We start from the raw sequence: 60,948 nt of genomic DNA, 5'->3' as shown, positions 1-60,948 counted from the left end.
AGGTCGTGGACAAGGTTTAGGTTCCCCTGTCGCCACAAAAAAAGCTTTCTATGGTAGTTGCTTGATGGTCATGAAAATGTAATCGGTGTTTTGTCGAAGTGGGTGGGTGTGTGCCTTCCTGGGAGATATATTAGCTCCCCCCTAGGTGTGGGGGTGTGCGTGTCTGTAAAACCTGAATGATGTGGTATGGTTTCATGCAATGGAGCCGGGGTGATGCCCTTTTTCATCTAAAAAACAAATTTCTGACAAATATATGCCCTATACACAACCACAAATTTGTTTTTTTTTTCATGTAGCTCAAAATACGACGCATTTTTTACCGAAAGTTCGCACGAGTATTCAGAACATGTGTATGTATTCATGAAATAAATTTTTTATTTTTTTAAAACGCAAAAATACAGTTTTTATTTATTTTAAAAACCGGAAGTACTAGTGCTTACGTGCACTAAATTTGCTTACCGTACATTCGCCTCTTGAACATATCACTTCGTTAAAGTTCTTTTCCGTTTTTCTTTTGAGAGCTTTCAAAGCTGAATATATACGAGTTCATTCTCGAAGAACAAATATGTACGGCGTGTTACAAATTTACATGTCCTTCCTTTTAAAGAACAGAACGTAAGTGGATGACATAAAATGGAAATGGAACGTGACAAAACATCTGTAGCTTGAACTTGCTAGCTAGCGAGTACTCTACTACGGAAGTACGATAGATTTCAGAAAAATTTCTTCACTGGAGAAGTCGGGTGATCAGACAGGCGCGACGGTGGCGCTGGCGCCGTGCTCGGCATCATCCTCGCCATGCTTGGTGACGTCGTACAGCTCGCCGTCCCCCCACAGCGCGTACGCCTCCTCGCCGTGCACGGCGTCGTCCCCAATCGCGAGCTTCTCCTCGGACATCCTCAGCGGCACGACGAACCTGATAGCCACACAGATGATGGACGTCACCACCACGTTCCAGCCGATCACGAAGAGCGCGCCGGCGATCTGCTTCCCGAGCTGCGCGCCGCCGGCCGTGCCGCCGTAGAAGGCGCCCTGCGAGTTGGTGACCGGCAGGAAGAGGTTGCAGAGGGTGGGCTCGGCGAAGAGGCCCGTGAGCACGCCGCCGAGGAGCCCGGCGACGGCGTGGGTGTGGATCACGCCGAGCGTGTCGTCGACCTGCTGCAGGAGCTTGGAGCGCTTGTGGAGGATCATCATGGTGTACCACGGCACGCTGCCGGCGAGGACGCCCATCACGAGCGCCGCCCACCCTTGGACAACACCTGTATAATCACCATGGATAAAAAATGTCAAAATCACTTTAGTTTACCTATTTTCTAGAGAAAAAAAAACTGCTTTACACGATCACCATGTGAACACTCGAAACTTTGTTTACTTCTGATTTGTCTACAAGGAAATTTTGTGGAAAAGTTGAACAAAGTGCCCAGGTTCAGTAGACCTTGACTTGAGATGGTGATTAGCCTTGACCTAAGCACTAAGGCAGACACGACAAACTGGCATACCAGAGATTCTTGTGAATCCTGACAAACTATGCATTAAGATTCCACGCGCTTGACGTTGCTTGTTCACTTGTTCAAATTATCTATACAGTACAGTACTAATTATTTTACTAATACGATTAATTTGCAGATAAGATATCTTTTGCAGGATGCACGGATCTCCTCCACTATTCTGGCAGCGCAGCCAATATTGAATTCAAGGTCAACTTCGTACCGTACCCTAGACTTAGACCAGGCGCCAACGCCATGCATGCATGACGATCGAGGGCACAGAGACGTGCAGATGAGGAAAAAATGTACCTGCGCCCGGCGTGATGCAGACGAGGCCGGTGATGACGGCCTGGACGGCGCCGACGACGGAGGGCTTCTTGAAGAAGACGACGTCGAGGCAGGTCCAGACGATGAGGCTGGCCGCCGTGCAGATGTTGGTGTTGAGCACGGCCATGGACGCGTCGACGTTGGCGGCGTACGGCCCGCCGCCGTTGAACCCCGCCCACCCCATCCACAGCAGCCCCGCCCCGGTGAGCGTGAACAGGATGTTGTTGGGCGGGAACCTCTCCCTGTCCTTCCTCGTCCTTGGCCCGACCCAGTACGCGGCGGTGAACCCGGCGACTCCGGCGGGGATGTGGATGACGTAGCCGCCGCAGTAGTCGATGACGCCCCACTGGAAGAGGAAGCCGCCGCCCCAGATGGAGAAGGCGCCGACGGTGTAGGAGAAGGTGAGCCATAGCGGCACGAAGAGCATCCACGCCATGAAGCTCATCCGCCCCAGAAGCGACCCGGCCACCAAGATCACCGTGATGGCAGCGAACACGCACTGGAAGTACACCACGGTGGCCATGGGGAAGAAGGGCTCGATCATGGCCGTCTCGAGCGTGCCGTCGGCGCGGTAGTGCGCGGTGGCGGGCAGCGCGGCCCGGCCGATGAGGTAGGCCTGGTTGAGGGCGGGCCCCGCGCGGCCCCAGAAGGGTAGCAGCTTCTCGCCGAAGGACATCTTGTAAGCCCAGACGACCCAGCAGATCCAGACGGCGGCGAAGGCGTAGAGCGCCATGAAGGCGGAGTTGACCGCCCACTTCTTCTTCACCACGCCGCCGTAGAGCACGACCAGCCCCGGGATGCTCATGAGGCCCACCAGCGTGGACGCCGTGAGCTGCCATGCGTTGTCGCCCTTGTTCAGCCAGTCCGCGATCGCCGCCGAGGTGTTGCCCTGGTACGCCACCGGGACCGACATCTTGGCTAGCGGAGCTTGCTCTCGCCGCGCCGGCCGGCCTTGAGAGGGAAGCTAGTAGCTAGCTTGCTAGATGGAGTTGCAGTGCTATAGCTGGTAGTCTTCTCTCCGGCAGTATATATAGGGAGTGGCCGGGAGAGTACATCCACGGCCACTGGCCATTGGTGACAAGCGGTGACGTGCCCGCGCGCCGGCCAGCCGTTGCCCAGGCAGAGCGATCGTACGTACAATGAGATACTACACTACGGAGGAGGAATCTACGAGCCCTGGATTGAATATTAATTCTACGAGTTCCGTTGGGCCTTTGTGGGCTGGCATCACATACTACAGCGAACTGAGCCGTTGACTTTGAGAGGTCGACGGTGGTGATCCAGGAATCAACGTCTCAACAGCTGATTCTTCGTCGGTGTACAGCTAGCCGTGCGGCGCGGGTCGACGAGTTCGTTCACTGTCGTGCAGACCCCTCGAGATGGACGTGCCTAGCTTGTTTGCTACCTTGCCGCGCCCCACGGGCCATACTGTGCTGCCGGGTCGTCATACCTAGTGCTACGTACGAGCCTACCAGGTGTGCCACCTGCCAAATGCCCGTGCCACCCTCTGCCGGCATGGACACGCCCAACCTCGGCGTTTCCCAAATAGACGTATAGACGTTGCGAGTGCATCGGTATCGGTAGTGTAATATTAGAGACACCAACACCTGGTGTGATGATTCTCTATTGAGGGCCCCACCACTTGGTCCTCCATTTGGGGGGGGGGGGGGGAGGGGGTTACGAAATTTAAACTAAACTAAAGCCTAGCCTACTGCCGCCGGTTGGGGCGTGCGACTGGCCCATTACTTCGTTGTTCTTCTCCTTGGCCACCGCATGCCCCCTCGCTCGCCTCCCCACACTTACTCCGTGTATCTCGCGATGTAGCATCGCCGCATGCATTACCGGAGCTTGCCGGCGCTGCTGGGCCTTCACCGTCGCCTGCTAGCAGTGCGACTCTATATTCTGGGCGAGCCTGCTTCCTCGCGGGCGGGTGCCCTGGCCTGGTGCTAAGCATCGAGCTCAAACAAGCTCTACCTCTCGGCCTCCATGATGAGGCGACCAGCCTCCTCTGTTGGCGCTCTTTGAACGAGATCTCGACTGCACACTCAAAGATGGCGGTGTCTACTGATACGTCTCCGACGTATCGATAATTTCTTCTGTTCCATGCCACATTATTGATGATATCTACATGTTTTATGCACATTTTATGTCATATTCGTGCATTTTCTGGAACTAACCTATTAACAAGATGCCGAAGTGCCGATTCTTTGTTTTTCTGCTGTTTTTGGTTTCAGAAATCCTAGTAAGGAAATATTCTCGGAATTGGACGAAATCAACGCCCAGGGTCCTATTTTGCCACGAAGCTTCCAGAAGACCGAAGAGTCAACGAAGTGGGGCCACGAGGTGGCCAGACCACAGGGCGGCGCGGCCTAGGTCTTGGCCGCGCGGCCCTGTCATCTGGGCCCCTCGTGACGCCCCTTAACCTGCCCTTCCGCCTACAAATAGCATTCGTCGCGAAACCCCCAGTACCGAGAGCCACGATACGGAAAACCTTCCAGAGACGCCGCCGCCGCCAATCCCATCTCGGGGGGATTCAGGAGATCGCCTCCGGCACCCTGCCGGAGAGGGGAATCATCTCCCGGAGGACTCTACGCCGCCATGGTCGCCTCCGGAGTGATGAGTGAGTAGTCTACCCCTGTACTATGGGTCCATAGCAGTAGCTAGATGGTTGTCTTCTCCCCATTGTGCTTAATTGTCGGGTCTTGTGAGCTGCCGAACATGATCAAGATCATCTATCTGTAATTCTATATGTTGTGTTTGTTGGGATCCGATGAATAGAGAATACTTGTTATGTTGATTATCAAAGTTATATCTATGTGTTGTTTATGATCTTGCATGCTCTCCGTTACTAGTAGATGCTCTGGCCAAGTAGATGCTTGTAACTCCAAGAGGGAGTATTTATGCTCGATAGTGGGTTCATGTCTCCGTGAATCTGGGGAAGTGACAGAAATTTCTAAGATTATAGATGTGCTGTTGCCACTAGGGATAAAACATTGGTGCTGTGTTCGAGGATGTAGTTACTGATTACATTACGCGCAATACTTAATGCAATTGTCTGTTGTTAGCAACTTAATACTGGAAGGGGTTCGGATGATAACCTGAAGGTGGACTTTTTAGGCATAGATGCATGCTGGATAGCGGTCTATGTACTTTGTCGTAATGCCCAATTAAATCTCACTATACTCATCATAATATGTATGTGCATGATCATGCCCTCTTTATTTGTCAATTGCCCAGCTGTAATTTGTTCACCCAACATGCTGTTTATCTTATGGGAGAGACACCTCTAGTGAACTGTGGACCCCGGTCCAATTCTCTATACTGAAATACAATCTACTGCAATACCGTTCTACTGTTTTCTGCAAACAATCATCATCCACACTATACATCTAATCCTTTGTTACAGCAAGCCGGTGAGATTGACAACCTCGCTGTTTCGTTGGGGCAAAGTACTTGGTTTGTGTTGTGCAGGTTCCACGTTGGCGCCGGAATCCCTGGTGTTGCGCCGCACTACATCTCGCCGCCATCAACCTTCAACGTGCTTCTTGGCTCCTACTGGTTCGATAAACCTTGGTTTCATACTGAGGGAAAACTTGCCGCTGTACGCATCACACCTTCCTCTTGGGGTTCCCAACGGACGTGTGCTGTACACGCCATCATCTACTCACAGGCTCTGAGATCATTCGGTAGTGCTCCATGTTTAAGGAGTCCACGATATCCGCCTGATGTCGGCCCCCCTCAAATTATGTCGGTCCACCAATTAGTCAAAGCTTTAGAAGTTCTTAAAAATGGTCTACCAAGGATTATATGTGTTATGGGATCTTCTAGCACGTCAACAATCACAAATTCAATGAGTGATGGGCACCCTTTAATTGGTACAAGAATATTTTTTCTTAATGCCTACATCTTGTTTATAGGTGGAATCAGCTAGATAAAGTTTTAGTTCAGTGGTCTCGAAGGGACCAAGGTTATGTCTTTCAAATAAACTTTTAGAAATAGTGGAAACACTAGCACCAAGATCACAAGTCCAGCTATCTCATTTACTCTACGGTGTAATCTGGAGAAGGAGCATTGCTATAATCCAATTCTTCAGGTTCTCCACATTTCTCCATTCTCATCATCTTAAGATCTTCATCCAGGTTTGGTTCAGATTTTCCAGCAAATCTTGCAAATATGAGAGTTTGACTCTTAGCTATCTTTCCTAGTTGTATCTACATAGCTTTGGTTCTCTCTTGAAGCATGCACATCTTGTGTTATACCTTGGTTAGGCAACTTATTAATAAGATTATCCTGGTTCTTTGTGATCTTCATTAAGATATTATTTTGCTCGAACACATAAAAGATTTAAAAGTGTTTTGTAGCATGGAGAGATTACCATTATTTACTCCCATATTATTATTATTATTATTATTATTATTATTATTATTATTATTATTATTTAGAGAGTTAGGTATTGCTTCTGAAAATTTAAGCCATAGTTTTAACTCTTCCATACTGAATTATAAGGATTTCCAGCAATTAAGTCTGCATCCTCTACAGTAGTGTTGGTGATGGCATTGAATTGGGCTTGTTCTTTGCCCTTACTTAGAGTGATAATCTCATCTAACTTTGCAGTAAGTTCTTTGTTCCTGTCATCATTGATTGAGTTTACCTTTCTTGAAGAGGATCTTTCCACATGCCACTAGGCATGGTAATTTGCATGTCATCGGGGATTCTTGTGGCAACATCAACTTCCTTGCATCAATGTAAGTTCCTTCTCATGTGCTTTGGAGACATGTCAAGACTCAAGATAAATTACCATCGAAGTTTTAAATAGTTAGTTATAGCCTTTTGGAAGCTGGGATGATACTTTATCTAGAGTCTTTACATGTTTTCAAAGCACATGCGAAGGAATTTCAGGTTAATAATCTTCGATCGTTATCTTGGATAAGGATCAACATGTTTTATCCATATTGCAGTTGGGTATTTCACCATCAATAAGGTGTGGAACCACGTCATGTATTCGACCTGCAGCACACAACAAAGATATAATATATATTGGAGGGGCTTTGGCCACAAATTGAAGAGTAAGGGGGAAAGGGGGTCCGGGACCCCGTGACGCATCATGCGCTTATTTTGGAAGAATGGGCCAATTTCCCCATTGATCGAGATTATAGTTTGCCCCCCCCCCCCCCCCCCCCCCGCGAGAGCAGCTACAAAATCTTCTAATCATAACAGGTGTCAAAATCTTTGTGACGTAAAACCTTAATTACAAAAACTCGAATGACTCTATCATATGATTTATCAAAATCGAGCAGATTCCCCAAGATTCTTAATTTTTAGCTCGTGGACAATTCCTTGACGTGCGAGAGAACCATCTAGAATAAACCTTCTCTTGATTAATGTCATTCAATTAGGATTAATGATTTTCTTGCTATGGAGTGTAGGAGGATGCAAACACTTTAGAGGTAATTTTGAAAAGAAAAAGAGATCAATATATGCATGAATTTTAATTTTACTAAAGATTTGATCATATTTTCTAGGTCATCGTCAAAATAGATAAGTGATTTACCATTTTTAGCCCATTCTCCTATCAGATCCTAGATTCCTACTGTTGTGGGTATACTTCATGGGTGTACCATCGACAGTGCCTAGATCCGGCAAGCCCGGGTGGCCCACAGATGGTGATGAGGCATGTGGCCCATCGGGCGGCCCAGTTGTTGTTGATCCTGACGGAAGATGTCCGGCCCAGGAGCAGGGAGCCGGATCCAACTGACATTGAAGAGGAACCCAGATCCACGGAGGCCCATTAAGGGACCCGGATCCGGTACGACGTAGATGGAAGGGCGGATCCTTGGCGTACACGGCAAGACATTGTACCGTAGTTAGGAAACCTGTATCCGGCTAGGACTCTCCATGTAAACCCTAGATCCGTGCGCCTTTATAAGCCGGATCCCGGGAGCCCTAAAGGCAGAACCTCAACTCATTGTAACATCGCGAAAGCGCCTAGATAATTCCAAACAAGCAGCAGTAGGCCCTGTCATCGTGCAGGTGTTCCGAAGCTGGGTAAATCGCGTACCACCGTCCCGTGTGCACTCCACCCTATGGCCCCTACTTCTTCTCCCCCTCGTGAGGATCCCTCCTCCGAGGTACCGTCGATTAGGCAACGACAGTTGGCGCCCACCGTGGGGCCTGCGGTGTCTGGAGGCCGGAACCGGGAGGGTTCCGCCATGGGAAGCTACGACGACACCATCGCTGTGGGGCGCGTCCTCTACGCCGGAAATCTGCCGATCGTCCCTCCGGATGAGTGTTGGATTCCGGCTAGGACAAACCCCGTCAAGCTCTCCATCGTCCCAGTTGGCGGCATACACATCTTCATCGGGGAAACCGTCGATTCCGACGGAAACCCACTGGTAAGTAACGCAGACGCGACCGCCGCAGAGCTGGACGCAGTCGCGAAGATCCGATCTGAGATGCAGGAGCTTCCCAAGGAAGATTCTGCCTCGGATCTAGAAATTTCAAAGCCCACCCAATCCGCCCCTGAGCAGGAAATAACGGTGGAAGACCAATGCAGATCCGCCTGGGTCTCCCAGGTGTTAGAAAAGCAGAGGTGCCACTTCGTACACTTCTTGGCCCATACCGTCGGAACCGCCCCTCAAGAAGACGGAGCTGGTCTTGAGCAGGTAGAGGCACCGGAAAACGACGCTGTTCCGGATCAGGCTGAGCCTGTCGGAGAAAGCGATGATCCGGCTGAAGAGTCGATTTTGGGCAATCTGAGCCCAATTTCCGGAGATACCCCCTCCATGGATACTGACGAGTTCAACCGCAAGCTAGGGGAGTACGGTTTCGGTGATCAGCCTGAAGTTGATTCCGCCCAGCCTAAGCAGGTACTTGCGACCGTGGCAGCGCTGGGAGAACCCGGATCAGAAGGAGCAGCCACCCAATCCGATCCTCAGCCATCCCGTCAAGGATCTCCGATGTCACGGGAGCGACCCCGCAGGGATTCTTCCTCGGAGGACCTCCTATCACCGGAAGAGATGGTTGCTCAAGCAGGCATGGATGCAGTTTATCGCTCGGATATTCTTAACAAACCCATCACTCCCGAAGACGTAGAAGCGCTGGAAGCTAAGAGACTGGAGATGCTGGCCACAGCCAAGAAGTTTAAGGACACCGCAGCCGCCATGCTGGAGGAAAGGAAGCACGCCGCAGTTTTTGTGGAAGACTTCATCCAGCGTGAGCAGGAGGTGGACGAAGGACTGGCAAAGGTCAAGGAACTCCGAAAGCATTGAGAGGACAAGATCGTTGAAGCTCATCATGAGGTCGAAAGGGTCCGGCGTGACTTGATAGCTCCTCGCAGGATCACCTTCGCAACTCCAACTGAGCAACAGCCGTTCGCAACCCCAAAGGACAATATGACGAAGGCTGCAGAGATCTTGAAGAAAAAGAACGAGGAGATCGACATCGACTACGTTCGCACGCTCGTCGCTTCAGCAGTGAGGCAGCAGAGCAAGGCAGACACTTCGCGCAGATTGGAATCTAACCCGGAGCATTGCGTCTCCACTGCGCACGACGGTCGCCATCGAGATGACGAATCGCGAACCGGATCTTCGGAACGCAGAAGGAAAGCCAGAGAGCACCCGAATCCAATCCCCGTCCCATCAAGGACGCCTCCATCAGATCCAAGAAAGGGAAAGGATGCAATGTACTCTGGACGGGACAAGTACCGCAACCCCTCTCCTCCGCCTAACGGTTACCCGCGACCCCCTCGCCGCCGTAGTCCAGCCGGAAACACCAGGCCCCCAGGGCATGGTGGGATTGTTATCCGCGACAACGTGCTGCCAAGAAACATAAACAGGGAGCGCACGCCGGAACCTCGCCGGAACCAGAACAACGATCGTGAGCCCGAGCCTAGGAGGAGTCGGAATGAGGAGCGCGACCCGGAGCCTCGCCGGAGCCGGAACGACCAGGGCAGCCAGCGCCAAGGCGAAGGCAGCCACAGGAGCCGGAGCCAGCACCGGGAAGGCCGAGGAGAATCTGAAGGTGGAAGCAAGAAGTCGGATCGACCCCCTCGCAGGTCTCCCTCACCACCACCTAGCAGTGGCGGCGGAGGTGGAGGCGGAGGCAGCGGCCGGAGATCTCGCTCTCGCTCACAATCTCCTCGCCAAGGCCCGCGCGACGCGCGGGAACGCCTAAACGAATACAGAACCGACTACATCGGTCCGAAGTGCTTTGGCAGGATGATTTGAGAGGAACCAAAGCCAAGGATGAACCTCAAGCTACCCGAAAACCTGAAGCATTATGATGGCACCGAAAGGCCGGATACCTGGATTGAGGATTACTATAATGCGGTAACCTTCGCCTGAGGAACCCCTAATATCGCTTGCCGCATGCTCCAGTTGTACCTTGTAGGTCCAGCCCGGATCTGGCTCAGTGACCTCGAGAAGAATTCCATCTTTTGCTGGTTTGACCTGAAGACCGCTTTCGAGAAACACTTCAGAGGCACCTACAAAAGACCTGCCACAGCAAGCGACTTGCAAGCCTGTATCCAGAAGAAGGGAGAATCCTCAAGACACTTCCTCACACGATGGTTGGCATGCAGGAACGAGTGCAAAAATGTCGACCACACCACTGCCATGTACGCTTTCATTGGTGGACTGCAGAGGGGAGGATTGCTGAGGCACACGCTCACTCGTTTGGCTAACTCAAATAAACTGACTTTGGATGAGATGATCTCCATTGCCAGTGATCATACTGCCGCCGATGATGATGCAGGCGGTGATCTCGCAGCTACAGCAACCCCCCTACATCAACAAAAGAAGAACCGTGATAACGGCAACAGCAGCAGCCATAAACGCAAGAACCCTTATGACCAGAAGAGTGGCGGATCCGAGATGGTCGCCATGGCGTTTCAACGCGGAGGTTCAGGAGGCGGAAGAGGACGCGGTCGTGGTGGCGGAGCCGGCAGGGGTCAGCAGCATAGCACTGAGGTCACAGCTGGCGGATCCCGCACCCCGCAAACCTATGAGGAGTACAGAGACATGCCCTGCCTGGCTCACTTGGACCCGGTTACAGGGAAGTCCACTCACACCAACCGCAACTGCAAGTGGGTCAATGATCTAAAAAACGACCCGGAGGCAGGATACAAAAGAGCCCGGAAGCACCGCCCACGCGGCAAGGGAGGCAAGGGCAAAAACAAGGACAAAGAGTAAGACAGTTCCGAGGCGATGGACGAGGATGATAACTCGCCGGATCCCAAGGCAGGGTCCGCAGGTAAATCCAACCCATTCGAGAAAAAGAGCGTGGGGGCTTACCACACTTTCCTCGGAACCCCAACAGTCCGCGCTACCAAGTCAGCTACCCGGATCCTGAACGCCACAGTTCCGGCTGTGCCGCAGTATGTCAGGTGGTCGGAAGTCCCGTGCACATTTGATAGGGAGGATCACCCTGCCATTGTGCCAAAAGAATGCTATGCCTTGGTTGTAAGTCCCCGCATAGACGGGTATGACTTCTCCAAGTGCCTCATGGATGGTGGAGCCAGCTTGAACATCATGTACCTGGAGACTCTAGAGCGGATGAACCTCACCAAGGAACAGCTCAAACACAGCAACACTGAGTTTCATGGCGTGGTTCCGGGTAAGAAGGCGAATTCTCTCGGCAGCATCACACTTCCCGTGGCTTTTGGCGATGTTCACAATTTCCGCGAGGAGAAGATCACGTTTGAAGTTGTGCCCTTCAAAAGCTCCTACCACGTCATCTTCGGCAGGCCCACCTACCACAAGTTCCACGCAAGAGCGTGCTACATCTACAACAAGCTCAAGATTCCGGGTCCTAAAGGTATGATTACCGTATCCGGAGACTACAAAAAGGCTCATGAGTGCGAGTTAGGCGAAGCCGCCTTCGCAGAGTCCGTGATATCTGGAGAAGAGCTGAAAGGCTACAGAGCCGCGGTGGATCCGACTGAAATGCAGACCACCAAGAAGCAGATCTCCGAGCACAAAAAACTCCTTCAAGGCCGCGATAGAGACCAAGAAAGTCAACTTCAAGGAAGACGACGATTCCAAGCAGGTCTCAGTCGGAGCCAACATGGACCCCAAATAGGAAGACGCGCTCGTCGAGTTCCTCCGCGCTAACATGGATATCTTCGCATGGCAGCCTTCTGACATGTCCGGAGTACCAAGGGAACTCGCCGAGCACTACCTCAACATAAACCCGGGGGCTAAACCGGTGAAGCAAGCTATGCGACGCTTTGGAGACAAGAAGCGCCGCGCCATAGGAATGGAGTTAGCAAAGTTACTAGAGGCAGGTTTTGTAATAGAAGTTATCCACACTGATTGGATCGCAAATCCCGTCCTTGTACCCAAAAAGAACACTGAAATACTAAGAATGTGCATCGATTACTCTGGCTTGAACAAACATTGCCCGAAAGATCCGTTTCCCCTGCCGCGCATTGACCAAGTCATTGATTCGACGGCAGGGGCAGAACTTCTGTGTTTTCTTGATGCGTATTCCGGGTATCATCAGATCCGGATGAAGGAGTCTGACCAAAAGGCGACCTCATTCATCACCCCGTTCGGCACTTACTGCTATGTTACCATGCCTTTTGGCTTGAAAAACGCAGGTGCAACCTACCAACGTACGATGCAGCGGTGCTTGAAGGACCAAATAGGCCGGAACGTACACGCTTACATCGACGACATCGCGGTCATGACCCGGAAAGGATCCGACTTGATCAGCGATCTCACAGAAACCTTTGAGAATCTCCGTCGGTACAAGATGATGTTGAATCCGCTGAAGTGCGTCTTCGGCGTACCAGCTGGAAAACTCCTTGGCTTCATTGTCTCTAACAGGGGCATTGAAGTGAACCCGGAAAAAATCAAGGAAATTTTGTGCATAAAAAGGCCAACTTGTCTCAAAGATGTGCAACGGCTCACTGGTTGTGTCGCAGCAATCAGCAGGTTTGTTAGCCGTCTTGGCGAAAAGGCACTCCCCCTGTACAAGCTATTGAAGAAAACAGACAAATTTGTCTGGGACGAGGCAGCAGATGCAGCTCTTCAAGGGTTGAAGGACATACTCACCTCCCCACCTATCCTAGCAGCTCCAGGAGAGTCAGAGCCTATGCTCCTTTACCTGGCAGCCACCAACAGGGTCATCAGCCTCGTCATCGTGGTGGAGCGACAGGAAGAAGGTCACGAGTACGGAGTCCAAAGGCTAGTCTACTATATTAGCGAAGTCCTTACGGAGTCCAAACATCGCTACCCTCACTTTCAGAAGTTAGCCTACGGATTATTCCTAGGCAGCAGGAAGCTGAGACACTACTTCCAGGAGCATCCAGTAACAGTCGTGAGCAAGGCTCCGCTGTCAACGATTCTCAACAACGCTGACGCAACAGGACGCACAGCAAAATGGGGCATTGAGTTATCCGCCTTCGACATCAACTACAAAGCCAGGACCGCGGTCAAATCCCAGGTCTTGGCAGATTTCGTCGCAGATTGGACAGAAGCTCCGGATATGAACCTGGAGCCGGAACCTGAGACATGGGTTATGCACTTCGATGGATTCAAGCAGCATCAAGGCTCGGGAGCCGGAGTCACCCTGAAGTCCCCTACCGGAGAAGAACTGCAGTATGTTCTACAGATACACTTCGAAGCTACAAACAATATGGCGGAATACGAGGCTCTACTACACGGACTGCGCATCGCCAAGGAGATAGGGATCAAGCACATCATATGTTGCGGAGATTCAGACCTGGTGGCACAGCAAGTAGCCGGAACCTGGAACGCCAGAAACTCCGTCATGGCGGCTTATAGAGACGAAGTTGACGAGATCGCCAAACATTTCCTCGGATACGAAGTCAAGTACGTCAGGCGAGATGACAACACAGCGGCAGATATGCTATCCAAGCTCGGATCCGGCAGGAAGCCAATTCCGCCTGGAATTTTCCTGGAGCATCTCCGGATACCCTCGGTGAAGGGCGCTAACCCGGAAAACCCAGAGGTGGCAGTATCTCCGGCTAGAGAAGTGATGGCTATCATTCCGGCTTGGACACAGCCTTTCCTGGACTACCTCATCGATCAGAAGTTGCCAGAGGATGAGGTCCTCGCGCGACAGATCATCAGACGAGCAAGATCCTACACAATTGTTGATGGACAGCTCTACAAACGAAGTGCAACAGGAGTATTTCTCAAATGCGTCTCCAATCAAGATGGCATTGAAATCCTCAGAGAGATCCATGCAGGGGACTGCGGGCACCATGCCGCCCCAGGTCACTCGTTGCAAAAGCTTTTCGGCTAGGTTTTTACTGGCTCACAGCTAAAGAAGATGCTGACAAAATAGTCAAGACCTGCCGAGGTTGTCAGTACTACGCTACTCAACCAAACGCTCCAGCTCAAGAGCTAAAGACCATACCTATCACCTGGCCGTTTGCGGTCTGGGGGCTCGATATGGTTGGTAAGTTAAAAAGATCATCTCCTGGCGGTTTTGAATACCTTCTGGTCGTTGTTGACAAGTTCAGCAAGTGGATCGAGACAAAGCCAGTGAGGAAAGCCGACGGTGCTACGGCACTAAAATTTGTCTGCAGCCTCGTGATGAGATTCGGCATCCCACACAGCATAATCACAGGCAATGGCACAAACTTCGCACAGGGAGAATTGAAGGATTACTGTGAGACAGTAGGGATTCGACTGGACCTCGCATCTGTGGCTCATCCACAATCGAATGGTCAGGTCGAAAGGGCTAACGGCCTAATATTATCAGGAATTAAGCCGCGCCTTGAAGAACCGCTGCGACGAGCAGCTGGAGCTTGGGCTGACGAATTGGAAGCTGTTTTGTGGAGTTTACGAACTACCCCTAACAGATCAACAGGGTTTACCCCATTTTTCCTGGTATACGGATCCGAAGCCGTACTTCCCTCCGACATCATCCACGATTCACCGCGAGTTTCCGCCTACAATGAAGAAACAGCTGACGAGGCCAGACAGCTATCTGTGGACCTGATCGAGGAAGCTCGGAATCTAGCTGACCAGCGCTCCGCCATCTACCAGCAGAAGCTCCGGCGCTATCACAGTCGTCGAGTTCGGAATCGCTCCTTCATGGCAGGAGACCTGGTCCTCCGCCTTCGGCAGGTGAAAGACCATAAGCTGCAGTCTCCATGGGAAGGACCCTTCGTCGTTAGCAAAGTGCTTCATAACGGGTCGTACTACCTTGTTGATTTCCGCGAGCTGAAGGATAGACCTGCTAATTGGCACCGAAAACGCAAGCATGAGGATCCGGATGACATCTACGACGAGACAGATCGCCCTTGGAACATCGCACAGCTACGTCCTTTCTACACTTAGCGTATTTTTTCCGAGTTACAAACTCTGTAATAGTTATACATGATCAATGAAATAAAGCTTATGGTTCACTCTCTGAGTCTTTTACCTCCTTTACTTGTTCATTTTTAGATCATGTATGTTTTCCGACTAAAACCGCAGAGCTGGATTTTTCCGCCTAGGCGTGTATAAAAGTTGTGATTTTCAAAAATCGTCCTTTAGGACGTAAGCTTAAGTTTTCTGATTAAATTGTTATCTGTTACGAACTCGTGGATTCCTAGTAGCGATTTCCGGCACCTATGCTTGGGGGCTTGTTTCCGCGGTTATTGACGGATTGCCATTGGGCTTTGTCGCCGCTGGCGAGTGTTTCCGGCTAAGGTCCTCCGGCTCGCGGAAGGTCAAGCGGGCAAGCCGGAAAAACAGTAAAATCAGCACTTGCTTTCCGACATAAATCGAAACATGCGCATAATATTAACGGATTGCAGGATAAGTGTTTCCGCCCCATGCATAGTTGTTTCGTCCCTAGCTACTTAAGAATTTAAAGTCTTATTACAAACCCACTCTGGGGCCAAAATGATGCAACTTGTTTCATTGTCTAAACAGGAACTCTACTCGGAGTCCTCTTCTTCAGATTCCTGGTAGGCGGAGCCGTCGTCGTCGCTGTCACCGGATCCGGCTTCAGAGTCATCACCAGAGCCTCCTCCGGAATGCTCGACGCTTGACCCGGAGCCTTCCCCATAATACTCCGGCTCACCCTCTTCCTCCTCTGCATCGGAAAATCCCTTGGGCAGATCGTATTTGTTGTACCAGAATGAGTGATCCACTCGCCTGACAAACAACTGCTCATAGCCTTGAGTTTCCGCAAGGATGGCACCCATGTCGGAACCCTCTGGGGCTCCGCGTGCAACATTCGCAAAGTTGAGCGAGGGGAAGTGAGCCTTGCAGGTGGCCAAGACCAGGGAGGCGACTCCGCGTGCGGAAGATTTTTGCCAGTCCTTGAAGAAATCCGGCACTTGTTCCATGAGATTGGTCATCGTATCGATGATTGTAGTTTTGGCATTCTTCAGAGACAGAGTCTTGGCGATTCCGCGACAGGCTTCAAATAACGTGTCAATGGAAATCCACGCTTCATCGTATGCTTCCGTCCTCTTCAGGTTCGACTCTTTTGACCACTCGAAGCCAAGGCTCGCTGTGGAAGAAGGAGGTCCAGTTCCGTTAGAAAGAAAGCATATAAGGCAGTCGGAGCAACGGCACGAAAAAAAGCTTACGGAAGATAAGTTTGTCGATGGCCTCCGCCTCCACTTCTAGAACTTTGTTCTTGGCTACCAAGGAAATCACGCGACCCTGGCTCTTCTCCAGTTTTTCATTCAGCTCCGCCAGGTTGCGGGCATGCTTCTCGGAGAGCTCTTTCCTCACCTCAGTCTCCTTGTTGGAAGATTCCTGGATGAAGGTTTTGAGGGATTCGTTCTCCGCCTCAAGCACCTTGACCTTGGCAGATAGCTCATCAAACGAGGAGTGCTTGGCAGTTTCTTCTGAAGGTGGAAAGATGCACATATCAAACATCATGAACAGTTATATCAATATACGAAAGCAAAACTCGGATCTCGTACCATGGAGGCGGGTCTCAAGAAGCTGGATAGCCTTCTGGCTGTTTTCCGCGTTCTGACGCAGCCCTTCGATCTCCGTGATCTGCTCCAACACATGAACGCGGAGATCCTCGTGCAATTTCCGCGTCGTCTGAGAAGCAGAGAGGAGTTAGCCGGATATTTAAAATCTGGGGGGCTGGCGAGGAATTCAAATTCTTGAAGGAATAAATTTTTTAAATCTCCGCCTAAGGTACATTTTGAGAAAGCATTGGCTAACACATGTTACTCGGAAATGTCTGACCCAATGCTTGGGGGCTAGTATTACCTGCCGCACTTCTTTGTGCTTGGCGAAAAACTCTTTCAGATCGTTTTCCAGGACGGTGAGCTCTTGCATCTCCTCATCCGACTTCCCCCAGACCTTGTTCAGCATGGCGGAAACTTCCGTGTGGCGCTCGGCGAGGGTAAGCTTTTGCAGAGACTGGGTCGGTCGAGAGTCCACCCGAATCGCGTTGGAGGCTTGAACGAGCTTTACCTTCTCCTCATATTCTTCCTCGGTGGGCTCCGCGAAAGTGGCACTTGGTTGATCTTGAGGAGGGGCAGACGAGGAGGCACCCTTGGCGGAATCGCCGTGCTCTGCGGGATCTTCCGGAAGATCTTCAAGGTCGATGATGTCCTTGGGATCCGGCTTGGAAGCAGATGAAGCTTTGGGTGGGACCTCCACCTCTGGAGTAACAGGAACTGAAGCCGGAGACGGCTTGACCTTCTTCTTCAAGACCTTTGGAGCCTTGGGGGGCTGGCTTCCGGAGCTTCAGTAAAAAGAAAAAAAGCATAACAAAGTGAGGAATTGTTCGTGGAGCTAGAACTTGGATCTCGGAAATATACACTTACCCGGAAGGCTTGAAGAAGTGCTGGATGGCGGGCTGCCCCTTGTTGCTGGTGTTAATCAGCTTGAGGCGCTTCTTTTCCGCCTCCACTTTCCGAGTAGCCGCAGTGCTAAGCACTTCGCGGGCGCGTTTTGCGGCGGGGCTGGGAGGAGCAGGCCTCTTCCTCTTAGGAGGGCGCGGGGCCTCGTGCGCTTCCGCCTCTGAAGCAGCTTCCGGATCCGTGTTGCCGGTGGAAGGAACCCGGAGCAGAGTTCCGAGTTCACTTTCTTCGAGCGCCTCGAGCTAATGCACAGAGTTAAACACTTAGTCAAAAAAGTTTGAGTGCGAAGGAAAGCAACGGACTAAAAAGTCGAGACGACGTACCGCGGTTCCGGAGCCATTCATGTGAATGTCTTTGTTGCACACGTGAACGTGGAGTTCACGCGGAACCTTGATGAGGAGCCGGATCCTCTTGTCGATGGCGTCGGCAGAAAGGTTGTCTTTTGTGGCGCGCATTGGGTCGTCGCGCCCTGTGTACTGGAACATCAGCTGGTCCCTATGTTGGAGCGGCTGGATCCGCTTGGTGAACCAGGAAAGGGTCAAGTCCTTCCCTGCCAGTCCCTCCTCCGTCAGCTTACAGATCCGCCTGACGGCGCGTGTGAGCTGGGGCGACTCGGAGAGGTGGGGGCAGTGCGTCCATGTCGGAAGCTCGGTGGCGGGGCAGTTCTTGAACGGCGGCAGCTTCCTTGTGCTCGCCGGGTCGGAAACGTCCTTCAGATAGAAGAAGCCTCCGGACCAGTACCGCGCGGACTCGTGGCGATCGGTGTGGGGGTAGACGCGGCCCGGGCGGATCATGAAGGTGATGGATCCGCATATCGCGAGCTCGGTGGAGTTCCGGATCCTCTCCTTCTTGACAGTGAAGTAGTATTGAAACAAGGGGAGCTCGGGAGTTACCCGGAGATGGCCCTCGCACAGGGTGAAGTGATTGCTGATTGCAAGCACGCTGTTCGGAGAAATGTTGTGGGGTTGGAGCCCGTAAACCTTCAGGATCTCCAGGAAGAAATCCGAAGGCGGAAATGAAAAATCCCGCTCCACCAGTGCTTTCGTCAGCACCATTTCATTGTCCTCCGGAGCTGGGGCTAAGGCATTGGGAACTGACCTCCAGCTTCCGGGTTGCAGGAAACCTTCCGTCTCGAGATTCGTCAGCTCCGTCTTGGTGGTGGTGCATGGCCACCATTTTCCCTTGGCTTCAGCATCTCGTTGGCGAGCCTTTGATTTTTTGGCCGCGGCCTCTTCCGCCTTGTGATCCGCCTGATCCTCCCCGGAGGTTTTCTCCGGGTTAGCAGAAGTCCCTTCGGTTTCCTTGCCGGAATCCTTTGAAGGACCCAGCTTAACTGGAGCGAAAGGTGGAGGGGCGGAGGAGATTGGGGTGGCCATGATCGGTTCAGAGGCTGGAGGCGGAGTCGTTGAAGACATCTGAAGAAAAGACGAATGGCGGAAAACGTTCTTTAGTCGGATCCAGTATCGTCTTCCCCAAATTCATCCCTACCAACTACGGCGCAAAGGTGAAGGTCGAGAACTCACCGTAATGGCTTCTGCGGCGGTCGGAGTCGCCGGCGACGAGGTTTCCGCGCGGTGGTTCGCTGATGTTAAGAACAGGATGAACTCGACGCGGCGGTGAAGCAGCTCCGGCGAAGTTCCGGCGAGATTCCGGCACGGCGGAGAGGGAGCTCGCGGTGGCGCTTTGCAGAGAGGTGAGAAGGGGGGTGAATGAGGGTTAAGGCGTCGACGGCGGATATTTATAGGCCGGCGGGACGAGATTCGTGTCCCGCATCCTGTGGTCGGAACGCAAGCGTCGCACCGTTGGATGCTCGACACGTGTCCTAAACCCTAAACGGTAAAAATGGCTAGAGATAAGTTACCGCACAAATCGCGCGAAAATGGCGCCAGAATTGGCGGAACCGTTTGAGTCTTTTAAGATTCCGGGTAACTGCGTGAAGATAAATTGGCTCTCATTCGCAAGCAGGGGAGTAATCCGGAAACGTATTTTCGGATCATCGATGGATGAAGTCTCGCAGGATGGGAGCATTTTCCGGCTATAAGTTGGAAAAAGGACGAAAATGTGAAGTTGGAGTTCTTCAAGTTTCTCCGCGTTACCAATATTGTCGGAGACCATGATGGACTAGCAAGGCGGAAACATCAGGTGAAACTCGGAGAACTCTGGGGGCTACTGTTGTGGGTATACTTCATGGGTGTACCATCGACAGTGCCTAGATCCGGCAAGCCCGGGTGGCCCACAGATGGTGATGAGGCATGTGGCCCATCGGGCGGCCCAGTTACTGTTGATCCTGACGGAAGATGTCCGGCCCAGGAGCAGGGAGCCGGATCCAACTGACATTGAGGAGGAACCCGGATCCACGGAGGCCCATTAAGGGACCCGGATCCGGTACGACGTAGATGGAAGGGCGGATCCTTGGCGTACACGGCAAGACATTGTACCGTAGTTAGGAAACCTGTATCCGGCTAGGACTCTCCATGTAAACCCTAGATCCGTGCGCCTTTATAAGCCGGATCCCGGGAGCCCTAAAGGCAGAACCTCAACTCATTGTAACATCGCGAAAGCGCCCAGATAATTCCAGACAAGCAGCAGTAGGCCCTGTCATCGTGCAGGTGTTCCGAAGCTGGGTAAATCGCGTACCACCGTCCCGTGTGCACTCCGCCCTATGGCCCCTACTTCTTCTCCCCCTCGTGAGGATCCCTCCTCCGAGGTACCGTCGATTAGGGAACGACACCTACTTCTAGGATTTGGATTATCCAACTTGTTTTTCTTATGAATTGGTTTAAAGTAATTCACTTTAACGCAATCAGTTTTTGAACATGTAATTATAGATTTTCTCTACTACCGATAAATTACTTTTAAATTATAAAGAATTATTATTTTGTGCACAAATTGAATTTATAGGATCATGTTAGCATTTGATGCTTGGTTATGGAGAGATGTTGAATCAGTATATGTAGCATGTTTAATTTTAATTTACTTTCTAAAATATGTTGTCTATTTTGAGAAAATTTGGTATTTTTAATGATCCTTCTTCAATAGTGGGATTGGTGTATAACATGTTACCATGTTGCAACTTTCTCAACCAAATAGTACTTTGGGAACCCAAAAAATGTACTTTGTTCGTATACACCCTCGAATTTGATTGTGTTTTCGTTATTGTTGCCATTTTGAAGCAAACATATTCTAAATGTTTATTACAACTCAATAAGTATTTTGATTATTACTAAATTTTAAGGGTGTCAACAATCATTGAAAATATATGAATGCTCATTACTATTATCACTCATTATTGTCATATCTTTTACTAAATATTTAGTGGGCGACAATTTGACAACTCACTAAATATCACTAAACGCTATTCAATCAATATTGTTATATTTGTTTACTGAATACCAAGTGAGTAAAAAATCCCCGAAGAATCACTGAACATTTAGCACTATTCCCTAAATATTATCATATATGGTTAATCAATATGGAATGTTGTCATATTAGTTTATTGAAATTTAAAGGTTGTGAAAATTTAATGAATATCAATTCATATTAACTAAATATTTTCATACTTGTTTAGGGAACTTTAAGTGAGTAAAAAATCTATGAAAATAGTTAAACTTTTCATTCTATTCACTTAATATTTTCATATTGAATGTCCATTATTATTCAGTAAATATTATCATTTTTATATTCAATTTAAGGGTGTAAAAATCTACTAAAAATCACTGAATATTCATTAATATTCCTTTAATATTGCATTGTAATATTTTTATTTAATATTAAGTGAGTTAATATAACTAAAAGTCACATAATATTTAGTACTATTCATGAATTATTCTTATAGTTTATACTATATAATGAGGAGAAATACTTTTGTACTTACACGCATGGGTGTGGGTGTACAAAATCCACTCTCATGAGCTATAATGAGGGAGAGAAAATCACTAAATGTTTTCATAATTCGTACTCATTTTTAAGTGAGTGAAAAGTTGTCAAATGGCCATTCCTATTCACCAAATACCGTCATATTTGTTTTAGTCACCTGCATCATCGACCCCATTTTTCGCAGTGTCTCGCTCCTATCCGCTTGTTGTTGGCTTGTTGCAGTCCTACCGCAGCGGCGCATCGTGGCCACATTAGGGTTAGATATTTAGTTATAGATATTTAAAATAATGTTGGTTACACACCGATGAGGACCTAATGTACAAATTCCAAACAATCTTGGGGTTTTTTTTTTTGCAAATTAAGCAAACATACATGTGTAGCGTCCTACGCGTGTTTGTACCATTCTAAACACACATTAAGAGTAATTATACTCTGGGAACACAATTTTCAAATATTGGTATTTGAAACTACACATTGTGGACAACTATTTGTACCGCTGGTGGTAGTTAAATATACCCGAAGATCCATGCTGCAAACAAAAAAAAGATCCGGAAGATAGCTTCCAGATTCTTCTCCCGAATGGCACAATATCTCGACGTGTCAACATAACTTTGGTACTATAATGCTAAAAAAAATCAATATTTTAGATAATTTTTATTGAACAGGGAAACTTTAATATCTAAAGGTACAAGGTATAGATACACGATAGTGCTTGGGAAAAAAATGGCATCTTTGCTTCTCTTTGTGCGTTGGTCAAATTTGCATGCTGTTTGTTTCCCTATTTTCGTGACACACTAACTTAATTAATTAATGAAAAACATCGTTGTCACCAACAAAACTCCCGCGGTACTGACATAAGTATGACAATGCATTGATCATGAACCTACCTCGTTGATGTGATATGTACGCGCAAAACGTCGATGTCTCCTGCAACAATGCCCCTTTACGTTACTTGAGCACACGAGTACACAAGCTCTTAAGTTAATATTTTTTGTATTTATCCATCACAATCGTAATCCAGTGTTATCGATCAGGTCTGACACGATAGAGGTTTAGTGAAGCAGGTTTCCGGCCGATTCGCCGTGGAGCTTGGAAAATACTACACACCACAAAAGTCAGATTCATACATTTTGATTTGCTGTGACACAAAAGTCAGAGTGAAATTTACCGAGTTTGTTTTCTTGTTAATGGTGTGTGGCTAGGTCTGCTTGATTATTACAGTTTGTTTTTTCTAATAACTACAGAGGGATACAGCTGTGTATGTATGTTTGAAAATTTGAGGAAAGTGGGGTAAAGAAGATTCTTACGACTGCACCTAGAAAGAGATAGTGATCGACAGTACCAAACTCTGGACAATGTACACTAACAGAATCTACACACGAGATCACAAGATACTGATAAAGCTATGGTATTGAGACAAGAAGTTTCTAGTTATAAACCGACTGAATTATTTTTTAACCATTGATGTGCACAATCTATGATTGGTCAATATAATGGTAATTAGGTGGTTGCACCTAAAGCTCCTCATAATGTTTTATGCAAACCCTCTTGATATGCAGTTGGTCGATTTAGAACAATAATTTCTCAGGAGAATTAGAAATGTTACAATTTTATTGGCATTGTTGTATTAATCTAAAATCGACTATTGATAGTTATCCTTTCTGCGCCAGAAACCATTAAAAAGTTCTACGCAGTTTGTGGGATGCTATAGTGATACTTACTCTACAGGTACAACTATGATAATCCAAAAAAAAAGGTAAATCCATGATTGGGAATGTAAACAAACTTATATATTGTTTGGCGTGCATGCTGTCATGTTGCGTGTATATATTACCAATCAGTTGTTGAAGATAGTTTACTAGAGTAGTGAGCTCCAGCATAATAGCTGCCTGTAGTCTAACCTGAAATTAAGCAAAACACGCTCTCCACAATCGTTGACATTGCAACGGACCCTGAATCTGAACTCCAGCAGCACCGTACGGGCGTTGAGTACTGAATAAAACAAGGTCAGCAAGTTGGTTGGTGTAGAATATGTAAATCGGCCGAGGAATCTGGATATGTATTGTACTACTATAGTACTAAGCTAGCTTAGGGATCTGGACAAACGGAAACGTGCAACGCAACAACTTTGAGTTAGTCGCATATATTTATCTATTTGTTTACAAGTTTTATCATAGGCTCATGTAATGTTTTTAAGTAAGCACGTATAATGTACGTAACATCCATTAGAGGACAAAAACGTACGAAGTCAACAGGATGATCCTACCACAAGTTACCTGATCCATAAAATAAAAGTTTAGCAAAAGAATATAGGCTAGATGGGTATGTCTATCTACCACATAAATCCTGAAAACAAACTGTGTTTCCCTTTTGTGTAACAAGTGCCGACCCATTGTATTTTTTTTCCAAGAACATACAAAAGCCTTGCATATCAGTTCATTGATGGGAGAAAAAAGTTACAAGAGTAATACGATGGCCAAATGTCTGCACCCCACTCACACAAAAACCTATTCCGCCCTAGCTATCTCCCGCCCGTTTTCCTAGCCGCTTTCCACAAGAATAAATCTGGTAATCCAAGGAGGACTACTGTTGCATCCAAAACATAAGATCTTAGGAAAACTCGGTTATTCTTTTTTTTCTCGAACCATGCAGGAGGACTGCATGTGCTTGATTAAGAAGAAGAAAGCCTCAGATAGGCAAAGTACATGGCCACATACATCAAACGTGAAACCACCAAACTAGACTAGGCTGAAAACGAGAGCAGTCTAAACTGAAAACGGAACAAACATACAACATAATATTGGAGCAACCTAACTATTCCACAGGGAGGGTGAGGCGTCCCTTGCTTGCTTTGCTCCACTGCTGGACGAAAACCCGGTTATTCGTCTGCAGCCAAATCTTTTGATGCGTGCAATACTTATTTTAAATACCTTGAATCTGCGTCTCCTGGGGGTTGAGGTTCATCTAAGCAACCTGTTCCACCATGGAAGGATTGATCCTTTTGTGGGTCCGAAGGAGCGGAAGCCTTGACAACCCAATGCTCTCTCTCTCTCTCTCTCTCTCTGTCTCTCTCTCTCTCTCTCTCTCTCTCTCTCTCTTATTTTTTTCTGATTTTCCCAAAAACATGAAATAGTTCATAGATGTTAGTAGTTATATGCCATGTGTACTTGCAAATGTTCATCTTAAAATGCAAACTAAGCTTGTCAAAGTTGTTTTTAAGTCATATCTTATTACGAGTTTTTACAGATACACATTATATAGTATGACACCTACGTCTATGAATAATTTCACAATTTGTTAGAACTTTAATGGTGTTGTTGACATGAACTTTAGTTCAAATTTGCTTAAATTTAAACTGAACTCCGATACTTATTATGACTTGGATGGAGTAACAAGCATAAAAATAAAACAATGCGGATGCCGTGGATATATCCATTTAGTACCTACTTAGACTATTCATAGTGTGAATAACTAAGGTGGTAACATACATCTACATGCATTGCTAGCTTGGCATTTTGATGACATGGCAAGCTATTAATTAATGAGAGAGAAAATTATAGTAACTAGCTATGTTATCATCACATCATACTACCCAAGCATTAACGACTTCACAATAAATGTGGTCTTCTATGTTATCATGAAAGATAATATACACATGTAGTAAAATAGAGTAATAAAATGTGCATGTTAATACTCTATGTTACTCTCTACTATGACTAGCCTTATTTGAAATCACAGTGTTTTGTGATTAATGAAACCCCTCTTAAGTTATTATATACACTCCTTGTTGATGGAGTACGTGCTCTCTAATAACATGGCATTAGTTAACCTCTAGAGATTTTCATTTCTGCATACATGGTTCTTTTGGCTCATAGGTGCATGAACCCCTTATAAAAAATGTACAAAACATTATATTAGGATGTCAAATAAATACATAAATAAGTAAGTAAAGCGTGTACATCTGAATATTTTATGTTTGCGCACAAGTTTTCGATGAAATAGAACATTTTATGTGTCCATTATGAAAAAGACAAAAAAAATCCCGTAATGGTCATGTTGGAGCAAGAAAAAAATTTCTTTTTTACACGGGACATAAAAAATATTATTTTTCCCGAAACTTATGTGCAAACATAAAATATCTAGGTGTGTGTGCAAAAAAATTATTTCTACATTTTTGACATTTTGATACGTGTTTTCATGTAATGGGTTCACATGCACCTACAACCCGAAAAGGATTTCCCATTTCTTGAGAGCTTTTTTTTGGTTCTCTAATTTTAAGTTTTGGAATGAAGTCATTCTCACCACTCTCGGCGGTGGTGCATCTAGCGCATGCGGAGGGCGTATGAAGTTATGTGCCCTGTAGATCTCGTGTGATCTGATCAGTTTCCGTGTTCGTGTGTGTGGTTTTAGGTCAATCTCTACCGATCTAAGATTTTCACCATCGGCAGTGGTCGTTGCTCTGGTGCGCTGGTTGTTTCTGACCTTAGCATGATGACTACATGTGTGTCTTCTACAACAAACTCTACTGCGATAAGTTTTGTCTTACTTGGGTAATGGAGAGGCGAGGACGACGGCGTGACTTCGGTCTAGGATGTCATAAGAACTATTTGTAATTTATATTACCCTTGGAGTTGTTGATATTGATGATTATTAACAGATCTGCGGATTTTTGAAGAAAAAAATTTAAACTGAACATCCTCGCAAAGAAAAGGGCTTGTAATAATTTGATAACGAGCTGACAGGCTAACAAAGGCCCAACTCAGCTGTGGCCCGGGCGGGAAAGAACCAATCAGGCCCATATGTGCAAAGCGAGTTAAACAGAGCGAGTGATTGCTCACACAAAAAAACAGAGTGATTTGCTCACTAAACAAAACAGGTTAGAAGTGGTTTCTGATTGCTTGGAGGTAGTTGACATCATGAAACAAGGAGGAAATTCATTGGGACCTGCTGCAGCTATTTGTGAGGAATGTACCATGCTTTGTAGGGGTTTTACGGAGGTTGAGTTTTCCCATAGTCCTAGGGAGGCTAATGTAGTAGCGCATGAGCTAGCTAGACACTCAGGAGGAACTGAGTCAATTGTGTGGCTGGATGATCCCCCTAATTTCATTCTTAGTGCGCTTGCGGATGATGTATCTATTCTGTAACTGTGAAAGCCAGCAAGTTCTTTTCGCACTTTTTTCTTTACCAGGGTACCTAAGGGGGATGGAAGGTTTTTAATGAGCCGGTTTGCTGGCTGTGTTAATGAGAAAGGTGTTTAAGTTCAAAAAAAAATAGAGTGGCGCCACACTACGGGAAAATATGTCTTTGCTGTGCAACTATTTGCACGGCAAAGGGCTCTATATGCACGGCAAAGCCTTTGCCGTGCGACTCCGCACGGCAAAGGTCGCACGGCAATGCCATTGACGGCAAAGGCTTCTTTGCCGTGTGACTCGCCAATGTTGCATGGCACGGCAAAGGTCGCTTCTTTGCCGTGTGCCAAACACGTTTTATCTAAAAAAATGCCGGCTGGTCTGGGAATCGAACCTAGGACGCAAAGTAAGGAAAGCATGCGACCTTGCCACTAGGCTAAGTGTTTGTTTGTTGATAGCTATACCACGCCACACCTTTTGAGATGAGAAGAAATTTAGTTTTTTCATTTTTGCCGTGCGCTTACACTAGGCAAAGCCTTCTTTGCCGTGCGTTTGTTAAAAACACTAGGCAAAGGCTGCTTTGCCGTGCGCCAACGCTGCACGGCAATGCCTAACGCCTTTGCCGTGCACCGAATCTTTGCCGTGCGGTGCGTTGGGCCATTGCCGTGCACCTTTCTTTGCTGTGCGGCCTCTTCCGTCGTTGCCGTGAATCGTATCTTTGCCGTGCGCTCGTGTCTATCTTTCCCGTGGCCAAGATCTTTGCCGTGAGTTTTTATCTGTGCACACGGCAAATAAATCTTTGCCGTGCGGAACCACACGGCAAAGAAAGCCTGCACGGCGAAGCCTATTTTTCCCGTAGTGCCATTGTGCTACAGAGCTCCTCTAACAAAATCGCCGCAAGGGAAACCACCCTAAAATAAGTAAGCAAGCTGAAACAAGAGTGAATCGGTTTCAAGTTTTGCGCACATGGATGCAACTGTGGGAATCCATGGAGCGTAAGATCTTGCATCCGTTCATTACTCCGTATAGGCGTATATATATGTATATACACATGAGAGTGATCAATCGATCAAGCCACCTCCAATTACAAGCCAGCTAGCTGAAGTGCGTGAAGAAGGAGGGCCCGTTGGTGATGAAGTTGTAGTTGAGCTCGCCGGGCCTGGCGGTGCTCTGCCACAGCTGGTCGTCGATCATCTCGTCGGTGAGGCCAAACTCCCTGAGCTCGTCGGCGGAGTGGTGGCCAAGGAGGCTGTACCTGCCGCCTTCCCCGGTCTGCATGACGAGCGCGCCGCCATTGTCGAAGTTGGCGAGGCCCTCGAATTGGCGCACCGTCCACTTGTACCACCGCATGAGGAACACCCGCAGCGTGAGCCCGTGCGACACCAGCACCAGGTTCATCTCCGGGGCCGCCGGCGAGCCCGGCGGCGAGGGCGGCTGGAAGCGGCCGATGTCGATGTCTGCGCGCAGGGTCTCGCGGAAGCCCGTGATGCGGTCGTACACGTCCGCCGCCGACTCGCCGTCCGGGAAGCGGTAGAAGAACCGGCCGTACCTCCGCCGCACCTCCTTCTCCGCACGCATCTTCTCCCGGTCCTGGAAGTTCCCTGCTCGCCGACAGATGTATACGTGGGTCAACCAAGCTTTAAAATAGCGTGCTAAATAAAATAGCATCAGTGTTCTTCAAACGCTATGGATGGTATATCGTGCTAATTACGTGCTATATTTCAAATAGCGTTTTGAAAAAAATATTAAATATAGTCTAAAAATAAAGGATTTCGGTAAAAAGTTGGATATTTAGTCCAAAAAATGACTGAATCATACATACATAGCCACATACAACAAATAGATCTCGAATTTTTCATAAAGCTAACATCAGTATTCCACAAGACAACAACATAGTATAAATTATTTATTAAGAATCATCAGCATTAGCGATATTAAGTTCTAATCTAGAAGAGGAACCAACAAATTGCACTTCATCACCACGAAAAGTTTGAGCACGATATATCATGCTATTTCACAAATAGCGCCATAGCGAGAAAAATTGCTAAAATTTAGCGTAGACCCTCCAAATATGCTATTGCGTGGTATTAGCGAAAAAATAGCGCGCTATTTTAAACCTTGGGATCAACTCTACTGATGTCAGTGATCGTGCCACGTAGTAGGAGGGATAAGGCAACCAATCCGTTTTTTTATCCAAGGCTCGATCGTGCGTACCGAAATCCTGCTCGCGGAGGCGGGGCTCCTCGCGTACGCCGGCGATGCGGCGGGCGTCGAAGGCGAGGCCGATGCCGCGGAGCGTCTCGAGGGTGCGCCGGTACGGGGACACGTAGAAGTAGACCTTCCAGTCGTCGCTGTCGCTTCCGTCGGAGAAGAGGCGGTGGAGGCGGCGGCCGCAGTCCTCGGCGTCGCGGCGGCCCTTGGGGGTGAGGCCGATGAGCGGGTCGGGCACGCGCGTGTAGGCGCTCTCGTCCACGTTCCCCTCGCTCTGCCCGTGCCGCACCAGCACGATGCGCCGCGGCCGGGGAGGGGGCGCCGGGTACGGCAGCGGCCGGAGCTCGGGGAAGTGGAGCTGGTCCCTCGACGCCGGGCCATTGCCTCCGTTTGCTGGTGCGCGGCGGCGCGGGACGCCCAGCGTGTCCTCGCAGCAGCGGCAGCGCAGCCGGCGCCGCCGGGACCGGGGCCACGCCGACGTGGGCGCCGGGGCGAACCCGGTCGCCGCCGGCATCCGGTCGTTGACTAGCTAGCTTGGGAGATTTCTCTGGCTGTGACGGCGCGCGTCGTGTCGCCGGTGAGGAACGGAGAGGTCGGCCGGCGCTTGGACGGAGTGCGGATATGCGTGGGCGATGAAGATTTGTTCTCTGGTGCCCCCGCGCGTGCACCGATTGCAACGTGTACGCACCAAGAACGACGAGAATTTCCACGTGGCCTTCGTGTGAAAGAACAAGACTATAACTACTAGACGTGTGCACAGAAATACAGAATATAGTAGTACAGTACACCTCAAAACAAAAATTGTAAGAGCAATTCCAATAGTATAGCTGGCTATAATAAGATGTCATGTCACTTGTACTAGCATATAGCTAATATGTATAATAGTTGACTATAAGAATGAAGTACTTTACTAACATATGGTCCACCTTTCACTCTCACAAAGTGCATAGGAAAGACGCGCAAGAAAATTGCTTATCAGATAAGAAATTTCACCTCCCTTCTCTCTCCTATTCTCTCTCCTCCAACTAAACACATATACTATTATATTTAAACCCTTATAGCCAGCTGACTAAGCCTTATTGTACTTGCTCTAAGATGGTCGCTACACGAAATCCCTCGGTGGCGTTCGACCGCGCGAGTTCCTTTTTGTCGTTTTCTGTTACCCCACGCATTAAATTACGTTAATTAATTATGGTAGTAGTAGTAGTAAATCTCACGCAAAAAATTCACGATTCGTTGTCGTGTATAAATTACGTTACTCCATTTCCTTATTTTGCGCGTTAATTACGACAGTAAATATTGCGCATTTAATTCGCTGCAGTAAGTTTATTTCCTTTTTTGGCGTGTTAATAATGCATGTTTGATTTCGTACTCCCTCCGTCCCAGTTCGTCAAAGTTTTCAAATATCTTGGCCCAAGGTGAATTCTCATTGGCTCTAAATTTCCACGTAAAAAGTTAACATCGGCGCTGCAATTAATTGGAAAATAAAAAAGAACTTACCCTTTAATTCATTTTTACTCCCACATTAAATGCAAATGGTGCATGCAAAGTACTAATGAGCCTCGTTTTACACGGTGGGATACGAAAGAAGGAGTCTTTTGCATGCAATAATGAATCAGTTTTACTCCCACATTAAATGCAAATGTGCCTAAGAGGCGAGGCATTTTGGGACAAATATTTTTTGGAACTTTGTCTTGCGAACTAGGACGGAGGGAGTATAGTAATTTCGCGCATTTAATTGTCGCATTTAATTCCGTCCGGTCAATTCACTTTTTTGACAGTGTCCTATTTTTTCGCTCTTTTTAGTTTCTATTTTTTGATCGGGATTCCCTTTTTTTCAATTCACTTTACACAATTCCCTTTTATCAATTTCCTTTATTCGTTTCTATTTTTCTTTCTACTTTTTCAATTCCCTTTTTTGGGCTAGTGGTTTTAGAGGGGAAAATAACGGTTCGGGAAACCACTAGCAACTCAAATAAACTACCACTTGCAACTCAAATAAACTACCACTTGCAACTTAAATGAACTACTACTTCCACTCAAATAAACTATTACTTTTACGGTTGATAATTTTTCACATTTACCATTGATAAATAGGGGGCAGAGGGGTTCATAAATTTGAGAGCTAAAATGGCCAAAACAATTTCTAAATATAATTGGCTTTTTGGGTTGATAATTTTTCATATTTAACGTTGATAAATAACCGATAAAGGGTTTGATAAATTGTGAGGTAAAAATATCTGAAAATATTCTAAATAAAAATAGATTTTCGGGTAGATAACTTTTCATATTCACCATTGATAAATAACGGGCGGAGGGGTTGATAAATTATGTGCTAAAATGTTTCTAAAATATTCTAAATGAAATTGACTTTTCGGGTTGATAACTCTTTACATTTACCATTGCTAAATAACGAACAAAGGGGTTGATAAATTGTAAGCTAAAAATGTTCCCAAAATATTCGAGTTGACATTTAGCTTCTTGGGTCCATAACTTTTCACACTTATCGTTCCCAAAATGTTCCCAAAATAACGGCAAGAGGGATTGATAAATTGTAAGCTAAAAATTCGATAAATATCTAAATGAAATTAGATTTTTTGAGTCCATTATTTTTCACATTTACCATTGATAAATAATGGGCAGAGGGGTTGATAAATTGTGAGATAAAAATATTTCCAAAATATTTAAATAAATTAGCTTTTTGGGTCAATAAATTTTGACATTTACCGTTGATAAATAACGGATATATGGATTGATAAATTGTAAGCTAAAAAGTTCATAAAAAATTCTAAATAAAATTTGGTTTTTGGGTTGGTAAGTTTTAAAATTTACGGTTGATAAATGACGTATTTTCAGGTTTGATAATTTCTAGCCCAAAAAAAGTTGTCAAAACATATTAACATGAGTGCTAGTTTTGAAGATCTCATCGAGACGAGTTCATTAGTGAAAACGTATTTTAAATTAAAGGTATCATTTGAGAGATAAAACATTTTGAATTTTAGAATTAAGAAAGATTCTCGATGACATTTTTTTTATCTCGTAGCGAAAGCATGCAACATTTTTCAAAAATAGCAAATTTCATCAAACAATTGGTAGACAAGGAATTCTTTTGGCTAATAACATGTGAGAAAAAAAATACGTCAAAATATTTCAAATAAAGTTAACTTTGGGGTTGATAATTTTACCGTTGATCACTCAAGTACGGGAGGGTTGATTATTCAAATTGAGAGGGTTGATAACTTTTAGCCCAAAAAAAAGTCATCAAAACATATTAACATCGGTGCTAGTTTTGAAGATCTCGTCGAGACGAATATATTGGTGAAAGCGAATCTTAATTTAGAATTGTCGTTTGAAAGGTAAAATATTTTAAATTTCCAAATTATTACTGTTTGTCACGTTATTGAATATAGTATAAAACTGTCCAGTCTCCTAATTTGACACGAAATGATGGTGGGTCACCTGGTTAGCTCCAGATACCGACTGCGCGTGCACCCATGAGATTTTGGGGTCGATTTGCACTGGTGTCGCTTAATTTTTACATATAATCTCGCGCGGACATTCCCGAAATGGAAATAGCTAAAATAATTCGGTTTCCATTCTCGGAAAGGTGGGGCCGTTGGGAATCGACCGCTCAAGTAGGATGCGGCGGTCGACCGCTAGGTAGGGTCGCCCCGTCGCTACAAGCCCTCACTATTCACTTTTTTCAAAAATTTAAAATTAATCTATTAAGCAAACAACATGCCGCCTCATTAAAAACCTCCTAGTTCAGCAGCGGCCCGTCGTCGACACGGTCTGGAGGTTGAAGATGTAGGGCTTCTCAAGGGATTGTGTTGTAATTTTCGTTTTTCTTAGGGTGATTTGTACTGTTCGCTGTTTCTTTTAATGTCAGTGTCCTATTCGTAAAAAAAACCTCCTAGTCCCTTACGGTACCCTGAGAGGAAAAGAGTGCGCCTAGAACCTGCTGCCGCACATCACAGTATAGTTACATCTCACTGTTCACATTTTTCATGGTCCTCGCGTGTAGCCAACCATGATTGTTGGGACCCTTGTCATTGATTTTTTTTTTAGGTTGACGACAGGGGCGGGGGGATCCGTAGCCTGAAAGGCCCATGTTCTTACAAACATATTACGGAAAATATAGGGGATACAAGGGAGTAGAGTACAAAAAAGACATAAAAACAAACTAGAGAACAGAACATAAACAGAAAGGAGGAGGTTACCATTCGAAGCCAACCGAACCCTGGGAGGCTAGCATCTCAAAGGACAACCACCACGACATGGCAAGGCGAGCGATGGGCGACAACGAAGGACCTGCAGAACCGGAACCAAGCACAGTCGAAGGGCGTCGGATAGCCGAGACTAGGGAGAGGACACCGGTGTGCCGACCCCGTGCTCGAAGGGCGATGCAAAAAAACAAGTCACGCCGCAAGGCGCGAACCGGAGCACAGCCACAACGGTAACGCCACCTCGAGGACCTCAAACCGTCTGCTAGGGAGGATCTCCGGTGAGAACCTCAACACCAAGGGCAATAATCCCAAAGAAACATGTAGCAGAATACGTGGAGACTACACAAAACTATACCAGGAAGCGTCACCTCCACGGTCGAAAGGTGTTGGATAGCCGAGACCATGTGACGTACGTAACCGGTGTGCCGTCGGCGAAGCTGAAGGGCATTGCGCCACCGAGACCAAGCACATGCGAAGGGCACCAGATAGCCGAGACTGGGGCGATGACACCGCCCCCGTGGTCGAAGGGCCACGCAAGCCGAGGCCACCCCAGGATGTCTAGGCGGCCATATCAGGGCCACCATGACAGCAGTCTAGCTCCGAAGGGATACGATCCAAGGGATGCCGAGAAGACGAGAGGCATATTTGTCCGAAGTGTGCGAAGCTCTAGAATGGTGCCTCCAAGGAGGAAGAACGACGCAGAAAGCGCCATCACCGTCAATTCCGGGCAAGGCTAGGAACATAGATTTCTCTCGGAGCAAGGACGCATTGTCGGGGACAGGCTAACCTCCCCCACTTAGCAGAAAACCCCGACCAGAGGGTGGACACAAGCCACCATCCCTGCCAGCGGTCGAACAGCCGAGGGTCCACCATGTACGAGCGAGCAGCCAGCAGGCCCTGGTCCAGACCCGTGGCCTGCACTGCCAGATCTCTCGGGGACGGAGGACCAGTGCAGCCTCCCAGCAGGCTTGACGCCATGGGTGCGACCAACAAATCTAGGCGATAAGACCAGCTGATGTGGGAGGCGAGGATGCATACAGGGACTGGGCGCGCAAGAAGCGAACAACGGCAGCAGGCCCACGGAGAGGAGTACATCTGAGGGTGGAGGAGCAAGGGAACACCGAAGAAGAACACGGCCAATGGCCGGCGGTGCACGGGGGCACTCAAAAAGGGAGAGAGTGCGGTGGGAAATTGGATTTTTCTTGGAAAACAAGCTCGGATGCTCCCTGCCGCCTCCGTCTGCCGTGGGACAACCTCCTGCGGCGGCGGCAGGGGCTGTAGGCGAGGTGGGGGAGGGGGCTCTGGCGGCGGAGCGGGGGTCACCCCGGAGTCGCCCGAGCACGACCCAGAGGCGGCTAGGGTTTCCCTTCCTTCGAGCTACCAATATCTTGCACAACCGGACCCTCCCCATTGTGGCTCATCGGCTGGAGATGATCTCTAGAAAAAAAAAACTACGAGTTCACATTTTTCTCTTAGATTAGAGGATCATAGCATTCTACCATCCATCAATGAGTGAGAAACGGCGCATGGTTTGAAAATATATAACTTGAATATTTCATCACAACATCATTTATTTATCACCAGTTTAGCCATGTGCTTAGGGAAAAAAATAGGGGTGGATCTGGAGGCTAGGAATGCTCACGCTAGCTTCGGTCCATGCACTACAGGAAAACGATGTTGTTCACCGCCGGCATAGCTCGTAAAACCCTTGGCATAACCCTATGCCGACGGTGACCTTCGACGTCTACCCGTCGGCAACGCATGTCGCTGGCGGAGCAGTATGATCGGCCTCCAATGATAGTTGACCCATGGACTTTTCTATTCTTTTGTGTTGTGTTATGTCATAGGAACATGTAGTACCAATAATTAGCCTATCTTACCTCAATATTCCCTCCGATAGACGAAACCCTAATCCGGGAGCCATGCAGATCTACCCCTTTGATCGGCCTCCAATGATAGTTCACCCATGGAATTTTCTCTTCCTTTGTATTATGTATTATTTTAGGTCGTAGGAACATGTAGTACCAATAATTATCCCATCTTACCTCAATTTCCCCTCTGGTAGATGAAACCCTAATCCGGAAGCCCTGCAGATCTACCCCTTTGATCGGCCTCCGATGATAGTTGGCACATGGACTTTTCTATTACTTTGTGTTGTGTTTGGTCATATGAACTTGTAGTACCAATAATTAGCCCAACCTACCTCAATATTCCTTCCGGTAGACGAAACCCTAATTCGGGAGCCCTGCGGATCTACCCCTTTGACCGTCCTCCAATGATAGTTGACCCATGGACTTTTCTATTTCTTTGTGTTGTGTTAGGTCATAGGAACATGTAGTACCAATAATTAGCCCATCCTACCTCAATATTCCCTCCGGTTGACGAAACCCTAATCCGGGAGCCTTGCAGATCAACTCCTTTGACCGGCCTCCAATGATATATAGTTGACCAAATGGCCTTTTGTAGGTACTAGGTCACATAAAATGATGTGTCCTAGTTAAACCATATCTCAAGATTACCTCCGATGCACAAGGTAAAACATCACAAAAAACAGCACATAAAGTATCATGCATGCAAACATTACTAAGTACATAGAAAATAAAACCAAGCAACCATTAAAGTATCATGCATGCAAACATTACTAAGCAAAAAACCAAGCCCTTGAACTAGCCAAACCTATGGAAAAAAAATGGAAGCTATGCCGACGGTTACACTGTCGGCATATCTTTGACGTGGCAGAAGTGGCGGGAAGTAGGAGTTTGTGGTTACAAAGTTGGGCAAAAAAGGAAGTAGCTACGCTGACAGGTATAACCGTCGACATAGCTCGGAGTTGCCACTGTGCCGACGGTTATACAGTCGGCGTAGCTCGGGGACCAAACGGCCGGTCGCCTGGAGTCACAGAGGCGCGCCGAAGCCCGACGGTGAAAGCTGCATCGACGGTGACTCTCGGCGTAGATGGAGCTATGCCAACAGTGAAAATGTGCCGACAGTGACCCTCGGTGTAGCTGGAGCTATGCGGACGGTGTAGTTGTGCCGTCAGTTTTCTTACAGCCCTCGGCGTCCGTGGACTACGCCGACGGCCCTGACCTTTGGCCGTCAGCATAGCTCTAGGCCGTTGGCATAGCTCCAGGCCGTCGACACCGTGCCATTTTCCTGTAGTGATGTGGCATGTAATCCATGAGTTAAGCTGATGCAATTCAGCCGAGAGATGTCAGTAATATTCACGCGCATGTAAGTTGGCAAGCACGGGCTCAATTGCTAGCTTTTTCCGAGTGCCTACAATTCCAACAAATAATATGACATCCTACACATACCACATGCATGGCAAATGTTTTCATCTACATCTCTTGTAGCTAGTGAATTCTCAATATAACACATTATATATTAAATGTGTATTTGCTGCCGCGACATATGATTGGTATGTGTCTGGTGTATATTTAAGGTCTACATGTGGACATGTTTCTCTAAATGTTAGGGCATCTCCAGCGGCGCGACACAAACGGACGCTGAGCGACCGTTTGCGTCCGCCTTGACCGAAAATGCGTCTGGCACCCTCTCCAGCGGCGCGACGCAGAGTGACCGGGCCGTCCGCAGAGACGCAAACCTGTCGCAAATATGCGGCAGGTTTGCGTCTCTGCGGACGCTGCGCGGACGCACAAAGTGTCCGCTCGCATCTCCACCGGGCCCGCCTGGCAGCGAGTCTACATCGAGGGCATCGCTTCGGCGGTCAACGCTTCCTCATCCTCCACAGCCGCAGCCATGGGCGCCTCCTCCTCCACCGGCGAGTCTGCATCGTGGGCATCACAGGACTCGGCGGCGCCACAACCGCCGCCGTACAACCCCTGGGCTCCTCCTCCACAGCCGCAGCCCTGGGCACCTCCTCCACCGCCGCCATAGCCGTATCCCTGGGCGCCTCCACCGCCGCCACAGCCGCAGCCATGGGCGCCTCCACCGCCGCCACAGCCGCAGCCCTGGGCGCCTCCACCTTCAGCACCGCCGGCGCGCCCGGCGTACGCTCCCCCGGATGGCAACTGGCCGTGGACGATACCGGAGCTCATCGTGCTCGACAGCGACGAGGAGCAGCAGGCGTTAGTTTTTTTTTCATGTTTTAACTATGTAAATTATGTTTCATGTTTAAAAAAAATGATTCGGCCAAAAAATATGTCGTGCCGCTGGAGCCACCCCCGACGCAAACAGACGCGCGGTCGATTTCGACCATTTCGACCGACGCAAACGGACGCGCGCGGACGCTAAAATGCGTCGCGCCGCTGGAGATGCCCTTAGAGATGATGTAAGATGTGGTGGTTGATTTTTTTTTTTTTTGAGAATCAACTCTGAGTGTTTATCGTACTAAAAAATATATAAATGAGGATGAAGTTATGTACACGATTCATTAGGTTTTGGGCAAAAGTTAATACAAATATAGATCATGTGTCGCATATTGCATGGACGCATGAAAGCCTATAGATAGCTCTATAACCGTCACATCTTCGTGTTTCCGCGACATTCAGTCACGTCAAGTTATAGTAACTAAAAAAAAAGACATTTGATCACGCCACCATATCACACGGAAAATGTAGAAGTTTCTCTCACCACTTTTTTTCTTGCCTCTAGAACATGGCACTTGGGTAATATTGTCCAAGCATATTTGTGGTTTACATGCCATGAAATTTCTATAACTAGGTTCGCTTAAAATTAATTATTTATAATTATGGTGTATATTTGGCACTAAGAACAACTTGCATACAAGCCATAAAAATACGGAGAAATTTGACAATACTATGTCATGAACATGATGTTATGCTACAGAAGCGTTTTGCCCCCTTATCGCGATGGAACCTATACTATACCATGGCATATCATTAGTCTCCTTTCACATGTTGTCTTATTTGAAATGTAATGAATGATTCAAAAAACATAAATTATTCCATGGTTGATCAAACACCGGCATGCTTATTAGGACCTACCATACTCTAGTGAAAGAGCGAAAGTGGAAACCATAACCGTGGAGCGTGCAGTGTTGTCCTTAGGGGATCTGTTAGCTACAGAAGTTTAGAATGTTACTATGGCCACTTGTCAAAATTATATGGGTAAATGGGTATGTGGGTATGGGTTCTACGATCTCGTACCCATACCTGCTCAAGCTAATGGGTATGATATTTTTCTATTTACAAACCTATGTGTAATATTTTATCTCATACCCGTACTTTTATTGGGTTTTTACCTGACGGTACACGGGTCATTGGTACCCACTGTCATCCCTAGCGGTGTTGTCCCCAGGGGATCCGTTAGCTAACGAAGTTTGTTTTCCCCAAGACTAAAACCATGACTTCAATGGAATAAAAAGGAAATGCGGTAGGATGGTGATGGACTTCTATTTTCATAACGGTGCAGGTGACAACAAACAATCACTGCATAGAAGTGGGTGGCACTATTCTTCTGCTTATGAAGCTAGTTAATTTTGCCCTTGGATGAGCGGGAGAACATAATTAAACTAATTGTTTTCACTTACTTAACCAACATGCAACCACGCAAGAGTTGGAAAAACAAACAATGGGATACTGAAACAAAATCATCTACTTTTACTCGCAGTCGGATCACATGTGTTAATCTTGTAGACCGAAACATAGAAGTACACTTAAGGGGCAGTTTATACGAGATCAGGAACTCAACATCCAAGGGATCCTTTTGGAATATATTTTTTATGTCTAAGCCCTTTGGGATTTAACATCAAAGATGAGAAATCTATCGCATGCAGCCACATACAATTTGGTCTAGACAATGTGGTTCTGGAACAAGAAGAGTGACTCCTCAAACATTTTGCTTGTGTTCCACTCGTCCCTGAACATCATCGCCACTCAACCACACATATGGTAACATGCATGAATGCAAACAATCACCTTCGTGGATTGAAAAGCTAGTTAGATATTTCCCTATACCTACCATTCCCAACAATTTTTTGACATCGTGCAACTCGTTCATAGATCCAACTCGGTACACATGGTCTACCACTTGCTCCATGATCTATATCTAGTTGTCATTTTTTAACCGCACACGTGTCATAGAGTGGATGTTTGTAAGATAATAGAGTGGATGTGCCTTGTATATATTGAAGGATAGATACAAGGATATATTGCTCTAAATGCTAGTGATCGTTTAAGATATATATGGCAGATGATGTTTGATGAATGTTCTGCGCGTTCCAGTTCAATAATGAAGCTATAATTAGTATGTGTGCGGGTATTTATGTGTTTACAAGTTATTTTGGATATATCACACGCACCTCACATGTTCATGGATCCATCAATCGAAATCGAGAGAGATTTGTAGTCTCCCTTAACTAAATTCATTTCTTGCTTCCGCATTGAGGCGCATATATCTCTTCTAGATAACCCTCCACACGTCTAGACATGCCATCTCTTACGAACTATTGTGTTTCTCATTTAAACAAAAACGATTGTGTTCCTCACCATTGAGACTAAGTTTATTAAGTCTGCGAGAGGTAATTTCGATGAGAGAGTGCATTTTTTTAGCAACCATTGGGAGCTCTATCTTTCAGTTAAGTTGGCAGATCGATTAACAAGGCGTACAACTGATATGTGTGATAATGCGGCACAAACATATACCAGCCCCGAAGGCTGAACACTATTCGAGCCGATCAGTAGTTGTTCGAAACCAATCTAGGATTTGGTACCCTTTACCGAAGATGGCGCCGGCCGCCCCACTTCCGGTGGCATTGAGGCCCTTGAGTTGTAGTGGACCACGGCCTCTCATCTGTAGGAGGATTTCCGTTTTTATTTTTTAGGTATTTATAGTGTACTTTTCAGGATGGTGATGCGGCGGCTGTGTCAATAAGCTCCCCGTTTCCCTATCCCATTCTGGCGGTGCGCCTAGCGCTGGCAGCCGGTGCGTGGAGTTGTCTTCTCGGTGTATCCTCTGAGATATAGTCGATGTTCATGGTAGTTGTCGTGGTTGCACGTCTGGCCCTTCCAATCTATGGTTCTTAGCGTTGGCAATGGTTGTTGGTCTGGTGTGTTGGTTCTCTTAGGCATTAGCACAACAACTTCTCGTTTCTCTACTACAACAACCTCTACTAGAATAAGCTTTGCCCGAATCCAGTAAGAAAGGGGAGGGGTGGCGACGCGCATTCAAATTGCTCTAGTGCTTGTAGTCTTTGCTAGGTGGTCATAGAAACTATTTTGTAATTATTATTATTTTTATTACTACTATTATTATTATTAGAGCTCTTTGTACTACCGTTGATGATTACTTATAGACTGGACTTTTGCAAAAACAAATATCAAGGTGAATCATAAAAATACAAGCACTTCCATCTAAACTAGTTATATGCCACAGTTTAGCAATGCTTGTGTGATGCACCAATCACACCTTGCTCGTGTTACCCTTCCTCACACTTTTATGCTTTGAGATAATAAACAAAATAAAATATATGTTGTCATTGTAGAATATCACATTTTAACATTATGTTTGAAAATATTCAGACTGGTCATTTGGACCAGGTTGGATGGTAGTACAATATAATCAAAGATAATGCAAAATGATTGCAAAATTAACCGAATGCAGAATAAATGAATAATGGTACTCTATATAATGTTCTCACATGTGCCCGTTGCATCATCTTTTTTCAACTTTCACAATGAACAAAGATTAATTGTGTATGCTTGTAATAAAACAACATCTCAAGAGGATCATCAAAATCAAGGTAAGTTGTCTTAGATTACCAGGAATCAAGATAAATATATAGCAGTTCAAGAAGTATGTTCTTGTAAGTCAAATTGGAATAATAATCATGTTTTCCTATAAGTGGAGCTTGTATTTACTCAAAGCGTTGCATCAAGGTGATACAAGTGCATATAATTCACACCAGCATCTGCATAACAAGACGCATGTGACGCATGTCCCTTAGCAAGCATCGATAAATAAAGTTTATGATACTAAGAAAAAATGCCTAAGGTAGCCCGATCCAAAGTCTACGCCGCTATGTATTTTGAGTAAAACCTGCTTTTTCCCACCCGATCCACTTGGGTACATGAAGTCGTAAATAGCTTCATGTGTTCTGAAGTGGATATTTTTTCCCGTCAATCATCATGTCATCCCTGCAAAGTTATAAAGGCCACCATAGGGATGTCGGTCTCACAAGGATACGTGCATCCCGTAACCAACTACCTACATATATGAGATACTCCTGGGTTGCGTTCAAAAGAGTTGTCTAACTATTTCATATGACAAAAGAATATTACTTACTCACATGCTAGTTACGCATTGCGAAGATATCTCTTGTTAAGATCACCACCCCTCATACTCCCTCGGTGTGATGCCTATGGAAGTTCCAAGCAACTAAAATTACAGTCAATGCAATACTTCCTAAGCAAAACCATTCATCTTTTGTAACACTACTAGATGTTTGCTTGCATCACAACAATGAAAGGGTCAGCATGATTCCACAATGTCATTCACATTATTGAAACCTCAGAATTATATATGTAACAAAGACATGAAAGTAAAATATCGAGGATAAAAATCAGAAGTAGGAAAGGGATATATATGCCAAGCCTGAGTTGAACGAAGGTAGTAAAAAACAAAGCTCCCACTACCTCAATAAGTGATGGACCAATAAACGGATGGGACGGTGTACAGCGAGTGGGGCGGCGGGCGGAGCGGAACCATTCGGTCGGAGGAGGTGGCGAAGAGCATAATGGAAACCAATGATATGAATAGCTCATAGGACTAGAGAGAAGAGTGATGTAGGAAGTGAAATCTTATGCCACTGTGTGTCAACCTTGTGGCGTAGGAATAAATGGATCAAGGCGATGGCGCTGATATCTCGTTGCTTGTTGGACCATTATGTCTAGTTTATACTTATTCATGCACGAAAAATATAACCATCTATAGAAAGATAGATTGCAAAACGAATTAGGACACAAAGATTAAAGGGAGAACTTGCCCACTGACGATCAGGTGATTTTAGTATTTTGCATTTTTGCCTAGACCAAATATTGTTGGAACCATACAATGGGGTGGAACATATAATTTATGTTAGATCTTCACATATCAGAATAGTTTCAGCACTCAATCTCATACATGTTAATGTGGATACAAGCAAGCAACTAGGATGCATCAGCTTGCTAGTTAGCTACTTCCCAATGCCTGCAATTCCAAAAATAAAATACCATATACTAACTGCAACACATCGATACATCTATTTGGCGCACACCATCCAACTCAGGTCCATCTATATATATCCTAGTGATTTCCTAGTGCTTTTTACCAATACATATCATAAAGAGTGAATGTGTGTATACTTGGATAGTTTAGAGGTGCCTGGTATATATTAGAGGGTTGATAAAGAGGACATGTTGCTCTAAATGTTAGTTATGATGGTGCGGTGATATTTGAATCTAACTCCATGAGGTTTTTCATGTTAAGATTTCATCCCTGTAGTTATTGAATTACATCTATAAACAAGATTGTGGGTATTTCTTATATGCTTTTAACCAATTAATTGTCTAGATTTAAAAAAATGTGGATATATATGTATAATACTCATCCAAGGATATGCCTTGAACAAACGATAGCCTACATTGCAACAAATGTTAGTACCTTTCTGTTGTGTTCTTGAGTATAAGTATGTGTGTTTGGAAAACTTTATAGCTGTTGAATCTTGCATGGTGATTATTGCTAACCTTATGTACTTTTCTTTGTATTTAGTTGAGTTTTAGTATATGTGATTCCACTAACAAACTTGAATTTTAACAAAGCACAACTTGCAAATTCTAGGTATAAAATGAGGGAACACTTCAAATACGATAATGATGACATTTTGAAGTCATTGATCTCGAGTCATTAACTATAGCATGGTGTTATCCCACCAACAAGTCATGAAGATCATACCAATTTAGATCAAACTATTGTGTTGAATTATGGGCACAAATACACTTCTTATGTGACTCGTGCTTCCTTTGATGTCTAGACATGCTCTTGACATTAGGTTTTGTAGAGGCTGGGTGTATTTGGTATCGTCTTGGTATTAATATATTCCATTTTTCAAAAAAAATGTTACTCGTGATTACATAAGTGGTTGTCTCAATGAGTTGACATCACCGAACTCTCAACCAACACATCACTTACAATGATAAGAAAACAAAGTGATATTATTTACTGACAGTTGGGACATTACTACCATCACCTGATGATTCTTTAAGGACTTGGAGCGCATTATGGACGCATCACCTATATTTCTTCCAGGCAATGTGTGTTCATTTCGTAGATAAAGTAGGCGCGCGCAAGCGAGACTTTTGCTCATACATTGGTGGGAAGGACACCTAGAAATAAAAAAATTGTGAAGTGCTCGCTAGATGCCCCTATGCTAAAGTGTCAATGTGACATGAAACTACAAGCCACGGAACATCGTCGTGGAACGCAGAGCCACCCATTCAGCTTTCCAGCTTCATGGCCCTCAGTTGTGGCCAACCATGACTGGTGGGACCCTTTTCGTTGTGGATCATTTGCTGGAGATGATCTCTAGGAAAAGAACTATGAAACAACAACTACCATTGCACATTTTTCTATTGGAGGATCATAGCGTTTTAGCATCCATCAATGGGTGAGAAACAGTTTCATGTTTTCAAAATATATGATTTGAGTATTTAGTCACAACATCATTAATATCGCCAATGTATAGTCATATGCCTAGGGCCAAAGTAGGGGTGGATTTGGCGGCTCCATGTTGGTGCTAGCTTCGATCCACGTGGCTTGTATTCCATGAGTTTAACAGATGCAATTCAGCTGAGGGATGTCAGTACTATTTATGCGCATGCAAGCTGGCAAGCAACTACATATGAATACGTCTGCTAGCTTTTTGTGAATGCCTACAATTCAAGAAAATAATATGGGTACGTACCACATCCATGGAACATGTATTCATATGCATCTCTTACACCTACTGACTTATCAACATAACCCATTATATATTGGATGTGTATATGTTGTCACAACATATAGTTGGTATGTGTCTAGTGTATATTAAAGGTCACATGTGGACATTCTGCTCTAAATGTAGAGATATGTAAAATGTGGTGGTTGATATTTGAACCAACTCTGACGTTTATCATAGTATAAATTCCTATAAAAGAGGATGAATTTTTGTACATGGTTCATTAGGTTTTGGACAAGTTAATGAGGATATAAAGCATGTATCTCATATTGCATGGACGCATGAAAAGCTTATACACAAATCTGTAAAAAAAAAGGACGTACCCAGTGCTGAGAGCTCCCGCACTGTGCAGGGTATGGGGAAGGTGTTAGTGGCAAGCCTTACCCTCACAAAGTGCAATGTGAGGAGACCGCGACTCGAACCTGGGACCTCTTGGTCACAGGCGGTGAGGCTCTACCGATGCACCAGGCCCGCCCTTCTTATACACAAATCCGTAATTGTCACAATTTTGTGTTTCCACAACATTCAATAATGTCAAGTTACAATAACTCAAGAACACATCTGACAACGCCACCTCCTAATAATTAGTTCCTTACCATCACATCACACAAAAAATGTAGGAGTTTCTCTTTCTCCACTGTCATATTGCTTGCTTCTGGAGCATGGCACTTGGGTAATATTTTGCAATCATATTTATGGTTTACATGCCATGAAATTGCTATATTTAGGTTTTATTTCAAAATTAATTATTTTATATTTATGGTGTCACTGGTGGAAAAAGGGCCTTTGGTCGCGGTTCGCAACTGCCATTAGTCGCGGTTGCGCAACCGCGACCAAATGAGCGCGACTAAAGGCCCCCCCCCCCCTCCCCCCTTTAGTCGCGGTTGCTTACGAACCGCGACTAAAGGCCCGTCCACGTCGGCGCCAGGCGACCGTCGGGGCGGAGGACCTTTAGTCGCGGTTCTTCTGGCCAACCGCGACTAAAGGCCGCCGCAGGTTTAGGGTTTTAGGCCCCCCCTAAACCTTCCCCCCCCCGCCCTAAACCTGTTTTCTGTTTAATTTGTATTGTTTTATTTCTTTTGTGCTTTATTGTAATTTTGAAGGAGTTTCACATATTCTACGGTACTACATACATGCATATGAATGTACAATTTCAAACAAATTTGAAATTAGAACCAAAAAGAATTCAAGAGGAATATACAATATATATTCAATATCATCGGATGACCATATACAAGTTTGAACAAGTTTCCATACATAATTTAATGCATGTATAGTTCTACGTCCTCGTAATGGTGTTCTCCTTTAGGATCGAGGACTTCCCTCCTGAACCATCCAGCTAGTTCCTCTTGAAGTGGTCGGAAGCGAGCTTCTGAACTAAGCATCATCCGGAGGTTATTCCTCTGAGCATTGGTATCACTCGGAACGCGCTCAGAGGTGTATTTCCGGATCATCTCACAGACATAGTATCCACATAGATTGGTCCCCGGTGGCTGAATATCGCCACCGTTCTTAGCCTTTGACCGCATGAAATGTAGCTCTTTTTTGAATTCACCGACCTTTGTATCTGAGAACCGTCTCCAAACCCTACGAGGCAAAGAAAATTAAATGAACAAGAGAGTTATTAGTTAATTACTTGAAGCTTAATTAGGAAATGAACGAAATAGGCCGATCGATATAGAGCGCAAATGAATGAAAACAATTACTTTTGAATCATTTTTCTCATGTCGGCCCAAAGCGCCGGATCAATATTCAGAGAGTCGTGGACGAGACATTCTGATTTGTCAACTTTAATTACTAGCAGAATCCAGTGGAACCTGCGGACACGATACATGCACAGTACGTCATGCATAACTCATCGATTAGCCGGCCACATACCATGCATGGAGTAAACAAAAGAGAATGTGCTCAAGACATAAACACTCACCCAAAATGGTAAGGAAATAGAATATCACTTTTGAGTTCCTGCTTTGTAAGAAACTGCCACAGGTCTGCCTCCACGTCGGCGGGGTGATGCTGTAACGTATATCCATTAACAATGTGTGGGTCAATGAACCCAACATCATGGATGTTCCTTACTTTGCATTCCTTAATCTTCATTCTGCATGTATAATAGCGGACACAACAATATAGTTAGGACATATATATATATATATATAGTGCAGGCAATATGAACGAGATGGGGAAGAAATAAATCACTTACAGAACGTAGCAACTGATGATAGATTTGTCGAGCTCGCGCAGATTGAAAAGCTGGAACAATTCACTCAGATGAATTTGTACAGAGTAATGTTTGAAGTGATGCTCATATCCAACTTCCGCATAAATATATTCTTTGGCGTTTTTATTTTTTATGTAACCCTTGTACCATTTCAGCAGACCTTTCATTTGTGGAGGTAGATCCTCTTCCTGCGCAGGCTCGACGAGAGGCCCATTCTTCACATATGTAAGTACTACCTCCTTCACTGGCGCCTCATCAAGGCCTAACAGTTCACGAAGAGTAATACCTAAGTTGGCCGCTTGTTCTCTGGCACTAGTTACAGTCAATCCATGTGCTGCCGCAGCTTCTATGATATCGGGGGCATCCGGACCGGCGGCTGTCACTATAAGCGGGGCAACCGATTGTTTACTTTGTTCCCCGAGCTGGAAAACTCGTTTCCCGCTTTTTTTTTTTACTTTCTAATTCCGCTTTCTCGGCCTCCTCTTTCTTCTCCTTGAACATGCGTGCCTGATTACGAAGTTCACGTGCATAGTCGTCAGGCAGATTCTTCGCGGCTTGGGACGGTGTGTTCAAAAATGACTTAGCCCACTTCTTTTGCTCATCAGAACATACTGGCTTGGGCTCAGGCTCTCTTTTCTTCTTGCAACCCGCCTTCCATTTCTCATATTCAGCAGTCGCGGCCACCTCGACTTCCTCGGCACTACGTTCCCAAGGCCTCGTGGGGAGAGGCTTCAGTGATGGCTCCGGTACCTTTGTTATCTTAGGTACATAAGGGTCCGGGTTAATACTCCAGGACTGCTGCTTCTGCTTCTTCGCGGGAGGTGGATTGGGGGGCGGCGTCTGCTTACCCGCCCGGGGCGTACTAGGGGGCGGCGGCTGCTTACCCGCCGGAGGTGAATTGGGGGGCGGCGTCGGCTGACGTGAAGGAGGTGTAGGTGAAGCACCACCACCACCACCGCCACCGCCACTACCACCACCGTAGGGGGGTGGACTTGTTGGCGCCTCGCCTGGAAACTTGATAAACTTCTTTTGCCATAGAATGAACTGGTGCTTGACATCTCCAAGTCTTCTCGCCCCTTCAGGTGTAGCAATGTCAATGTCCAGGTCCTCAAACCCTTGGACTATGTCCTCCACCGTGACACGAGCATAGCCATCTTGAATGGGGTTGTTGTGGTGGAGTGCTCCAGGTAAACATGGTAAAGCACTACCGATGGCTACCTTCATGGACATGTTCCCGATAGGATAATACAGATGACATTCTTTCATCTCCTTTATATCGTCCACGGGGTAGCGAGGAGGCTCCGGTGCAGTAATTTCGACCACCAGAGGCTCCGGTGCAGTAATTTCGATCGTCGGTGCACCAGCCGGTGGGGCCTCCGTGGAAGCCACGCTGCTTCTCCGCTGCTGGCTTCCGAGATCCAATGGATGATCTTCATGTTGCGCCCGAGCTGCATCTCTTTCGGCTACTAGTACACTCACGGTTTTCTTCATCACATCCATTTCCGATGCCAACCGCGCCACAACATCTGCTTCCCGATCCATCTTTCTCTTACGGCTTCTGTAACCGTATGGGTCATCGTTCTGGGGGAACCCTATTTTCCACGGAATGTGCCCCATGCCTCGTACACGTCCTCCATGTTCAGGATTCCCGAGGGCTTTTGTCAGCGCGTCGTTCTCTCTGTTGAACTTGATCTTCCCCTCTTGAGCATCCCGCATTGCCTCAATAAGCTTTTGGGTGGGTTTAATTATTTTGCCCCGGTAAACACACTCCCCTGTCTCCGGTTTCAGCGATCCCCCATGCCCGTACCACCAGCTTTTGGCCCTTGGGTCCCATCCCTCCGTACCTGGACGGATTCCTCGCGCCCTCAGCTCGTTCTCCATCTTCTCCCACCTAGGCTCCCAAAGGCGATACCCTCCTGGCCCCATAATATGATTGTACTCCTTCTTAGCCGCATTTTCCTTATTTTTTTCGATATTTGAATGAACTGCTCCGATTTCTTTTGCTTCACAAATTCTGGCCAATCATGTTGCAGTTTCTCATATTATCCTTTGAAATCCGGAGTCTTGTTCTGCTTGACAAAGTCATGGGCTAGATTTTGATTGTATTTCCGGAATGCGTCGAACATCTTATGAAGAGCGAACTGTTTGACTAGCCTCCTCCTCTCCTTGTTTTCCTCAATCTTGTTACCCTCCTCATCGAATTTTTGGTATTCCGGAGGTAGAACGAAATGTTCCATAAGCTTCTTGAAGCAATCTTTTTTTGTTCTCTTATCGACAAAAGTGAAACCAAGACGTGCCTTCTTTGGCTGATTCCACTCCTGGACGGTGATCGAGATGTTGTCTCTAACAACGGCTCCGCATTGGCTGACAAACTTGGTGGCGTTCTTGCGGGGCTCCAGCGGCCTGCCGGTTGCACTGTCGACAACCTCGATGGTGCATGTTTCTCCTTGTTTCATCGTCTTGGTTGCGCCACGCTTTGACGACGTACTCGATTGTTTCGACGATCCGGCCGAGGGCTAAAATAAGAAAGAGAGTTGCGCGCGTTAGTACACACATATTTATTCAAATCAGTTAGTTTGTATCACCAGAGGCTCAATGTATATATATATACCTCGGCGCCGGAGGTGGTTGCTACTTCCAATTGAAGATCGTCGTTTATCGACGTTTCTTCGGCATCATCTTGCTGACGGTGACATAGGCATCCCAAATGGGCCTGCCGAAAATGGTACCCGGGGTTTACTGGAAGCCCAATACCCGAAGAATAAGAAGATTCGGGAGCCCAAGATTTACTAAGGAAAGATAGAGTTGTAATAGGAAGTATTGTTTGTGATCTGGCGGGATGAGTTAGAAACCGTCCCGGACTATGTAAACTTGTATAGCACGGATCCCTCGGCTCCACCTCATATATAAGGGGGAGTCGAGGGACAAAGAATCAATCGAATCATTGTCTGCAAACCCTAGTTTTCATAATCGTCGAGTACTTTTCGGCTGAAACCTTCGAGATCTACTTGCCCTCTACTTCTAACTAAACCCTAGCCTACAATCCATAGGCATTGACAAGTTAATCCCTTGTCAATTGGCGCCGTCTGTGGGAATTAGAGGCGTAAGGAGCTGATCTCGATGGCACGCTCAAGATCTTCGACATCGTCAACCGCAAGCAACACAATGGATCGAGGTAAACAGATCGCTACTGGTCTTGTCGATTTTGTTCCTCACCCACCCTCCCGTTTGGATGCATATGCGTATCTGGCGGAGCCCATGGAGATGACGTTCGGAAGGTTCCACTTTCGCGTCGAGAAGGAAGGATCGTATCGTGTCGAAATTCCGATTTCGTCGGGATCATCAGTGGCCGATTCCGATTTTTCAAGCTATGCATCGTCAAACGAGTCAGGAGAAGAAGAAACCTCGGCGACACGCTACGTCAGTATCAGAGCAAGAGAGAAACTCGCCAAGATCTTCAACGACATATCGTTTGAGTCATCTGCGGACTCGTATATAAGCGATGGCTCAAGCGATGTCGACAATCATGACTTCATCGACAAATCTCTCACAGTGGGCAAGGTCTTCATCAATCTCAACGATGATGTCACCAAACCCAACATAGATCTGAGTACAAGGTATCATCAGATTTACGCCATTGAAGGTCAAGAGGAGACATCTGAGGCTTTCGACAGTTTGGGAAATCCATACGTCGATCCCTCCAATCTGCGACAAGGCTTGGGCAACAAATACGTCGGGCCAGAGCCGCGAGATAGAGTTCAACTTTCACAAGCAGCGTGGGACAGAGCTGCGAGAGCTATGAACGGCACAGAACCAATGGCTACCACAGCCACACCAGAAGAATTGCAAGCATATCAATATAGGCTCGCACGAGCTGCCGAGGGAATTGGAAAAACAGACAGTTGAGTTGAACAGGAGAAAGGAGGCAGCTTCTGCATCCAGCAGGAGAAGGGCAGATCTAAGTCGACAATCTAGAACTACGGGTGATAGCCATCGGGAGGCGCGGAACAGAGCAAGATCAAGGCTGCAACACATACCCGAGGCAGAAAGAGAACACTTGGTTCAAAACCTCGACATGTCCTTTATGTCGATAGATACAAGAGGAAACATCATCCCTAAGACACCAGAGGCTGGGTATATGGCGACACATGCTTTTATCCTTGCATCTAAACCACCTCCGGGTGACCCAAGGGAAACAACGTACAATATGGCGGTAGCAGGAGTTGGAGCTATGGGGACAGCGTTTATATCAACGCCTCCCGAACGAGTGGCAACGCACACTAGTCCTCGACCCGCACCACCAACAGCGGCAGCACCTGAAGGGCCAAGTGGAGCAAGAGACACAGCAGCACAAGCAAGAGTCGACAGAGCGCGGCAAAGCAGAAGGGATCATCGGCAATCCCCAGAACTTAACGACGAAGATATGTGCGGCTTACCATGCTTCACGAGGAGAGTCCGAAAAACGCGAGTCCCCTCAGGATTCAAGTTACCCGATAATTTCAAGAAATTCGACGGCCTTCAAGATCCAGAGGATTGGCTAGTCGACTATCTGGAGACGGTGAAGCTGACGGGGAGGAACTAGGGCAACAGCCATGCAAAGCATCCAGGTGCACCTGAGTGGTGCCGCACGATCATGGATAAAGAAACTCGCTCCGGGATCCATCGGCAGTGGGAAAGTTTCGAGGACGTGTTCGTCAAGAACTTCAGATCCACGTGCAAAAAACCCGCATCGTTAGAGGAGTTGAGAGCGTGTCGACAAAAGCCAGATGAGCCAATGAGAAAGTACATCCAGAGATGGAATATCATCAAAAACTCGGCGAGAAAACATATCGACGAGAGAGCAATAGATGCGTTTGTCGCAGGAGTCAGGCGTGGAGACTTTGTCGAGGATTTGGGAAGGACCAATCCAAGGACAGTATCCGCGTTAATGGAGATAGCAAATAAATGGGCAGATGGAGAAGACGCTGTCCACAACAAACGACACAGGTCGCCAGAGGAGGACCGTGGTCGAAACTATCAACCGAGGCGAAGATTTCCTCGGACGTACCAGAACTACGACGCTCCAGGACAAATTTCGGCAGGTTTTCGGACAAATACAGGAGGCAGTAGAGATGATTACCAGAGAAGCAGTGAACAGCGAGGTGATAACAGGGATGATTTACGCAACAGGCAAAATAGTGGGCCGAGGTTTCCAAGACCTTTCGTGTCCCCCGAGGAAATGCTGAACGGACCGTGCCAGATGCACTTCTTCCTCGACGACAACGGGAAAAGACGGTCGGGGCACCTGCCCAGAAAGGCTGTCGAAATTTTCAGGCAATGTTCGGATACGCGAGAAAATGCTCACGCTCGAGCAGCACGGAGAAACCCTCGGGAGCCTAGGAGCGAGATTCATCTACCGCCACCTCCCGCGATTACAGAGGACAATCGACACCGGCTAAGAATAGCGGCAGCACCTGCACCACCACCCTATGTTGATCCTAACTCCAACGGAGCAGTGTTGATGATTCGAAGGGAAGGCCGTCCAATAGAGCTCAAAAAGTAATCTCACGACAGGTGTTTATGGCAGAGAAAATGCCTCCACCAACAGTTGAGTACCTTAATTGGTCGGGACAAGATATCGGCTTCACAATAGCGGATCATCCGCAGCAAGTTCCTCGACCAGGGGGAAGTCGACTTATTCTCGGCGATAGCTATCGCGAGGATTTGATGTCTCTCGAGTGTTCATAGACGGCGGCAGCAGCTTGAACCTCATGTATGCAGATACATTGAGGAAGATGAACATATCCTTAGCAAACTTGAAACCAACGAGACACAAGGTTCCACGGCATCACACCGAGAGAAACCAAGTTATCCATTGGGAAAAATCAATCTCGATGTTCAATTTGGGACCCGAGAAAATTATAGAATCGAGAAGCTCGAATTTGAAGTCGTGGATTTTCCATCACAATACCACGCTCTGTTGGGACGACCAGCATATGCTAGATTTATGGCAGTACCACACTATACATACCTGTTGTGGAGGTTGCCCGGACCAAGAAGGACCAATCACGGTCAAGGGAAGCTTTGCCTTAGCCGATAAGTGCGACAAGGATTTTCACGGGTTGGCAGAAACTTTCGGGATGCAAGCCGAGTACTTGGCGTCAAAAAGCATGACTGATTACGACGTCTTGCCCCGGACGTTGGAAGGCCAAATAAAGAATCAACTTTCAACACGAGAGAAAAATTCTAAGGAGGTGCGAGATTCACCCGACGAGATCCAAAAAAGACGACATCTATCGCAAACGATATGGATATCGCATAGGAAAGCGCGCTCGTCAAGTTCCTCCGTGAGAACTGGAAAATCTTTGCATGGTGTCCAGGTGACATGCCGGGAGTACCAGGGAACTTGCCGAGCACCACCTAAATTTGGATCCAACGGCGAAACCAATCGAGACAACCTTTGCGGCGTTTGAACCAAACCGCAAAGCCATGCTTTCAGAAATAAATCGACTCGAAGAAGCTGGTTTTATCAGAGAAATATCTACTGAAGCCACATGGGTAGCTAACCCGAGTGATGGTGCTTAGAAGAAAAACACGACAGTCCTTCGCATGTGCGTCGACTTTACGTGTCTCAATAAACATTGTCCTAAGGATCACTTTCCCCTCCCAAGGATCGATCAAATTATCGACTCCACGGCAGGTTGCGAACGTCTTTCCTTCTTGGATGCATACTCTGGTTATAACCAGATCAGATTAAAAGAAGATGATGAAGCCAAGACAGCGTTTATTACACCTTACGGCGTGTTTTGCTACAAAACAATGCCCTTTGGTCTAAAAAATGCGGGAGCAACATATCAGAGGATGATGCAGAAGTGTTTAGCAACACAGATCGGGAAAAACGTGCAAGTATACATCGATGATGTCGTCATAACATCAAAAAAGGGGACAACATTGATCGAGGATCTCAAAGAAACTTTTGACAACCTCGACAAATTCTGCCTCAAAGCTGAACCCGACGAAGTGTTCTTTTGGCGTCCCAGCGGGAGAACTTACGGGGTTTCTAGTTTCGGCAAGAGGGATTGAAGCAAATCCCGACAAAATACAAGCCATAGTAACAATGAGAAAGCCAACAAAGTTGAAAGAAATACAGCAGCTAGCCGGGCGAGTCGCAGCTTTGAGCAGGTTCGTCGAGGTTAGGAGAAAAAGCGTTACCATTTTATGCGGCGATAAAACAAGGAGATAAATTCCGGTGGAACGAAGAGGCCGACAGAGCTTTCGAGGATCTGAAGCGAAAAATCTCGACACCACCAATCCTGGTGGCTCCAAAGGAAAAGGAACCTCTCCTGCTATATATTGCAGCCACGCCCCAAGTGGTTAGCACGGTATTAGTTGTCGAAAGAGAAGAAGAAGGGAAAATCCATGGAGTGCAGCGGCAGTATACTTCGTGAGCGAAGTCTTGTCACCTTCAAAACAAAGGTACCCTCGGTACCAAAAACTAGCATATGGAGTGTTCACGACAGCACGAAAATTGCGCCACTATTTTTCGGCACACCCGATCATAGTGGTCAATGAAGCTCCCTTATCAAATATCTTGAATAACCCGGAAGCTACGGGTCGTGTCTCCCTTTGGGGAATAGAACTTTCCCTCGGGACATCACGTATGAAAAAGAAAAGCAATAAAGTCGCAAATCTTGCGGACTTCATCGCAGAATGGATGGAGTTGCAAAATACAGGACCTCAGATTTATCGAGAACTTGGACCATGAACTTTGATGGGTCCAAGAGACTAGAAGGAGCTGGCGCAGGAGTAGTACTCATATCACACGAAGGCGACAAATTAAAGTACATCCTCCGGATGACGTTCCTTAACGCATCTAACAATGAAGCGAGAATATGAGGCTCTCATACACGGGATGAAGATGGCAAAAGCACAACGGAGCAACTCGATTAAAAATCTTTGGCGACTCACGGTTGGTGGCTCAGCAAGTTATGAACCAATGTGATGCAATCAATGATAGCATGATGGCATACAAGGAGGTGTACAACGAGCTTGAGAAGTTATTCGATGGATGCGAAGTAAATCATATTAGCGAGGTTGAGCAATGGCCAAGCCGACGTTCTTGCAAACATCGGGTCACGGTGCCTTCCAATCCCGCCAGTGTATTCTGGGAAGAGATAACGAGAGAGATCCACTAAGCCAACAAAGTCAAAAAGAAGGAGAAGAAACCCTCGGGGGCTGCCAAGGAAAAGCAAGAGGACGAAGAAGAAGATCGGGACTTGGTCATGGTGATACAGTTACGGTGGATGCAGCCGTTCATATCATACATCATGGGGATAGAAATACCCGATGATCCGGTTGAAGCAAGGCGAGTAATTCGACGCTCCAAAGCTTTTACGGTGGTCAAGGGAGAATTGTATAGCGAAGTATTTCAGGCGTTTTGCAAAGGTGCGTTACACCCGAAGAAGGAAGAATAATCCTGAAGGATGTACACGAAGGAATATGTGGCCACCACGCAAGTAGTCGAGCTATCGCAGCCAAGGTTTTCGGGCAGGATTCTCTTGGTTGACAGCAATCGAGGACGCCAAGGACATAGTAAGAACTTGCGACGCATGTCAAAGGTTCGCCGCAAAACCTCACTCTCCGGCAGAGAGCTAGCACCAATACCATTGTCTTGGCCCTTTGCTCAATGGGGACTTGATATGGTGGGTAAGTTACACAAATCCTGGCCAGGAGGAAAGGAGTACATGCTAGTAGCTGTCGATAAGTTTACAAAGTGGATAGAAGCGAAGCCGATAAATTCACCGAGATGGAGCATCCGCGATAAAATTCGTAAAAGGCCTCGTCTTCAGATTTGGAGTGCCCCACAAAGCATCGTCCTGGACAACGGCAGCAACTTCACATCCCATGAATTCAAAGATTATTGCGAAGAGGTGGGTATTAAGCTGAACTTTGCGTCAGTCGCACATCCTCAAACCAATGGGCAAGTCGAGAAAGCCAATGGCATCATCTGCAATGGTATTAAGAAACGCTTGTTAGGACCACTGGAAAAAGCTCGACATACCTGGCCAGAAGAACTACCAAGCGTGTTGTGGAGCATCCGAACAACACCAAACACAGCAACGCAGGAAACTCCGTTTTTCCTGGTTCATGGAGCAGAGGCAGTACTACCAATCGAGATAGAGCACAACTCTCCACGTGTCGCTGAATATGATGAAGAAACGTCGAGAAGAGTGCTAGAAGACGACGTCGACGCACTTGATGAAGCTCGAGATGAAGTATTATCTCGGGTAACCAAATATCAACAGGACTTGAAGAATTACCACAGTCGACGTTTGCGGCCAAGATCTTTTCAGGTGGGAGACCTAGTTCTTCGGCTCACGCAAAAAAGTCATGAAAAACTCGAGTCACCATGGCTTGGCCCTTACATTGTCACGGAAGTAATTGGAGGAGGAGCATACAGAATAAAGGACAAGAAGACAGGGGTGGAGGAGCCAAACCCCTGGAACGTGGCGCAACTTAGGCGTTTTTACGCCTAGAGTCAAAATATAGTCTTTGTAAAGCTTCAATGTACTGAAACGCCCGCGAGTTTTCAGACGCACTCTTTTCCTTTTTCGGGGCACCGAGTGGGGCCGGAGAAGGTTTTTAATGAGGCGGGCTCGCGGTGCAGCAATATAATAAAGATAGTGACAATATAACTTTTCTTCCTTATCGACATGACCAAAGTCTTCGCTCCGACGAATTTCAATATAGTTCATCGACAAAAGGAAAAACTTGCCTTGGTATTCAAATACCTCGTGAGTCAACAAAAATACAAAATAGTGCTCAATAAAAAGCTTGGGGGCTCATATTCGCCTTAAATATATAAGTGCCTTGGTTCAAAACCTCGCAAGTATACAAATATAGTAAAGAGTTACCGAAACACTCGGGGGCTAAACAAACAGAGAAATATAATGATTGCTTTACAATATAGTCATGGATTACAAAGAAGAAATATCTACAAGAAGAAACTAACTAGTCTTGATTCAATATGTCATCAAGAGTAACCCTGTTTTCCTCAGGAGCAGCACCAAGAAAATCGGCATAATGGCCATCGGCAAAAAAGTCGGCATCCATCCGAAGTAGGTCCTCAATCATTTCTTCGGCTATAGGCGTAACCTTCGTGTTAATCCTGTCAACACCAACTCTCCGCCGTTTTACTTTTTGGTGAACCTTCTCGACAACCTGGGTAAGGTCAAGCTTCGAGTGGCAGATTTGGAGCATGATAAGAGCAAATCTGGCACCAGGCTACTAGTTGAGCTTTGACAAAATCATGGATACTTGCGAGCATCCTTGAACCTTTCCATCAATTCAGGAAGAGTTTTTGGTTGGACGTTGCGAGGAAACATGGAGTTGTAAACCATGGACAAGGTCTTGGTACAGAAGTCGAGGAAATCGCGAGTTTGAGAGGCGCGATCTTGAAATCTGACAATTTGGCGGGTCCTTTCCGGGGTAGCCCAAAACAAAGAACCATGGTCCAAGGAGAGATTAACAAGGAGGGTTGTCCTAGCATTCACCCTCTCTTCCTCGGCAGCAGCATCAGTAAAGGCACCTATCAAAACAAAAAAGCGGAAACCTTCAAAGAAACAATAGTATGCAAATAAAGGATATCAGCGGATGAAACAGGCATACCCGACATATCTGCACTGGCTTCATTCATTAATTCGAGCATGAAATTTTCTCGAATAGTCGCCTTTTCAGCCTCGGAAGCAGCAATTTCCTTAGCAGCTACGGCCTCGCGAGCTTGTTGAAGAGCAATTTTTTCGGCTTCAGATGACTTACGAGATTGCTCCATCATCACAAGTGTTTGCTTCTTCGCATACTGAAGTTGTTGCCGAAGTTCATCCAGTTCTTGCGACAAGGTATCGTCGACAGGAGCGGTATCACCAAAAGCTTTCCTCGCGCGGGAAGAAGAAGGCGAAACATTGGAAGGAGCAGAAGATGGAGTATAGTTATCAAATATCAACTGAAAAATAAACAAGACAACATCAAATAACAAGCAAAGATAGAAGTCTTCATTAATCTCTTGGAATAATTACAAGGGCATTACAGTGGAGTTAAGAAAGTACGTGTCGCCAAATATTACTTTGGCGACAGAAGCAAAAAGAAACGAAAAGAAAAACGAGAGGCATGCAACTAGACCTCCGGCCTCGAGGAGCTAGGAGTTGAAGCTGGCTTGATCCCCAGATACGCCAATATCTTCTTCGTGTTGGGCTTGGCCGCCTTGATCAGCGACCTCCATCTTGACTGCTCTATCTGACTGGTGTCGCCAACCTTCATCCAATCAAGCGTCTGTTGGCTGTCAGCAACCAGGGCAACAGTACTCTCGACAGCAACCTTCATATTCTCCTGACGCATCTTCAATCCCAGGTCTTCCGACGAATTGAAAAGCTTGGCAAGGGCAAGGAAAGTTGAAGGTTCCTCTTTCTTCGGGAAGAAGAAGGGGAACAACGCCGACAAACTCGCATTGGCATTGGCCACGCCTTCACGAATTTCGCGCCCATGGAACTCCAGAAGAGAAAGTGCATCAAGGAGAGGGTCATTGACGGGATTCTCCAGATCAAAATCTTGGTTTGTTTGGGCTGCCACACAAGACAAACCATTAGTCAAAAACCAAGAAACAGGAAGTACAATAGAAGGGGTTGATGATATTACTCAGCGTACGTCGACTTTGCGACTTCAGACGCTTGATGATCTCTTGTTCACGCACAGTTTGTGCAGTTTTCTGCTCATCTAAGGCAGATTCGGCATCTTTGAGCCTTCTCTGCAGTTCCTCGACACTAGCAGCTTTCACCTTGGCTTCATCAACCTCGGCCTTGGCTTTGCTAGCAGCAAGTTCAGCTTTCTTGCGAGCCGCCTCACTTTGCTCGAGTTTTTGAGCAAGTGCGTCGACACGTTCGTTGGCCTCTGAGAGTTTTTCTGTCGAGATATGAAAAAGAAAGAAAAGAAAGATCAAAAAATAGCGACAAGCAACAGGAATAGAAAGTCAGTGCAAAATAGCGAGTATAAAAGTCGTTACCTTCGGCTCTGGCGGCATATTCACGGTACCCAATAAATTGGGACCCGATGCGGAGAAGATCCTTGATCATAGGCTGTTCAGCGTGAATACAGTAAAAGAAACATCGGCATGAAAAAGAGAAAAGGTGAAAAAAATAAAATAAGGAAAATATAGATGTCGACAGACTTACATCATCTAAGAGCAGAGTCGACGAACTGCCCAACTGAGGGGCAGGATCAACAATCTTTTCAACCCTTGCCCTTTTTGGTGAAGGGACTCGGGGGCTTGATGGCGGAGTAGTGGTGACGACGTCTTGTTGAGGAGGCGACGTTTCTTCTCCTTCAACTAGTGTGTCTGAGGCAAGTACAGTACGTGACGTGCTTGTTCGAGGAGCCACGTCAGTAACTGGTACTTCTTCCTCCTCATCACTGATTGATCAAAAAATCGGCAGTATAAAAAGCACGACAAGATAAATATTTCGAGTACAAAAATATAGCGAGATAGGTGACTTACGAGCTGATGAGGGATTCAACATAAGGATCGTAAGCTGCCTTCGGATTAGAAGGACCAGCTTCTTCAGCCTTAGAAGTGCCAGAATCCTCGGCATCATGCCTTTTCCTTTTGTTCTTTGGGGAAACTGCAGAAGGAAGGGATTGCGTCGATTCACTGGCCTCAGATTCAACTTCCTTTTCATGGGAAGCCGCAGATTTGTGGGAACCCGCGACTTCACTTTCAGGAATAGAAGAACCTGGGGTATCTTCGGCAACGATGCCCCGTTCTTCGACTTCTCCATCCTCAGGAAGAGGAGGAAGGGAAGTCATAGTAGGATGGTTCTGCAAGAAAACAGCGACAAAAGAAAAATTAGAGTGACACAAATACAATGAGATACGGGCAAATTCGGAACAAGATAGAAACTCGAGAAGGCAAAATACCTCGGGAGAGGATTGGCGGAGCTGTATGGTTCCACGCGACAAGCGGAAGGAATAGGATCCTTTTTTGCCAAGCGGGAAACTCTTCGGATCAACTTCTCCAAGTCCTTTGCAGAAAGATCGTCGGAGATTCTATTGGCGTCGTTTTCACCGAGAATACGTCCGTAGGGGATTTTTGCGAGCACGAAGAGGCTGCACCCTAATCCTAAGGAAGTAGGCAGTGATTTGAACACCCAGACAGTTCTTTGCCTCGAGTGTTTTGCAGTGATGGATACGAGACATGAGTGCCTCTGTCGCCTTTTTCTCTTCTTCGAAACTTCGGCATCCCAGAGCGGCGGCGCTGGATTCTCGGCACTTCCGTCGAAAGGAACTATGTTGTGTTCAACGGAGTTGGCGCTTTCTTCGTGAATGTAGAGCCACTTTTTGCGCCATCCTTGGACAGAATCAGGAAATTTGACGTCGAAATAATCGACATCAGTACGAACACAGATAACAACGCCACCTATGTTATAAGTGACGTTGTGGGAGCCATTGCGGCGGAGGCAGAAAATGCGTTTCCACAGAACCCAATTGGGAGGGATTCCGAGGAAACATTCGCAAAGCGTGATGAAAATAGAAATGTGAAGGATGGAATTAGGGGTCAACTGATGCAGTTGAATCCCATAAACGAAAAGAAGGCCGCGGAGGAAATCGTGGATTGGGGTCGAAAGGCCGCGGATTAAGTGATCAACAAAACTAACCCGATACTCCATTGGAGGCTTGGGGTAGCTTTCTTGTTGGGAAGCGGATGGCGTCCTCCTTCTTCATGAGGCCAAGCCTCTTGACATATTGGTGTCCTGGGTGGAGATTTTGGATCTCTCCCACTCAAGATCCTCGGCAGCCATCTTGGATTCCGGAGTGCTGTGGCGAGTGAGTCGCGTGCGCGGTGGCATCAAAGGCAATGGGCAGAGTAAGGTCTGTGAGTGCGGAAGCTTGGAAAGATTCGGGCGCAGGAGAAGTTTTGCGAAGGGGAACAGATGAGCGGCGCAAGCAAGGGGATGAACGGAGGTTGAAGAAGGGTTTATATAAGAATCGGGTGAAGCAGTGTGCCGTTGGATGAAGAAATCGTGTGGTGAGAATGGATCTTCTAGACACAAGGGCAAAACAGTATTTTTATTGAGATAGGCGTTACCGTACGTGCGCCAGGAAAAGCGGAGGACGTGTGTCCCCCACTTGCACGACGTGTCAACATGGTCGAAGCAATGGACCCACGGAGCGAGAGAACTCACGACTATTCGAGAAGGATGAAGTAAATTTGATTAAGGGAAGTATGTCGACAAGAAAAATAAAAGAAAAGTGACGACAGAAAGAATTATTCAATACTTCGGGAGCCTTTGATCAAATACAAGTTTTTGCCCAAATGCTCGGGGGCTACTTTAGAAAAAAGTAAATTTTCGAGTATGACAAATATAGAAATTGCGGGAGCCTACAACCAAGCACAAGTCCTTGGCTGTAGCCTCGGGGGCTACTCCCATCGGGAGCGCTGTTCGCGCACCCGAGAGATAAAAAAAAAGAGAGAAGAAGAAAGAGATCATATTGGGAAGTAATGAAAATATAGCGACAAGGTGGACTAAAATGTTGAGCCTACAACCAAGCACAAGTTCTTGGTTGTAGCCTCGGGGGCTACTCCCATCGGGAACGCTGTTCGCGTGCCCGATGAAATTAACAAAAATAGAAAAACAAGAGAGTATATTTCGAGTTATAATTAACTCTACATATACTCCCATCGGGAGAACA

General features: G+C 46.7%; 3 protein-coding genes across 3 annotated transcripts in view; all 3 read right to left on the bottom strand.

Annotated features, from left to right (window-relative positions):
- Nucleotides 1-522: 522 nt before the first annotated feature.
- On the bottom strand, nucleotides 523-2,961 carry LOC127291886 (ammonium transporter 3 member 2). The gene is made up of 2 exons (XM_051321203.2): nucleotides 1,797-2,961; nucleotides 523-1,259 (listed from the first exon to the last, which is right to left on the bottom strand). The coding sequence occupies exons 1-2, from the start codon at nucleotides 2,725-2,727 to the stop codon at nucleotides 748-750; spliced, it is 1,443 nt and encodes a 480-aa protein (XP_051177163.1). The 5' UTR covers nucleotides 2,728-2,961; the 3' UTR covers nucleotides 523-747.
- A 24,604-nt stretch (nucleotides 2,962-27,565) lies between these two features.
- On the bottom strand, nucleotides 27,566-29,505 carry LOC127291885 (phosphoglycerate mutase-like protein AT74H). Its single transcript, XM_051321202.2, has 2 exons — nucleotides 28,833-29,505; nucleotides 27,566-28,219 (listed from the first exon to the last, which is right to left on the bottom strand). Exons 1-2 carry the CDS (start codon nucleotides 29,341-29,343, stop codon nucleotides 27,714-27,716), a joined length of 1,017 nt encoding a protein of 338 aa, XP_051177162.1. The 5' UTR covers nucleotides 29,344-29,505; the 3' UTR covers nucleotides 27,566-27,713.
- A 27,876-nt stretch (nucleotides 29,506-57,381) lies between these two features.
- The window catches only part of LOC139838864 (uncharacterized), a 10,304-nt gene continuing 6,737 nt past the window's right edge, over nucleotides 57,382-60,948 (bottom strand). The window contains exons 2-3 of the mRNA XM_071828881.1: nucleotides 57,910-58,164; nucleotides 57,382-57,827 (exon numbers count right to left, since the gene is read on the bottom strand). Coding sequence (XP_071684982.1) covers nucleotides 57,382-57,827; nucleotides 57,910-58,164 — 701 coding nt within the window. The remainder of the gene's footprint in view (nucleotides 57,828-57,909; nucleotides 58,165-60,948) is intronic.

Source organism: Lolium perenne, chromosome 4, assembly GCF_019359855.2.
Source record: "Lolium perenne isolate Kyuss_39 chromosome 4, Kyuss_2.0, whole genome shotgun sequence".
Classification (NCBI taxonomy): domain Eukaryota; kingdom Viridiplantae; phylum Streptophyta; class Magnoliopsida; order Poales; family Poaceae; genus Lolium; species Lolium perenne.
This window is presented reverse-complemented; position numbering and strand designations above follow the sequence as displayed.

Coding starts and splice junctions, on each gene's coding strand:
- LOC127291886 (XM_051321203.2), bottom strand. CDS start 2,727: ATGTCGGTCCCGGTGGCGTACCAGGGCAACACCTCGGCGGCGATCGCG. Junction 1,260..1,796: donor CTGCATCACGCCGGGCGCAG/GTACATTTTTTC, acceptor GTGATTATACAG/GTGTTGTCCAAGGGTGGGCG.
- LOC127291885 (XM_051321202.2), bottom strand. CDS start 29,343: ATGCCGGCGGCGACCGGGTTCGCCCCGGCGCCCACGTCGGCGTGGCCC. Junction 28,220..28,832: donor CCTCCGCGAGCAGGATTTCG/GTACGCACGATC, acceptor GTCGGCGAGCAG/GGAACTTCCAGGACCGGGAG.